This window comes from Synchiropus splendidus, chromosome 11 (genome assembly GCF_027744825.2).
Source record: "Synchiropus splendidus isolate RoL2022-P1 chromosome 11, RoL_Sspl_1.0, whole genome shotgun sequence".
In the NCBI taxonomy this organism is placed as follows: domain Eukaryota; kingdom Metazoa; phylum Chordata; class Actinopteri; order Syngnathiformes; family Callionymidae; genus Synchiropus; species Synchiropus splendidus.
This window is the reverse complement of record NC_071344.1, coordinates 18,622,531-18,693,113: the sequence shown is the minus strand read 5'-3', so window position 1 is coordinate 18,693,113 and position 70,583 is coordinate 18,622,531. Positions and strand designations below refer to the sequence as shown.

The following is a 70,583-nucleotide window of genomic DNA, read 5'->3' as shown; positions in this document are numbered from 1 at the left end:
TTCGACCATCACAAGGTTAACAGGTCACGTTTGCTTCCTCGTTAAAGCCAACAGCCGAGGTGGTGAGGGTGAAATGGCGCCATCTGCTGGCGGACTCACCGTCACATGAATCATATTTCAGCAGCACAAACGTAAAAAGCGTGCAAAGAGCATCATGCAGCAAGTGAAAGGTGATGAGTAAAAACTTGTTAGCCATGAAATAAGCCGAGAGCTGCAGTAAAGGCAAGTTCTTCTTGAAGTGGGGGAGCTAATCAAAATGTAGAAACAGGACGGAAGAGAAGAAGAAAACATTCGAGAAGTGTTGCCAAACATGCACGTCTCACCTGAAGTGTAAATTTCGTCTTGTCTTTTCCGGCAAGCGACGAACTGCACACAGAGAACACACCCCCTCAGAACAGTGCTGTCACTGTCACTCAGGAGACGAGCCCCAATTCAGACATGACATTTGTTATCAAAGAACTTGAACCTCTTCATCTTCTCGGGTCGAGACCCTGACTCTCTAGCAACCTCCTCCAGCTCTTCAGGAGGAGGTCATGGAGACTAGAGCTCTATAGTGTGTGTGTGTGTGTGTGTGTGTGTGTGTGTGTGTGTGTGTGTGTGTGTGTGTGTGTGTGTGTGTGTGTGTGTGTGTGTGTGTGTGTGTGTGTGTGTGTGTGTGTGTGTGTGTGTGTGTGTGTGTGTGTGTGTGTGTGTGTGTGTGTGTGTGTGTGTGTGTGTGTGTGTGTGTGTGTGTGTGTGTGTGTGTGTGTGTGTGTGTGTGTGTGTGTGTGTGTGTGTGTGTGTGTGTGTCGAGTCAGTGGGGTTGTGGGACTCACTTGAGTCTCTCCAGACAGAGGGAAACCTGCTCGTCGTATCTGTAGAAATGAGCCTTGGAGTGGTCGAAGCTGGTGTAGGGCAGGCCAGCAGCGTCCGGGACCGAGTCTGCGGAGACAGCAACAAGTCAGCAGGTGGGCCAAGGTGTCGCAGTACAGAACACATTAGCGGTCCACGTTGGACTCTCTGTGACCTCAGTGGCTGCAGTCAACCACAGGCCAATACAGCTGTACTGTAAACACCTGTCCCTTTATCACAAACGTCTTTCAACAGATGACTATTACTTTATTTTATCATGTACTTTATTCAGAACTGAAACACTGAGCTGAAACTAGAATGAGACCAGGAGAAGGCAGCACCAAAATAACCTCATGAAAAAATGGCCTCACACACAGTCAGTCCCTCCAGGAGATGTTGATGTTGCGATCGCAACTATGAATGTAAGTCCAACCAATCCCTGCAGGCACTGCAATCTTGTCCAACCACCGCGTCTGTCACCAACTCCACCAATCACTTTACTGTCCTTTCTTGTGCTGCACTATATTCCCTCCTTTCTTATTGAGATGAAGTCATGTGCGGCCCCAAACACTCACATCTGCTCACAAATATTGCTGGCGAAGGGTCACGATTCAGTGCAGCATCGCCCGAACACTATATAGGGCGGACATAAACAAACATGGCTGACCACCAGATCCATCTCTCTCCAGGCCATTTCTGACCCTCTACATCCCGACCCTGTGGAACTTTTTTCAGGCTACAAACTAACACTTGTTTTCCACAAGCTCATCTTGCAAAGGTCCTTATTTCCCATCATAATGTTCCAGAACCATAAATGATAGCAACTTTCACTACTACTTTTGTTTCCATCTGTCATAAAAATCAGAGAATTTTTGGCTGGAACTTTCAATAAAAATCCTGGAGGGACTGTGTGTTACCAACTATCATCTCAGTCATACAAATAACAAATCAAAATGTCTTTAAAAAAAAAAAAAAAAAAATCGAAATAACTTCTGAATAAATTAAATGTTGAAGAGACAAGCAGAAACAGGACTTTCTGACTGTGATAATGAGGTTTCAACACGTCAGTAGATGCTCACGTACCGTCTCCGGCCGGCTGGATGACTCTCTCCAGCCCTCGAGACTGGTAGAACTCCTTTATCCGCTTGTCCTCACCTGCAGAAACAAGGGAGCGGAGGGGGAGTGGTTTAGCTTGGGTCATTACAAACACAACACTCTCCGCTGAAGCCACTGCAGGACTTGTGCATCACACGGTACACCAGGGCTATGGCCACACAACAGATGCCATACTCACTCTCCTGCAGGCCCGGCACCAACTTGAACACGATGTCCTGCATGACCCGGTCCAGTTTGAGGTTAAGCAGAGGCTGTGTCTCGTGGATTTTGATGTTGCACATGGGGCAGTACTTGCTGGTCTGCAGGTACTTGACAATGCAGCTTTTGCAAACTGGAGGAGAGAGAGAGAGAGAGAGAGAGCCGAGTCAGAGCGAGGCAGAGAGCGAGAGAAGGCAGAAGGCAGACACTCACACGTGTGGAGACATTCCGTGATGGTGGTGGCATCGATGAAGTAGCCGGCACACAGGTAGCAGACAATGTGTTCATTCAGGTCCTTGATCTTCAACTTCACCTCCTCCTGGCGACAACAGCATGAGACACTTAAAAACCCTCGCAGCAGGTCAGAGGTCATGAGAGGAACTGAGAACAGACGCTCCTCAACACAAGGATCCACCGTGAGAGCGCACCGAACGCAGCTGTCTTTTGGCTCAGCTCAGTCTTCACCATGCCTCATCCTGTCCCTCAGTCATGAGCAAGACTCCAACATACATCTGCTGAGGAGCTCATCTCCAACCTGGCAACATTTCACCCTGTTGCTTCTGAGAACCCTGGTCTCACAGGGTTCTCCCAAGAGTTTAGCAGCATCAAGCCCCCCAACACTGGGAATTTGACCCCCTACTGCAGGCGCTCCCTCACATCAGTAGAGGACCATTTAAGGTGGACCTTCAAAAGAACATCGAGGAGGACATGTACAATGTACTCTGCTTTAGTATTCCCAGCCATCCTCCTCCTCTATGCAATGAAACAGAACCCTGGGCTCAGACTCAGTGAAGCATGTCAACAGCCAGCAGCGAACCGTCCCACGAGAGTTGAAGTCAATAGGGTGACATGATCAGAAACAGTCATAGTGAGGCCCTCCAAACCCCAGGAAAGAGAACCACAGACCCACTTTGAGCCTAGTGGGTCTGATCCATCACTTTTAAGACGCACCATCTTTCCTTCACTGAACAACAGGTACTGACCACTGTGGTCTGAGAACACGGCCCAGGTAGCAGAAGGCTCTTATGCCTGCCACCGGCACCAGCTGGCAACACCACGAATGAATCGATCAAAGTTGAAAAAATTCAGGCAAAAAAGGAGAGATGCTGGAAGAAGTTCCAGACTGTTTCACCGCAACAGCTGCATACAGTGAGAGCAACATGTTCGTGGACACCTCATTTATCCAGAGAGCATTCCGAACCTTGAACGCGGACGACTCGCAGCCCGAGATTTAACTGGCTGCGACAAGTTCTTCTCCACAAACAAGTCGACTAACGGACGTTTCGCGTGCGCTTTAACCGCGGACCTTTAAACCAGGGGAGACACGTGACGCAGAAGAGTCTCCGAGAAGGAGACCATTGACGGGAGAACATCGCGGGGAACAGCGGTCGCAGTCCGGGTCACCGGCGGCTCAACTACAAGTGAAGTCCTGGCCAAAGTGACTGGAGCTGCGGCGTGTTCCCAAGCAGAAGTGGGGGAAAGTGACTGGCGCCTGCAGCTGGATCCCTCTCCGTGGCTCCGACAACGCGGGGCTCGCGCCCGGTTCGGTCCGCGGAGCAGCAGCATCGCTCCCCCACTCTCACTCTCCATCAGCGCCGCGCAGAACGCTGCCGTCCGCGAGTCTTTCCGGGGCTTTTACTGGACCCTGCTGCGGTTCGGCCGCCCGGATGAAGCGAGTTTGGGCCTAGCCTCACGAGAGAACGCAGTCACTCACCTCGTTCCGAAGCGGGTCGAGCTTGTAGACGGACTGGAGCTGATTTCGGAGCCGCATCGCTATCGCCATCGGTCCTTGTTCCGCCATCTTTGAGACTTCTGCCTACATCCGGGTAATCCGGAAGTGGACACTGTCGGAGAGCTCTCGCTGGCGGGAAAATAAAAATTAAAAATTACATTTGACCAAATATTGTTTACAAACCAACTTATATGTGTCGCGTGAAATATCACGGTAATCAAAATAACTTGTGTAAAATAGATTAATAAATCTTGTGAATCAATTTTAAATCACTGCAAACAAACAGTGAATATAACATATCAGTACCATTTTACTAAATACATTCATTTTTAAATAAATTCATAAAAAAAAACCCAATTAAACAGGTGGACTTTATTGACAACTTCTAAATTAACTAAATATGCCAATCATGTGTGAAAAAAAAGATATCTAAATTGTCTGTTTAATAATTTAATTAGATCCTTTTGAAAGAAGGGACAGTTCTTTGCAACTTTGATGGTGAGTTGACCAGTTGATCAATCTGTCACCAGATGAGGACAATACATGGGTGAAACTTGACTCAAGATGACCTGTTCTTAGGCGTCATTAAAGGTCTCTTTTAAACCTACCAAACCTTGTTCATAAGGTACCTATACAGCCAATGTTCACGCTTGATAACACACGTATAGAAATGAAACAGGGCCCTTGTTTTCAGAGCTCACTAGGTGGCGCCCTCTGATCTTTTACCTTGAACAATCAGTTCAATGAATCCCCTCATCTTTAACCGCTTGAGCTCTGAGAGTCAGAGCACTGTTCCATGAAGCCTCATCAACCCATCACTTGTGGTAGCGAGGGGATCCAGGACCACTGAGTGGAGAGTCTGCAGTCAGACCACACCACCTGTCGGTCAGTCATCTGATGACAGAGGGGCTGTAATGGACCAATCTACCGACAGAGGTCAGTGCAGACACGTCATTGACAGACAGGTACGTCTCCTCCAGCTCAGTTTGTTTGTTGAGTTTGAAGTTCAGTTCCACGGAACAGCGAGGTTCATGCAGCGAGGAACTGGCTGCCTGAAGGGTTGGTCCCAAACCAGTCTCACCCTGACTGAGCCCGGGCCAGGCTGTGATTCAGCAGATTCAGTGGAGCTCCAGCACAACAGTTTGGTGGTTGGACACCGGTGCGTAAATGTGTTTGCTTTTGGCTCAGATTGCTGATAAGTAAGGCAGTGATGTTGTAAGAGTTGGTATTCGAAGTATGTTGATATCAAAGAGAAAAATGTAAAAGCAGGTGTCTGGAGAGAGAAACACTCACCCTCGGTTCCCAGGATAAACACGTCCCCCCTCCTTCTTGATGAACTGACCCTGTTGTGGAAGGTTAGAAACCACGGCACTTTGGTTATCGTTTTGACTGTAAAATGATCTTTCATTTTTCTTGTTAGTACCTGATGTGGTTGTTGGGTCAGAGTGAGGTGGATGAGGTGGATCTATCTATCTGTCTGCCTGTCTGTCTCTGTCTGTCTGTCTGCCTGCCTGCCTATCTATCTATCTATCTATCTATCTATCTGTCTGGATGATGGATGGATGGATAGATAGATAGATAGTATCTATCTATCCATCCATCCATCCATCCATCATCCATCCATCCATCCATCTATTTATCTATCTATCTATCTATCGGTAGACGGATAAATGACTGGTTGAAGAAATAAAGGAATGAATGAAAGTGATGAGTGAATGAATTAGTTGCTCATGATTGGCTGGACAGACAACAGATCCATGAACAGGTTGGCAGACAATGGAGTAGAAGCTGGAAGAAGTGTTGGGTGGACGAAAGTCAAAACCTTCCTCAACTCCTCGAGCGTTATGTCTGTCTGGACTATGCCAGTGGTCATAATGTTTGGAACGAGGAGTGGCAGCAGGACAGTGTCCTGGACGAGACGGAACTGAGCGTGTGCAGTAGTGTGTGTGTGTGTGTCACTGTTCCTCCCCTGGAAGCAGTGCAGCTTTGTTCAGGCCTTTCCACTGATTTCCATGTGAATGCTGCTGCGGCAGGTTGACGTTGGAGGACTGTGGTGTGTGGAGGTCTTGATCCCTCCTCAACCTGAAGACCACCCAAAGGCTGTGCCTCAAAGACTTCAGCCCAGCGAGGCAGCGACAGAGACAACCTTGTTGAGACTGCTGGAGATGCCAGAATGGTTTTGCTGAGTTTCATGTTCGGAACTTCAGTCAACTGCTTTCTTCATGAAGACAATCATAACCAAGAAGGAAGGAGAACCACTGGCAGAACAACAGGAGCAGTGAACTCAACTGCTCTAAACAGAAAACCTGAATACATGGAATTTTAATGAAATTCTTTCTTGATGAAAAATATCTAAAACATAAATGTTGAAGAAAAAAACACAACTTCTAGTACAATAATAAAATGTCAAATAAATAAATAAATAAGAAACAGAGAAGGAGCACGCTGTTAAAGTACGCAATTCTAAAAACAATTTTCAGCAATTGTTGTCATCAAGGTCAATTTCCTGTAGGTGTCGCTGTTGTCCCTGCCACTTCCTCTTGCTGTGGCGTCTTATCAGCAGAGTCTGCGGGGTCACTGGTGATGTGACTGACAGCTGCGAGCGGCCTGCAGGCGAGAGAAGAGGATGGCGCGGTGAGAAGCCCGCGCCAGCGAGAAGGCGGAGGCTCCGCTCCTTTGCTGTCGCTGGCGAGGACAATGGCGGCTCTATCTTCTCCGTGACAGCCGACTTTTATGAGACGCGCCGGATCAAACACCTGTCAGGACTACAAAGAACGGCGCTACGAGGGAGAAAGTGATTCGGAGGCCGGGGAATAAAGGAAGGAGTTATTGGACGACAAATTAGTGTTTGCTGTTACTCCACCTCATGAAGTCATGCAGAAGAGGCGATAGAGACCCCGTTTACCCCGGCGCTGGACGCCCTGTGCCAAAACCAACCCAGCAACCACTCTGCGATGAGAAGGAGGCCCCGTCCCTCCTCTGCTTCCCCTCCCTCATCCCCCAATCCCTCCTTCCCTCGCAGCAATCAGAGCATGCAGGGGTGGACGCAGCCTTTGTCTCTTTTGCTCCAGCAATTGGCCGCCAAGTGGCAAGCTAATGACCGGAGCCCCCTGGACCGGCTCCAGAGCGGGACAGCTTGTGCTCCTTGGTGGGCGAAGGGCACAATGAGTGATGTAGGGCAAAAGCCCCGAGGCCTCTGGCTGGCAGCGGACCCAAACCTCCAAATATTCCGAGTGGTCCTGAAGCCAGAAACAACATGAATACACAGGAATTCTCCTGAAAGAGAGAGAGCGGTGACGCAACGACCGGCGGAGCTTCCACCACAGATCTGCTGGGAAAATTCGTCAGAGATTCAACAGCAGATCCAAGAGCACCGAGTCAGCGAAGAGACTCGGGTTAGCGAGTCAGCTGGAGTCACAGTGACCATCAGGGCGTGTGATGCTTCCTTGCGTCTGGAAGAGCGCGAATGCTTGACCGCTGTCGTGTTCAAAACACTGGGTTTGACATTCAGTCCTTCCCTGATGCTACACGCTGGCTAGCGCGGCGAGCCGTAGCCGTGAGGTTCGGTCCGGACCTGAGAAGAGTGATTTACTTTAATTCAGGTTCCTAAACATGGAAGCGGGAGGTTTTCCGACATGGCGTCAGCTAGCGGCGAGAGCTGTAGCTTCATTCTTTACACGCAAACACAACATGGATTTTCCTTCTTGATAATCATGAAGAGAAAAGCTGACTGACTTCAAAGGCTGGAATGAGAGAGGAAGAAAGGGATGGCTGGATGGAGGAAGGGATAAAAGGTGTGACTGGAGAGTGGCAAGTGGGGTGAAAGGAAGGAGAGCTTGGTTGACAAGATAGAGAAAGGGATGGGAGGATGAATGACAGGAGGTATGATGAAGGTAGACTCTGTTAAAAGTGACAGAGGAAGGAGGGTGGGAAGATGCATGAGATGGACGGATAGATATAGTGTGAAGGTCAGATGGATGGATGAGTGAATGAAAAGAAGGGATTAAGGTTCGACTGGAAGTGTGTGAAGAGCAGGAAGGAGGGATGTAAAGTGGATGACAGATCAAGGAAGGGAGAGACGGAGGAGCAATGGATGTACAGGAGAAAACAAAGGGTGGGAGGAAGTTAGGAGCAAAGGGCTGGTGGATGAGGATAAAGAACTTTTTTGTCCTTGCGTCTGCGTCGTGCAAGGAGTTCATGATGCTTGCGGCACCCTCTAGGGGAACAATCTTTGTCTTGCTCTTCAACTGAGGACCGCTCCTGTCTGCTGCTCCCGCACCTGAACCATGTCTCCCCTCGTCTCATGGTGTTTTCCTCTGGCCCCCGTCCTCTTAAACAGCCGTGAAGATAAGAGGCCGGCTGGTGGCAGATCTGCGGGCGGCTGGACGGACGGACAATCCTCGTCATCGCAATTAGACGCTTTATCGTCGGGAAAAGAAACACTGTGTTGTGCAACAGCCCCGATCCTCCAATTAAAGCGATTCACGTTTGTTGTCAGAGACTTTCAAAATATGGAGCGCTGGCCTCAGGGCTGCGTGTGTGCAGAGTCACAGCAGAGTGAGGCGGCTGGGGCTCGCTTTCCTTGCATAAAGGTCGAGTCTGAGACCATGGTTCCCGAGTGAGGGACGGGTGAGACGCCTTCAGTCAGGAGGTGAAGAAAGAGCTGGAGGTCCTGGATGGAGGTTCCGGACAGAGGTCCAGGAAGGAGGTTCCAGGCAGATGTCCCGGATGGAGGCCCAGGTGGAGGTCTTGGGCAGAGGTCCTGTTTGGAGGTTCTGGGTGGAGGTCCCGGACAGAGGTCTTGGGTGGAGGTCCAGGACAGAGGTTCCAGCTGGAGGTATCGGGTGGAGGTTCTAGACGTCTTGGGCAGAGGTTCTGGACGGAGGGTCCGGGCACATGTCCTGGGTGGAGGTCCTGGACAGAGGTCTCGGGTGGACGTTCCGGGCAGATGTCCCGGGGCGCGGTGACAGCTAGCTGTGGTGTAAAGTGGTGAAGAATGCTGATGCGTGAGTTTGGGGGAGATAGCGGCCGGCACTGCATCTGTTGCCATCTCGTATTATTTCCTGTTGGGCTCCAGTGAAGGGCTTTGATGAGTGCGCTGAGAGGAAGACCCTTATCGCCTGCACCTACTGTGTCAACTGCTGTGGAGTCTCGCGGCTCATCTTCTGCATCGCATGCAGGCTCTCTTTCATCTCTCTTCCATCTCCCGCTGTAGCGTGCAGCGCCGACTCAACACGAGTCACTCTCACTCAAGTGCTCACATTCAGCCATAACATTATGACCACCTGCTGCTGTTTGATCTCCTCCTCCGCTCAACAAGGGTCTGCGTGTGGAATTGGAAGACTGGAGCTCTTCCTGGGCGCAGCCCACACGCCCCCTTCCTCATGCATGTCTGCTCTGAGGTTGAGGACAAGGATATCCACACCGTCTGTGTCCTCTGACCCGCCGCAACAGGGTCGAGGGGTGAGGTGTCTCAGGCTCAGCTGTTGAAGCAAGCAGACCTGTTTCCTCAACTCAGCAGGAGAAGCCAGCTGAAGGTCTGTTGCCGCTCAGCGGACGAGGAAGAGGTTGAACATTGAGCCGTCATTCTGGGCCAGGATCAGAGCTGCTAATGCTGCCGTAATCGCCGCTGATCCCAGCTCGATTCTCCGCTGTGTTTGTCCTCGACTTACTGTATCAAAAGACCCAGCGCGACTCTTGTGGGCCACTGTTGACTTTCTCCGAGCCTTAAGTACCAGACGCTGCTCTGTCAACTCAGCTGTTTGCTCTGCGCAGCCTGAGGTGTGCTCTGCTGGTGGCCCCGGCTTTGCTCCGGCGGGGTGTGTTGAGTGGTCGCTTCCTGCTTGGCGGGGGTGGGGGTCGAGCTCATTTTCAGTCCCACACGAACGATGGCTGGACCTGTCCCTTGGCTCATCAAACACGTGGGATACAGTAGTGAGGTGTGATCATGACCCTCAATGTTGTGCTCCTCTTCTTCATCTCCATCCGTCATGGTCCAACACTGTCCTCTCCTCGAACCTTCTCCCTCACTCTGTCTCCAAGCTTCTCCTCCTGTCCCTCTGACTCATTCCAGATTCACCTAAGACTATTCACACTCTGACTCCCGAGTCTCTACCGGGAAAACCCTGAGCCTCCCCCCATGTGAACGAGCTGAGTCTCTCCTGAAGTCCAGACGGAGAAGCTTGTCCTCCCACAGTAGAACTGACCGTCAGGAACCATGTTTTAGTTTCATTCCTCTTCTCGGTGTGAGTGACGTGTCCCTCACCGCAGACTCTGGTCCCGCGAGCGTCTGTTCTCTTCCAAAATAAAGAGGTTAAAAGGACTCCACTTGGCTCGGCCAGCGTCCTAATCAAACCATCCTGTGGCGCCGCGGCCTCTGATCACTGTTCCGTGTTATCTGTGTCTCTTTCAACAATCGCCCTCCTGTATTTGATATCATGCCGCGCTGGTCACAGGAGGATCAAACAGAACCAGATCCCCGGGCCCGGACTCAGACTGGATGCGCCCATTGTCTGTTTGCTCCGCGGTGTTGCTAACAGCTGCTAACGCTGAGCCACCGCTCGGCTGCACACCTTTCACAGTGAGTGGATCAAAGTGCGTCGCCGGACCTGGAACCTGTGTGAGTGAGACCCAGTCCGGCAAGCGCTTCAGACAGTGAGACGCTCTGAAGAGAGCGCTTTCTGCCAGCAGGACAGGGGGCGCCGGAGAGAACGACTCGGTTCACCGAGAGCCGGGGCGGCCTCTTCATGACATCACTCCGTCTGTGCACCTCGTCCGCCGCTCTCAGGTTTCTTCCTCGAGGTGAGGCTGTGTTCTCCCACATTCCTGCTGCTCAGGAACTAATCGCACACGCATTAACTCACGTTTAATCAAGGCGAGTCAAAGCTGGCGAATCAAAGAGGCTAATCAGCGCTGCCGTGAGAACCCTGATAAGACGGAGACACCAGAGTCCAGTAAATCTCCCGCATTATCTCGAGGTGGTCCAATCATCTCAGGCGCAGGAGGCTGACTTCACTCACTCACACACACACACACACACACGTGTGTGACGTCGCTGACCCGAGAAGACAAATCAGAAGGGCCCGGGGGCTCGGCCCGTCCGGGCAGAGCGATGAGGTCATCCCACACCACCTCATGTTCCCTCAAATCAGCGCGGGCTTCCTGCAACAATTACACTGACCCAGCGCTCATTAGCAGAGAGAGTGTGGAGCGGAGGAGTAACAAAGACCACTTGCTTTGGAAACCAGGATGTCAGTTCGAGAGAGAGGGAGAGAGAGGGACGTGCCCCCCGCCCCCCCACACCTCCCACCGCCACATCACCTTTTGATTAGCGGATCAGGGAGGTCTTCTGAAGCTCCCACAGAACCGTCCCTGAAGATGTCAACTGTCAGATCCAGAAGCGCGTCTGCAGGTTGGATGAAACGTCGATGTTTCAATGCTGAGCTTTGGTGAGCGTCTGGGTGAGAGGGAGACTCATGGCTGAGAAGCCTCTCCTCACGCTCTTCTGACTCAGCGGTGAAGAGAAGCTCTGCCTCTGACACCAGTCCCTGCAGGTCCCAGGTCTCTCTCAGGAGTGTGACAAAACAAACAAGCTCAACCCACCAGTAACGCTCTCATGGGAGACAGTCATGGACCCAACAAACTCAGAAGAGCAGACGACCCCTGAGCTTATCAGAGGCAGAAGCATGTTGTATCACATGAAGCTACGGTCCGGTATATCAGCGTTTTTCAACCAGGGTGCCGCGGCACACAAGTGAGAGACTGTCAGGTGTGCTGTGGGGAAAAAAATCATGTGTCCGGCGATAGAGGGGGGCGATATGATGCTCCAGTGTGTTGATGCGCTGTGGTGCACGGCGCTCCTCTTCACACACACTCACAGCAAAGAAGAAGCCGCTCACCTGCGCAACTTCCAGCTGTTTTTAAACCTGATGCGCCTCTAACTTGACCACACACTTTCACCACAGAACCATGGAGGGAGGGATCCTTGTCGGACCTAGACACCAGAGGCGCAACAGAGAGCTAACAGAGCTAACGGCTAACTCACTTCAAGACTTTATTGATACTCATGGACTGTCAAAGTTTGCTTTGTGGTTTAAAAGTTGGCGAAAAACTAAATGCACAACAAAATAAATGTGCCCCAAAATGTGAAGAGAGAAAGAATCATTGTTTTTATGAAGCAAGTTCAGGCAAAGAATGCAAAGGATTTGTCTGGAAACAGTTATTTACGGTTAGTAAATACATAAATAAATCATGATATATTTTGCTTTGTTGCCCGCCCATTTCTGGACACATTTGAAACAACTACATTTTTTGCCATTTGTTCCTGCAAATAGCCTGGCAAGGTGGTCATAATGCTGCCTTCACTCTTGGCATGTTCCAGGATGAGAAAGTTGCATCTTGGAGACGGAGCCCTGAGGAGCCACGCTCGCTGAGGTCCGGGCAGTGTCCAGCGCTAATCAAAGACCGGTGCAACGCGAGACTCGGCTCGGGACCCGACTCGTGGAAACTTGTCAGGCCACGCATGTCTTTGATTTCTGCTGCGCCGACGACTGTCATGTTAGAAGGCAACAAGTGAGAAGAGAGCGAAGATCTGACCTCAGTTGAAGAAAATATTGACATACTTGTGCAGTGACCGCCGCGGCTACCAGGTTTGGCGGTGCTGGTGTTTGGATGACGCCGACCAGAACCTCGTCGCCACCTCTTTTTGATGTGCAAGCATCTAATGAGGTCCATTCCCGAGTCCTACCTGGATCACAAACAGAGAACATCACAGGAGGTTTTACATCAGACACAGCTGTGAAGAAGAAAAACTTTTGTTCTCCAAGAACTGGACTGGAGAGTTCTGGTGGTCGGACCCGACCCGAGCTGAGTTCATTACTCTTGTGGCTCTGTGAATTCTGAGGAGCAAGTCTGGTTGGATGAAGCATCTTCAGTCTTGGTGAAGGAAGAGCTGAGCCAGGAGACAAAGCTGTCACGAAGCGCTGGGTTTCTCCTTTCACCTGTGGTCACCAGCTCTGGAGTGACCCACAGAACAAGAGATTCTCTGTCTGGACTCTCTGAGAGAGAGAAGCTCAGTCAACCAGGAGAGACTCAGAGGTGATGATGTCAACCTCTGTTGTGATGGTCCCTATGGAGCTCCTCACTTCAGCCGCTGCCCCCATGACCTGGGACTGGAGCAGCCGCCATCTTTTTACCCTCAAACTGTGCCACCAAGTTTGAAAGGTCCTGGAGGAAACGTGAGCTCTTGTCAAGCAGACCTTTTCATCCATGGTCTGGATTCCAGCTTGTTGTCCTCCAGTGTTGTTCCTGTTTCCTGGTTTCCATGGTTTCAAAAGTGCTTCTCCTTGTTGAAACAAAGCTGGCTGCGATTAAGATCCGCTCTGCCAAGAGTCTGACAGTCCTCATCAGCGTTTCACCGCTGCGCCGCTGCTTGACAGCGAGAAGCGTCCGAGCCCGACACAAGTGTCCGAGTCAGCTGTTGTGCCACGTCCCGCTCAATCACCCGCCTCGCCTGTAACCCTAGTCCGACCTGCAGTTTTCATCCCGTGCTGCTGAGCGGAGGCAGCGACGCGCATGCTGCGTCTTGTCCTTCGGCGCACGCCGAGGCCCGGCGCACCGCTGCCGTCCCTGCAGACACCCGGAGTGTTGCAAGAGGGGAGCGGAGCAGCACGTGGAGCCCTCATGGCCGTCCTCACTGTCGGCCATCTTTGTTGTGCTGCATAAGGAACTCAAACAAAAACAAAGTTTGCAACCAACGACGCCCGCTGTGATTCTTAATCTGACTTTATTATCTACATTATACTTGTAATTTGAAGGGGCTTGTTTTATTTTGGTAAGGCACAAACTGTTTCCTTCCCATCAGACTGCAGTCGATCGAACGACATGACTTTGAAACGGGTTTGTCAAGGCACTTAAATGACTTCATATTTGATGTATTTCTAATCTATTTTCTGTGAAAAATATCGGTTTCCTCTCACTTTCCCCACCAACGTTCATCTTTATTTGTTCCCTAAAGACTCTGCAAACTCGGAAAATCCTTGTCCTTGTTCCACACAAGCTGTCAGTGATTCGAATGGTCCAGGTTGGTCGTCATGAGTCCCCCACTGATTCATATTCCAGTGAATCTTTCCACCCCTGTTTTTAAGAAGGAACTATCTTGTCTGTTCTTGGTTCCGTTTCCGTCGGCTTTTTTTGTTTGTTCCGACCTGCATTCTTCTGACGCCTCATCTCGACTGACCAGATATTTTTCTTTTCTCCTTGCTGGACACGACGTCCAAGTCCTCTGGGGTTGTTTTCTGTCACCATGACTCGACGCTGAATTTGGACGCTGGTGATAAAAGCCGTCAGAGCGGTGAGCTGTGAAGCGTCTCGGAGCGTTTACGAGCAGCACAAGTGCAGAACAGAAGCCTGGGAGCCGCAACATGAAAGACGGTGTGTTTACTTTGGTTCTTAAGTGAAGTCGTGGGGCGGCTGAAGAGTGGAGGGACGCGACCCGTTTGTTTAAGATCCTTCTGCTGAGACTGAGCCGCCGAGTCCTCCCTCGGCTTTTAAACCAGAATTAATGTGAATTCCGCGCGTAGTGCGCCTCGGTAAGAAGCTGGAATCCCGGATCCCTGGGATGGGAATTCCAGCTCCGCCGCATTAACACTGCTTCCCAGTGATCCATCACAGCGGGAGCCGCGAGTGCAGGCCGGCCGCTCAGGTGCTGAGCCCCGACTGACAACTGACCTGCAGAGTCTGGTTCTGTCAAGGATTCTTCAGATGTCTTCTGCTGTTGTGTCGCTGAAGCAGTTAGATCTACATGGTCAACTTTCTCCGAGACCTTCTCAGTCATACTGAAGTGGCATGAAGGTTCCACACAGTTGTTATGGAGCATTACAAGTTCTGATCCAGGTCAGATCATTGAGAGGTGTGAGGTCATGGAGCTCCTCCAGGGTCTCCTCTCATCCCATGTCATTGGGAGCCTCGCAGCTCCAGGTGAGGCCTGGTCTGACTGGCTCCTGGATGTGTTACCTCTCTCACACATCTTCATCTCTCTGCTCTCCAGGATCCAGGATCGGAGTGAGTCGCTCCTGTGCGTGTGACAAGTAACCAGCTTGAGGTTTGTGTTTTTGCTCAGCCCTCAACAGCTTCATCTCCTGGCTCCAGATAACACCTCAGAAAAATGTAAACTATGACCCGACTTGGAAGCTTCTTCTCGTGCGCAGCTAGCTGCCCCGCTGACCCGCTGGGAAAGAGCAGGGTGTGTATCCCGCGAGCACACACACCTGCGGCCAGTATCTCCACCACATCTCGGAGTCCTAGAGAGAAGCACTCGAGATTGGAAACCAAAGTATCGGCAAGATAAGACTTGATCATGTGCTTTTCAAGTGGCGCCGCGTTCAGGGCTCCGCGCTTCCGTCAACACGTCCAGGGCCCAGATTAGCGGGTGTCAGTCTGCGATCGCTCCACACGGGGGTTTGAAATGAAACGATGAAGTCATGTGGCAGAGATTCTGACAGATGTGGACACGTCAAGCCGCTTGCAGGAGGAGGAGGAGCCAGCGGTGGGTGAACTGGATATAGGCAAAGCAGTGGCCACAGAAATGCAATGCAAAGAAGTTTGAGGCAGAAAAAAATGAAATGATAATTGAAAATGACAGCAAAGGTTGAAAGAAGAAACCAAAGGAAACAGGACGACTGATACAAGAGTGAAGGTGGAAAACACAGAAGAGCAAAAACTTTTTTTTAAATGGATGGGGGAAAAAATGAAAAACATTTTGCGTTGGCCAGCAACACAAAGGTTAAGGGGAAAAATGCGTCATGAAGTAGTGAGGGAAAAAAATGCTGACCGGAGCATTGCAATGAGAGATAGCTACCATGATTGAAAAAAAAGTGGTTTAATATAAAAAAAAAATACAGTGGAACCTCGGTTTTCGAACGTCCCAGACTTCGAACAAGTCTGAGTTCGAACAAAAATTTCGAGATTTTTTTGCTTCTGATATCGAACGAAAATCCAGAATTCGAATACTCCCGTAAAAAGCCGGAAAAACCATAACGTGCGCACGGACCGATCAGCAGGACCACGACGCGCTGTGTTATTGTGTATAACGCAGCCTCTGTATGCAGACGTGTCCCGTTAACTACATTTACTGACTGTTTTTTCTTCATATTGAGGTGTAAAACCTTTCCTGTCTCCACACTGGACCGTGGTAGAGTGTCACAGGGGAGGTGCTCGCTCTCCACACCTCCGAGGCTGGAGCGCACACTCCAGGGTTTGATGTCCTGTTGTGGGCTGGAGCTGGGACAGGGATGAGGCGAGTCTGGGACAGAGCGTGACTTGGTTTATGACTTTGTCACAGCCAAACTGCACAGAAGCGCACATTCAGAGCTGGACACGCACCGGGCACCTCTTCACTTCTGGAGAGACGTCACTCACTCGGCAACCCCTCCCACATGCAGCGGCCACACACATAGAGGAACAGCGCACCTGCAGCAGACACTCTACATTCACTCCTACAAAAGACTATTTTAAGGCTTGGAACGCATTATTTCTTTTTCCATTAATTGTAATGGGAAAAATCGTTTCAGATTTCGACAAACGCTTCTCAAACGGCCGTCTGGAACGGATTGTGGTCGAGAACTGAGGTTCCACTATACATGTATAGAGAAAGCAAATACCTGGAAGGGATGACTTTCAATTTCCGATCGGGATGGCCCCAGACTCAGGGGACTGGATGTGGTCTCGGCTTGGTGTCTCGAGAAAACATGCCGCTGCAGTCAAACTCTCAAACGACGGGAATGACTTGCGCCTCGGACCAGCAACCTGTTCGCGGCGTCACGCAACGTCACGCGGTGCTGTCAGCCCAATGCTGTGTGGGAGCCGCGTCAGGACTGGCACACCAGCCTTCACTTCCTCTTCCTCCGGATTAGGGCGCTGTGTGCTAACAAACGCTGGATAGCAGCCAGCGGCAGCTTATCGGCCCGCTGATGTAATGTTTATCCACCAGCCCAGTGTTTCAGTCGCCTGTCAGAGCAACACTCACCTGCGTTTATCCCACCCCAGAGGAATCCTCGCAGACAAAGATGGCTCTGTCACCAGCGCAGCACCGAACTCAGGTGACCCTCACTGCGGTTCTGATCCGGTTTGTGTTAAACCTCCCACAATGATGCGGTTAATTTAAACGTCTTTCTTCATTAACCGCTAGCTACCACAGGATACACGTCTTTGGAGCCCTCTAGTGGACCAAGTCATTGCTGCATGTATAAAACCTAAAAAATATATGGCACACACAGCTGAAGGGCAGAGCCATGACTCAGGTGAGTGACTCAGTGTAGAGCTGCTCTTCTCGTGCTCACTCTCTCTGGACTTGGGAATCGAACCGCCACACTGACCTGGTGAGATCCCTCAGGAGGCGATCCTGATCCCCCCCGCCCCGACCCTCATGTTACCATGACATCAGATGTTTGTCTTCTCGGCCGTTTATTTTATTTGTCACCTGTAGCAACGTGCTCGTCTGTGTTTTATTTAGAGACACATTCCAACTGCCAGAGGTTTATCATACCCGTCATACCTCCGCGGCCCTTTTCCTCCCTGATGAATCCCAAAATTCAGAGACCACACAGGGGATTGTACGGCTTCCAGCCGTGGCGGTCGCTCGCTGAGGTTTTCCAGCTGAGCCCGTAAATCTCCGGCTTCTCCTGGAGCCTCGGCGGCTTCTCCTCAGCTGAAGATGAAGCTGCTGATGTCAACGCTTCTGTGACACCCACGGCGGAGAGGGCGCTCCAGCATGGCCCGCGAGCCGCTTCAGTCCTGCCACTGTGATCCGACCCCAGCTTACTCCTGACTCGCTGGAGTCCTCGCTCATGTGACCTGCCTCCTCATCATGACTCCCGTGACAGAGGCAGGTGAGATCTTTTCTCGCCCGCGCTGTGATGGATGTTGTCATCCAGCTGCGATCCAACCTAAATAATTAAAGCAGGACGGATGGTGCGGCGGGAGGAGCCACTTCTCAGAAGCTAAGGATTTACACCCGACTCAGCGTAAACACTGGAGCACAGGATTCACTCAGACGGCGATGAGCAAGTGGCTGGTTCCAATCCGGGTTTCCCTGAGCCTTCCTGTGTGGCTCCTTGAGCACTCTGGTTTCCTCCCACGAAATGACAGACTGGTCATGTGTAGAAACAATTTCTAAACATGAGGAGTGATCGATAAGAGAAGAGCTGAAGGTGTCGGCATGTGAACATTGTTGCGAGCCCTGGGAAAGAACACGGAGACACTGGTGGCTCTGGACTGGAGCGCACCGTGTTTGACTGCAGGATTAGCTCTTAGCTCCACCACTGGACTTTGGAACTCCACACTGGTCCCAGACTCCCTCAGACACAAACACATCGATCCTCTCGTCTGTTTGCAGGTCAAGGTGACGGAAGGCAAACAGCTTCTCGGTGAGTCAGAGTCAGTCGCCGAAACCTTGCGCCGCCTTCGTCCTGTCGTCTGCCGCTGACCTTTCTCTCTGCTTTTGCTGCTGAAGGCCAGATTTTTTTTTCTTCAAATTTTAAAGGCAGCATCAAACAGGTTTTTGAACTTTGAAGGTCATTTCCCCAACTTGATCCGTGTCAGTTTCCTGCTCAACTCCATGTTTTACATGGTGCCTTTCATTTTCAGGGGGTCAGAAGATCAGGGTCCAGCTCTCCGGGTTAAACAACAAGCGGAGACGGCTCATTCGTCACATGATCGTCCTGGGGTGACGGCGAAGCAACTTCTTCAGACAAGACACTTCCTGTGTCTTCTGTCACAGGGGAGCAACTCGTCTGACTTGGACTCCTGAGTCTTGAGACATCATGGCGGTGACCGTAACTATCCTCTAAAGCTTCTGTCTCTCCTCAGCCGTATCCACCTCGTCTGCACTCCCTTCACCCCTGTTTTCACGCCCCCATCTTCCTCCTCCTCCCTCAAACTCTTCGTCACTCACCTCTCATCTGGCAGCAGGAAGTGGACCGAGGCCGCGCACGAGCAGTCCCTCGCAAGAACGGGACACCGGGCCCCGCGGGGGGCCTCCCAGCTGTAGTGTGCGACAGGCAGAGCTGTAGGGGGTCGCCCTGTGTTTGTTTAAAACTAACAGGAGTCCCATTAAAGCCCTGACTCCCCTCATTTAGCACTGCCATGGCCACACAAAGGACGGGCCCTGGGAAGCGGCACGTTGCAAGGGACACCAATTACGGCGGCGAGGACACAGGCCAGCTTGTTCGTGCTCAGGGACATGTCAACTCGTTGGACGACCCTCCCTGTCAAACCCATTGACCACAGTGCACGGAGAGGCATCTTAATTGATGTTGGGCAAACACATTTTGTCACAAAGTTGCAAAGGAAGCTAAGTAGCTGAATGTTCACATTGTCCAAGCGCTGACCTGAGCTTCAGGGGCCGCCCCGAGACTTCATCATGCTCCATTACGCCCAGACCGGGCCTATACCGGAATCCAGGACAGCAATTAAAAGCAATATTCTGGCAATAACCGCCGTGTAAATAAAAAGTGAGCCCCTTTCTCCGCGTCCAGTGATATGATGGCGGCGAGGGGCGGGAAGTCCGCTGGGGTCCAGGGGGGTCGGCCTTCCGTGTCCGTACTGGTCGCAGCGGGATCCTGCTCCGGACCCACCCCGCCTCTTCACCCGGGCTCACGGGTTTTAAATGGGACTCGGGAGTCACTTGAAATCAGGAGTCCTGGAGAGCAGAGGAGGACTCGCGGTCGGACCTCAGGTGACGGGTCTCAGCCAACTGGGTCCCGGGACCACGACCTGAAACGTGCACCTGTTGACCAGTCGAGTCACAAGTCATCCTAAGACGGTCCAAGCCTGAGTGGTCGAGGGGACTGGACTAAAGACTACTGTGAAGAAAAGTCGGCAACCTTCTCCTTGGCTTCTGTTTTGATGTGGCTCTACTCCACGTCTCTCGCTGATGACAGCCTGAGTTCTGTGGCTTGACTGGACCTTAGATGAAGTGAAAAGAACATCTGAACTGGCTTCAGTTGCTGCTCCGCTCTGAGCCTCTCACTCATGACATCTGCTGGTCTCAAAGGTCTCTGTGGTTCCTCCTCGGTGGTGGCTCTTCTCCAGGCGTCTCACCGATGACAGGTGATAGTCAGGAGGACGGCGGGGTGAAAAGACAAAGACAGATGCTCTGCTCCGAGCTTCTTCCCGATGAATGTCTGCGCACCTGCAACAGCTCCCCCGGAAGGCCGACGCTGCGCTCCAGGTGTCTCACCGATGCTGCCCACACAGATGTCAGCAGGGGGGACACGGCGCGCCCGGGTTCCGAGCAACGTCGCCCATGACGGCGACTCGCGCTGCAGGACTCTTGTTGACAAAACAGGCTTGTTTTCGCTCCCGCTGTTTTTCGGGAAATCAGCGTCCCGACTGGGTGGACTCACGCGGCTCCCGGCCGCTGGTGGGAAAGTGCTGATTAATTGTGCTGCGGCGCTGTGAGAAAGAACGCCGGCGCAGGAGCACTAATTACAGGCCGAGAGGAGGGGGGGGGGCAGGAGGGGGAGTCCTAACAAAGACTCATCTCATATCTCAAGACAATGAAGGCCCCGAAGAATGGAGGAAAAGTTAATGAGCTGGGTCACCTGGCAGCTGCTGCGGCCCAGTGTGTGTGTGTGTGTGTGTGTTTTCACATCCATGTAGCAGGACGTGAGACAAGCACATCAGTCAACCGTAACTTTATGACCACACACCCAGAACCCAGCTAGTGTATCCTCCACATCACTTCCTGTTTGATTTTGTTTCCATGTTGCTGTTGTGACATTTGAGGTTTTTCCTACAAAATCCTTTGACTTTTTTTCGACAAGCAACTGCCATTTTTTTTGGTTTCTAGGTTTCTTCTACAGTAGACAACAAAATTTTCTTTCCATTTTTCCTTCCTTTCTTCAGAATCACTTCATCTATATGAGACTGTGACTTGTTGAACATTTGTTTTTTCTTGATGTTTTTCCTTTTACTGCTGTCTTCATCCGACTGTAAGATGCGTCAATATAATGCTTCTTTTTCAGCAGCATGTTTTTTCCCATTTTTGTTTAACGCTTATTTTTTTCCTCACCTGCTTCACTCTGAAGCCAGTTTCACCGCTTGTTTTTCTTGTGTGCTCATTGTCCGTCCTGATTCTCCAGTCTCCTGTGAACAGCCTGTGATGACCCAGACACTGGATCTGCTGGGATGGGGATCAGAACCTCCAAGTCTGAGAGAAGGCGGTGGCGAAGCTCTTCAGCAGCTCCTTGTCAGAACGATGACTTGAGCTCACAGAGTTGCTGAGTCCGACCAGAAACCAGACCCTTCTGTCCAGTAAGCACATCAGTAATCCTGCACAAACATGGCCCTGCGGTCGGGCCGAGGCGCGGCTCTCAGGGACTGACATGAAATGCCACTCTGGCGATGTTGTGTTTGGCTCAAGGGCTCCGACCTCCAGGACGGTTTCCCCCGACGCTCGCCGGTCTTAGTGCCTCAGAACCACAGCGTCTATGTGTTTGTGTCGGAGCACAAACACACTGGACGGAAGCATCAGAGCTCACAGACGCCTCCTCCGTCTGAAACACGTCGCCGACGGCCTTGTTTGACACTTCATTAATGTAAATCTGTGGCCGAGCTCATTCAGAACCAGCGGTCTGGACCTCACCGGGCCAGACCTCCATTGTTCCTGACAATAGAAGCAAGGTAGCAGCCAGCAGGCCGACTTCAGATGAGATTCTGGGGAGGAATTCTGTCTCATTTTGAAGCTGCTGGTCCAGTTCCAGGTCCGTCCAGACTCCAGTGATCAAAGGTCGGGCCGGAGAAAGGCCCGACAGGAGGCTCATCCAAACACGTCATCGTCTTAGTGCGAGTCGGACGACACGATGGACCTGGCCGCTCTCTTCAGTGAAGCTCTGCTCTGCTCGGCCAGCTTGGTGGAATGTGGTGGAGAGAGAAGGTTCTGGTTCACACGGGTCCATCTCCCAGGTCAGCAGGGTTTTCAAGACAAGACCCTCATCGAGTGATTTTGCTCCTTCATCAACTGCCGGACTTCAGAACTTGTGAGCAGCGAGCCGTCTCTCTGGTCAGCCGAAAGGTCGTGGGCACGACCTCGACGGCGTGACAGCCAGACGCCCATGACGGAGCGAGGAGGCCTCGGTGGAGGCAGGGGGGCTGCAGAGGGAACTTCTTCTCGCCATCTTTCAGTCTGACGGTTCCTGTAAACACCATTCCAGTGCCGCGGCGCACGAGCTGCTCCACATTCCAGCGCTGCTTTTAGAGAAACCTCGAGAAGATCGTGTTTACGTGTGGACGTGAGGTCAGAGGTCGAGCGAGGAGAGCTTCTGACAACAGACGTGAGGACCTGTTTGAGTCATCCACGAGAAGAGACTCGACGACCACCAGCCCCAGAAAAGGTTTGAAACTCAAACACGGCTGACAGTCAGGTGCTGGAGGGTGAAGCAAAGAAGAAACAAAGCACAATGTCCCAAAAGAGTCCAACAAAACAATGAGTGAGTGACTAGCTTCCATACGTCGAGACCCACAACAGACGTGTGGAGCAAGCAGCTCGGGTCAGAGCCACAGTGGCGCTGCCGACACCAGAGTCTGAGCCTCTGTGAAGCTGTGACTGACAGCTGACACGTCACTCTGTGACTGTTAGTGTTAGCTAGCATGCTGGCTTGCTGCACGAGCGGTTGACGCTAAGAAACACTCCAGTTTGTGTGCGACATTCATGATAAAGTATTCATGGTTTTGGGTTTCGTCAACAGCCGACTGTGAATGAAAGCGGAAGGCAGCAGTGACTCGTGAGTGAACCCTCGTGAGCCTGGTCTTGTGCCACAGACAGACCACTCCACAGGTTTAAAATATACTCCTCATTTTATTAACAGAGGCCAGATAAACTCGTCACATTTTATTTACACAGGAAGGAAATAAATATCTCAATAATAATTATGTTGCTTGAAAGAGATCGTACATGTGTTGTGTCGTTAGTAACCAACAGCAGCGCCAGAAGCCAGTCGATACCACACAGTTGAGAGTCTCCACCCCTCCAAGTCTTGAGTCCCGAGTCTGGGGCCGAGCTGCAACCAGAAGCCCGCGTCAGAGCGAGGACCCGTGGAGTCTGGGGACACGGGTCACGAGTGTAGTGAAGGGTTCTCCAGCCGACGACTTGAACACCACGACGTCACCGTTTTGCCTCGACTTTTCTCTCTCTCGCCGAGTTTCTACACATTTTAAGTCATCAGTTTTCCTTCTTTGGTTGTCGACATGTTTTTACGATGTTTTCCCCGACAGGTCGACACATACAAGTCTTCAGTTTGACACGCCAAATCAAGACATTAGGAGTCATCGCGAGTCAAGTCACCAAGTTTACTGTTGACTCCTCTCTGTGGTGGAGTTTGTGCGATAGCGATAGGGTCATGTGACGCTCAGGTTGTGAACCAGCTGCGAGCAACTCAACGGAGCCACACTTTTCTAAACATCTGATCGTCGCAGTATAGACGGCAGGGAACCTGTCTATTACACGTCAAAACATTCATTGCTCTACTCTGGAGTGGACGACAGACTGAGTCCCCGAACTCTCCACCAAGCATGTGGTGCCAGACACACTCTGGAATTCACACACTTGTCTTTCTTTCTCATCTCTGGATAGATTGGTCATGTGAGTGTGAGCAGCTCTCCTGACTCGGTGACTGAGAGTGTCATGACTGGGCAGACACGTGGGCAGGAGGAAGTCTGTTGCTGAGCGGAACCTTGAACCAGAGAGTCACGACTCATTCCAGCCTCATCACTCTCCAGTCTGAGCTTCACTCGGAGACACTCAGTCCCAGTTTAGCCGACAGTCGAGCCCAGCACCTCTGTAATGGGGAGCGCCGGGCTCACGGGCCGACAACAGGAGGTGTGGAAGCCAGGAACAGGATCGGCCGTCCAGGTGAGGCTGGAAGACGCGCTGGAATTATTAATCACATTTTTGTTTGTGTTGTGTTTTTTTAAAAAGTGTTTGGACAGGACCGGCGCTGGTGTCGGACCAGTCGCAGCTTGTTCCCGCTGAATCCCAGGCAGCGTGGAAGTTGTCAAGGAAGTACTCGGAGCACATTCCATCCCGCTACGGTTGAGAGACGGATGGAAAAAAGGAAGAGGAGGAGAGAGAACTGTAAAAATATTGCACTCAAAGCTACACAGTTATCCCGCTGCGTCACCTGCCGCCACCGTCTCCACGGGGTCCGGGTCCAGTGGAAAGTATGGGGTCCTGGTCGTCCGGGGCAACGCAAACACAAGCGACAGGTATATTCCAATGAATCTCTCCTCGCTGGCTTTTACAAGTGTGTCAGCGCAGGAGAGCACGCGTCAGTTTATCCAGTATAAATAACCATGACATCACTCCGAGCGCCGTTGGGGCTCGGCGAAGTAGAAAAATAAAACATCTCTTTTGTTCGTGTCGGAAGCGTCCGCCGCCGCCGGTTAGTTCCTCTTCCGGTTGGGTTTTAATCGCCGAGCCCTTCGAGTCCGCATGGTGACCGGGGTGAAGCGGAAGTCCGAGAATATCCAGCCCCTCGGGTCGCGCTTCATGAAGTGGACCTCCTGCTGCCGCTGCGTGGTCCGCGAGCCCTTCTTGGGCCGCCCCTTGCGGTTGAAGCCCAAGTACCAGCCCTTGTATTTGGCCGAGACCAGAGCCGTGTAGTTGTTCTCCAGGAACTCTTCCACGAAGACGCACTCCTGTTTCCTCCCATCCGTCTGTGGCAGAAACAAAACGAACTGATGAGTGAGTTGGTCTGGGAACCGAGATGTTTAAAGAGTTCATTCATTTATCCTTGGATGAAGTATAGTATAGAGACTGAGGGAGGAAAGAGGGATGTTCAGAGGAGAGGGAAGATAGAGTTGCCTCAAATACTGTATATAGGGAAATGACTGGAAAATATGGACAAAAAACAATATTCACATCTAAAATTCAACGTTTTTAAAATAGCATGATTCTGGGAAGAAAGAAAAAAAACCTGCAGAAATAAGCAAAAACCAAATACAATTTCAATTCCAGACATTTAGTTTGGTCCCAACTAGAAGAAGCAAGACTCTAGTATGAACTACAAATGAAATGAAGTAAAAAGACTTTCAATAGGTTCCAGCAGCTCTGGTTCTGCAGCAATATTTCGGGGTCAGTGGGGCTCAAGCCAGTTCTACAGTGATGTCGTGGCCACCTGCAGCGAGCGGGTTCCTGGTGGCGACATTCCTGGGGAGCGACCGTCATCTGAGCCACGTAATTGAGCGATCGGGTGTTGGAGCCGGGTTACGTAACCAATGAAAGAGGGCTTGTTGGACTCACCCGCCCCACAATCTTGCCCTTCTCGTTCATGCAGATGTAGTGCTCACTCTCCTTCCCCTTGATCCGGATGTGGCTCCCGAAGGTTTCTGTCTCCACCACGAGAAGAGCTGGAACAAGAAGAGCCTCGGTCAGCGTTCAACACAACTGTCTCTGACTGGCAGACTCAAGAGTTTCACACGGGTTTGTGAGTCCGGATGATTCGAGTCACTCGAGTTACTAGACAGGCAAAATCACGCTGTGGGACTCAGAGAGAGGATGTGACATTTAAAAAAGTGTTTGCACTGCCTCAGGAACTGTGACATCATCAGTGAGGCTATGACATCATCGGTGTGAAAGATTCTGGCTTGACATCAGCACTCACAAAACACAATGCTACGCCTCCGCTGAAACAGCTCCACGCCACTTTAACCTGACACAGCGGTGATCCGAACACCTGAACCCCCCCGAGAGGTCCCCTTTGACCGACCGAGCCGCCAACGTTTGAGCGGCCCTTCTGAGCACCTCGGGTTCGAGTTTCAGGTTCCCTTTAGTCCGTGCTCACTCAGTCAAGAAGTGAAGAGGATCCATTTGTTTAACACACAGAGCCATTCAGAGCCACTCAAGGGAGCCGGGGGGGAGGAGGGACAGGGCTCCGGGGCAGAAGACCCTCGGATCCCGCCCCCATCTCAAGTACCGGTCGAGAAGAAACCCTGGACCGGCAAACCTTTTGTTTGTCTCAGCAGCGCGTGGCTGGAGGGCCGCCGAGGGCCCGGCCGGAGCAGGTCTGTGGCCCTCAGAGGGTCCAGAGATTGATCTCGTGTCCGGAACATTACTTTATTATATCACCTAAAAATTCAGGGCTCTTTACACTCTCCCATTTGCATTTCATTTCTCACTATCAAATATGGCTATTTTTATCAAACACGTCAATTCACGTCTGGTAAGAGCCGCGATTTCCCTCTGACCCGGACGCCCCACATCAACATGAATCCCACAGTCGGCGTGGGAGGAGCTGGCGCTGTCGGACGGCTCAAGCTGTGTCAGGCCGCGAGGAAGCGGGAAGACCTACAATTTCAGCCACTGACTCACGATGTCTGCGCTCGCATCAAAGCGTCTCACTGACCAGTGGAAGCCAGAATGACTGTTTTTATCTGCGAGAGTTGCACGGGAGCCGCTCAGGTCCGTCCGGGGCCCCGATTCACACGTGCTCGCATCCCTTCATGTCTGTGTTCCCTTTTTCAATACTTTCAATTCAATTCTGATCATTATGATCATAGAGTTTTTATGTTCTAAATTTTCAGAAAAGAATATCTATCAATAATGTTTGCCACTAATTTTTTTCACCCCTATTGTCCCCCATGTGCATGAGTCAGCACATTTTTTGGGGAAATTTATGTTGATTTTTTTTTATTAATACTGATTTTATTTTTTTGTGTTTGAATCATTTCTTCCTGTATTTATTGGTCTTGTGTTTCCTCTGTTGCTGAGATTCACATATTTTTTCTCGGCTAAACTCCTTTTCTTTTCTTTTGCAGGCAGTTTGTTCTAGAAATAAAGGTATGTATTTTGCCCCTTTCATATTTGTCATTTAAAATATCCTGAGTTATAAAATAAAGAGACACAGATGTTATATAGTTTATAAAAAGATACATTAAAAAACAAACTCTTGGACTCTCTGCTCCGAGCCTCTCCCAGATGCTGCTACTCTAGAGGAACTAGATTCACGAGGCGTTTCTCTTGTCCGAGAGCCGATCTGACGCAGAGACACGTGAGTCCTGACCCAGGTCGAGTGTGACTAGCTACGGTGTCGGGTGAGAAGCGCAGGAGTTCTCCCATACCATACTTGCCCCCATCATCTCCGTTGGCGTTGACCTTCTTCCCCAGGATTTGGACGTGCCTGCCGGTGGTGCGGCTGTACAGCTGGTAGGTCCGGACCTGCTTCCTGCTCACGTCGTCCGGGTTCCTGGTGTGGTTCTCGATGTAGATCCGGAAATCCGGAGGACTCTGCTGTGATTCCTGCCAACACAGAGTCCCACTGCTCAGCTCTCGCTCTCCGGAGGTTCGGCAAGAAAACCTTTCTAAATTCCTCCAGAGGAGAGTGGAGGAGAATTCAGCCTCAACATCACTGCAGTGAGACACATTTCGGGTTTCATAGATCTGGTGTAGGATTCTGGATTCAAGGTCGACCTTGGATGAGCGTTGCTGAGCAGGACACTATCAGGAATATCAGACACATCGATCCAAATCTTCAGACGTGATGTGTTTTCTCCCGCAGCTCAGATATTTTTGTTTACATCATTGTTGGAGAAAAGAAACATTTGCTCTAAGACAGGTTGGTTTTTCTGTTTTCCTTTTCAAACTGTGGATCAATTTGAGGTGTTCCCTCATTAAAATGATTATGTTTCAAATCCTGCTTTGAATTCCAATTTTATTGGAGGGGTGTTGGTGAATGCCTTTTTTTTGGCGACAGAAAACTTGTTCGCAATGTTCCCCCCAAATTGTATGTTTTTCACTGAGTGATTGTTTTTTTTGTAAATCACTGTAAACTTTGTTTCTGTTTATTTATTATGTATTTTAAAACCAAAGTGATACATTTTTCTATTCTCTCTTTAAAGGGTTGGACACAGCGTGACAGACTTCTCCACAGGGTGGGGTTTCCTTCGGGCGGACGATATCGTCGACTGTAACACTTCAAAGATTCAAGTTCACTTCGTCTCAGAGATGGAACGTCAGCATCAAAGCCAGTGGACTGCAACATAACACCACTACAGTTCATTTATTTCAGGTGTACGAGGAATACTTTCAGGATCTGCCTGCAGGTGGCGCCGATCCAGCGTGTCGGAAGACGACAGGCATGTATCACTGGGCCTTGCCGCTCACCTGTCTGACATTTACGAGTCACCTCCGACCTCATGTAAAGACCAGGAGTGGGGAAACGAGCGTGTCATCCGGCGCAGGAATCTTCCGCAGCCGCACAGCTGTTTATGGCAGCTGATTACAGACTCATTACAGGCCGAGAGGACGAGTCACGACTCAGCAGTTAACCGTGACGTGATGACGACCGGAGACAGGTCAGGTGGAGACAAGTGTTGAGGCGGTCATGGCCGCTCACCACAGGTTCCCACAGTCAGAGTGGAGTCTCCCTCAACTGCGTGGAAATAAAAGACGAACCGAATTCCACGGCGCAGAATGGTGCCACTCCGAGGACCTGCTGACTCAGCGGATTCATCTTTGATACCCATCACTGTGGTAGCTTCACTGACACCAAGAGGCTGGTGTGGAGATGGAGGGATGTCCTTTCCTTTGGCCTGACTCGTGTTCTCTCACGACTCAAAAGCAGGTTTAGACTTTTCCACTCAAACACCTTTGACGGGACTAACATCGTGTTGCGACCTCCTCAGTCAGAGAGTCAGTCCCTCAATAGAACCCCCTGAGGCTCATGCCAGCCTTGCTACAATTTAACACAGTCTGGATGGGCTCTCATGCAGCAGCAGCTAAGAGATCCAGACTCTCCCCCAGCACCTCCCCCAGGTCTTGACCAAGGTGGTCAACCAGAGACGTCTCCTGGAGAAGAGACGTTCTCCTCCGGGACTCTTCTGGATGACTGAGCTTCTCTCTCTCAGAGAACCCAGACAGAGAAGCTCTTGTTCTGAGGGTCACTCCATCCAGAGCTGGTGACCACAGGTGAGGGGAGAAACCCACATCTTCCAGTTGAGAGCTTTGTCTTCTGGCTCAGCTCTTTCCTCAGCACCTCCTGACTGAAGATGTCTCCCTGCTTCCCTCACTCACTTATTTACACAGTTATCACAAGCCAAATAAATGAAAGACAATGTGACATTTTGAGTGGAGTAGCTTAGTTTGGGTGACTAAGTTCTGAGTCCAAACATAACTAAGGTTGCAGAAGAAAGAACGAGAAGTTGAAAGGAGGATCCGTTTTGTTAATGTATTTTGAAAGAGGTTTGGTCTCACTCCGACACAAGCGGTGAAGGAAGCAGCTCCAGACAAACAGCTTGTCAAACACACTTCAGGTGAACCGGAACCAGAGAGACGGGACGTGACCCGACGGGCCGCCCAGGAAAAATACCTGACATCTCCAAACAAACATGGCCACGACTGAAACCTCTGTTTCAGACACACACTGCTCCACAAACGCACCACATTGCATTGCTCTCCAGACAAACCTCCGTCAAGTTGCACGTTCAGGTCAACACAAGCACAATCTCATAAAGATCTGGTTGTTGATCAACTCAGCAACGAAAGCAGACAACACACAGAGAAATCCAGCAACAACACATAGCTGGATCGCAGGAGCTGAGAGAAAGAAACGTATGCGACAGACAACATGGACTCACACACCAGAGCAACCTCTGCGTCATCAGCAACAAATTAGTGCAGTGTTGCACGTGAAACACTGCACCAACGAGACAGCAACATGGATGCAGCAGAAGTAGGTCAAACTCACAGCAATGTCTGAGTGACCTCAGAGCAACACAAACAACATGCAGACAAGGAACAGCAACACAACACAAAGGAAACAGAGCAACCAACATTGTGAAACCTGCAACAAAGAGAGTCGACACAGGCCTGACATCGGAAGAACACAGCATTAGCAGAGCAACACAGCAATGGCCGCTGTGGCAACATGGGGATGAGCTGAATACACAACACAACATAAGCAACACTGTTGACACAACACAAACTTGTCATAGTGAGAGTCAATAGAGAAACGTCAACACCAGAGCAACTCGGACGAGTCACTCACAGCGAGGGAACATGAGTGCAGCTATCCGAAGGTGAACCGACACAACAGCAACCAGGCCAAAGCGAAGCAGCTGTGCTCTCTAGTGAGGCCTTGTCTGAAACGGTATGAGACACACTCTGTCCAGAGGCCAGTCGTCCGCTAAGGTTGATGTTTACATCCTCCTCCTTGAGAGGGAGGAGATCAAACGTGGCCATAAACCGATCCGATGCGGGAGCAGCGAGGAGTCGTGCGGCGGTGGCGGTGACTCGGCGCGCGCCTGCTCGTCATTACTCTTCAAAGTCAGGCTCGTAAAATCCACACAGAGCAGCACATCTGCGCGCTAATGACGCCGCCGCCGCCCCGGGCCACTGGACGTTTATCTGCTGTGAAAGGGCCAAGCAGCTACTTCAACTGGGAAACAATCGCCTTCAAAATAGAAGCCTGGAAGATGATCCGAGTCCAACAGCTGAAATCACATTCAAACCATTCTCCCGCCTTAAGCTAACGCTGGCCAATCACTCAATGGAACACTTTGCTTGATGCTCTGGTTTGGTCCCACAAGTCATAGAAATAAATAACCAAAACAAATAAAGAGTTGTTTGTGCATTTCATCAATCTGAATCTGCTTCAAATGTAATACATTTTTTTTATCAAAACATGTCTGCATGTCAATTTAATAACACGAAATAATTCGATTTTTTAAGACAAAATTGATCAAATGAATTACCATGAATAACCTTGATAAAAACATCTCACGCTTGGATGAACATTGTTGAATAAACTATATTATGCAGCAGCATGACATGTATTTCTGGCATTAATGGCATTTTTTCATGACTCCTCACACAATTACAATGCAAAGACATGTAGAAGTGAGTTGAATAAATCTGCAGCAATTTTAGCATTTTTTGAAAATAAAACTGAGAATAATCTGACTATAATCTAATTTTAATGTTTGAAACATTTACTTAAATATGCAACTGTCCGATTTAATATAATATTTTTAGAGGAGTGACAGTTTTATTTTTTCGCAGTAGTTTTGAAATACGTGGATTGTGACGGTTTCCAACTCACAGTTAAATTATAATAAATGAAATTGAACATCATTCAGATAAACATTTTAAATTATTTTGACTCGTTATAAAAAACATTTTCTGCACTGATTTAAAATGCTACATTTTCGAGCGATGGATATGAACTGCTCCCTACACATTAATAATAAAGAATATACAACGTAGAACGAACAAAATATCTATCAAATGGACTATAAGTCAATTTCAGGGAATTTTGGTTCCATTTTTTTTTGTTCTTGAACTCAACGCAAATCAGCGCTGTGACGCCGAGAAACGGCCTTAAAATGGCGGAATAAAAGTGACGTGAACGTACCTGTAGCTGAAAATAGAGAAGCAGCAAATGTAAACACCTGAGAGGAGAGAGAGAGGGATGGGGGAGGAGGGAGAGGAGGGAGAATCACAAGAATTAAAGTCACTTCTGGCGACTTCTACCGACAAGAATGTGACGCCACTTACAGGTAGATGCACCTGGACGGCAGCAGAGACATCGTGAACTAATTCCACCTGCTTCCGCGCACTCGGAGGGGTGGAGGGTCTTCGGCGGAGGCGCCCCCCTCCTGGTGTCGCTCTCTCCGGCTGCGCCGCGCGTCTCTTACGCACTGACTCCCGGAGGTAACGAGCTCGAATCCCGGCGGGAGACTGGATGACCGGACACGGGCTGCAACATGAGGGGGGCTCCTGCGCGAGTATCCCCGGGTCGAAAAGGCGCTTACAGAAATCCTCCAAACCAGCGATCCGGTTCCGCTCAGCCCAAATCCAGTTTCTATTCAGAGGGTCCTGAGGTCCGTCCCGACCTGCGCCGCGCACCTTGTCATCCCAGGCGGAGGGTGAGGGAAGCGCGTGTGAGAGCGAGTGGCTCCTTCGTCGGAAGCGCGGGTCCGGTGATGGTGCAGCAGCGGCGGCTGTCAGAGCGTGTGTGCGTCTGAGCTGCAGGTTTGGGGCACCGAGAGGCTTTTTTGTTGTCGGTGGGAGGAAACATGCCGGCGGTTTGCACCTGATAGGATGATCTCAGGACCTTTTTTTTCTCCTCGTCAGGAGCGATCACCCGAACCAGCGCTGCTGGATCTCGGCACACATTACACACTTTTTTTAAATTCCTTTTCCCCCCCCTCTTCTTCTTTTTAAGTGATTCATCTGTTCGGACGGGGGCGTGTTCTGGTGCTGCTCGCCACAGGAACTTTGCTTCTGCTTTTATTCTGCACAGAAGCGAAGTTCTTTCATTTATTTTCGAGATTTTTTTGTGTGTGTGTTATAACCAATGTTTTCCGTTATTTCCTTTTAAAAAGGCGTTCTATTAATAAAAGCAATTTATTTCACCACCATTAATATCGTAGAAGATAGTAATTATCTTCATACGACATCACATTTTTATTGTACTATTGAGACATTCACAAATCTTATTTTTAGACAAATTTACGTACAAATTTATATTCAAACTTTGGTCAGATATTATTTTCATTCTGAACTGCTAAAATTAATATAACGTAATTTTTCATATTAAAACGTAATTAATTATTTAATAAAATATATTTTCATGGTGAAATAAACAATACAAAACAACATATGCTTTCATGATTAAAAATTATTATTTCTATTTTTTTTAATTGGCTTATATTTTTAAAGATTAAAGTATTGTATTCAATTTAACATTTACATATATATTGTTTTAGCCTTCAAAACAGTGTGTTTGGCAAATCCTATTTTAGATGGCAAAAACATGTAATATATAAAAATATAATATATATGATAATATATAATATACATATATAGGCAAAAAATAATATATGAATACTAAAAAAGAGGCAATTTATACACCTTCAAATATGTATAAACTGTTGATAATATTTTGCTGTTTAGTTTGAAGATTGAGCAGTGACAGAAACTCCTTCACTCGCGTATTCAGAGCTCGGAGTGTCAGACAGCGCTGCATTCTTGCTCCGACCTGCTTCAAAAACTTTACCTCATGTAAATGAAGTGCAGGTGTGAAGAGGCGGTGTCCACACCAGCAGAGTTTCACTGCAAAACAGCAGAAACACCTTTTTATATCATTCTGAAAATAAATAAAGCAAACATGAGCAAATGAAAAAAGTCAAATCGAATAACACTTCTTCTATAGCTTCAGTCTGATTTAAAATAAAAGGTTTGAATACCAGGTTTAAAATGCGTTCTATTAAAAAAAGAGCACTAGAGAGTTGCTCTTTGGAAAGCGCAATTAAAAAGTGAAAAAGAGTGAAAAACAAAGAAAAAAAAACAGGGGTCAAAATTAGAAATACAATATTTGAGCTTGTCAGAACAATGAAGACTCATAGTCTGAGGAAAAGCAAATGGCGGCTGCTGCAGGAAGCTGGGCCTCACTGTATGTCTGAAGATGAGCTTTGGGTAAAATGCTTTTACTGCACCGAAAACTACCTTGAACAGAGGAACTGTTCATGTACAATAATTTGTCAGATATTCAAAAGTCCCACAAAGTCACCGCTAGACAAGGTTGACTTTTACTTTTCACAGCTGTTTCCCAACCTCTGCACAGAGGTAACATGGTTACAGCGGTGAGATTCGCCGCCGACATGGCTGACAGCAGGTCGATCAGAACAGGAGGCCGTATGAGTGAGGGAGGGGCAGGTGAGGCTGAGGGGGAGGCAGGTGAGGTGGGGGGCACTTGGGAGAGAGGATAAGGTTTCCCCTCAGAGATTAGCTGAAGAGCGAAGGAGCAAAGAAAACAAGTGACAGGTCTTAGCTTACCTGCAGCCCCCTCCTCCTCCGCACCCCCCCCCAAACTGTCGCCAAGCAACCGTGCTACACCCATTCTGAACTGATGAACGATGTTCTTTCGGGGTCCCTCCTTTCAGGAGTGTGAACGTGGTGCAGCTATGCGTGTCTCTCTGCGGCGGCGGTGGGAACGAAGGGCGGTGGAGGGGAGGCGAGGAAGGGGGGCACTCCCAGGTTCAAAGAGGTCCGGTGGCCATTTAAGAGCCGACAAAAGAAGCCCGGTGTAGAACATTAGAGTGAGGACCCCCCCACTTTGCACTTTCATCTCTGACACCGACATATTGACTTTGGGGGGGGCAGTAAAAAGAGGGCAAGCACTGAGCCACCCAGACCCCCCCGCCACCACCAAGAGCGTGTGAAGACCTGAAGGCCTCTGATCTCCCTGAAATCAGCCTCACCCCATTAGCAGACCCATGACCCCCCTCACCACGGGCCAGGCTCCTCCACGGGCTACCGGGGTCCGACAGCTTGTAACAGGTCGCGACACCCTGACGCGGCGGCGGGTGGCGGAGAGAGGAAACAGAGGTGGCGCACCTTCCTCGCCGTGCTTTCAAGTCTCACCTGAAGGGGGGCGCCGTTTGTCCCCCGTCACATCGTGTTAGCTTGGAGTCATTAAGGATCTATTTTAACAGAATGTGGGTGGTGGGTGGGGAGGTGGTGGGTCACAGGGGGTGTGAAAGGCGAAAATTAAAGCGTCACTCCACAAGTGCGAGCGGCATGGCGGACGTGATCGATGCTGTCAGCTACTGTGAGGAGGGGCAGCGCCGCCTCGCGCCACAGCCTCGGGGGTCGTGACGGAAGGTCACATGACACAGGGTCAGGACAGTCAGCAAGGAAGTTAAAGTGATGACAGAGGAATAAACGATACTTCAACAACAACATCTGAGGACCAAATAATCAATGAGGGTCAATAAGAAAAAAAAACCACCAGAAAAAAAACGGGAATTCATCTGTCAACGCAAAAACGATTGAAACTTACAGGAAAAGTCAGAAAAAAACAAAACAAAAAACAAATATGTATGTATTAGTGGTGGGACTTTAACTAGTTAATTACAACAAAAAAACACATTAAAATATTTTAATCACATTTAATCATTTTATTTTAATTTTATTTTATTGAACAGTTTGCTCTCCAGAACCTTTGTAAGTGCAGGAGTTCCTGGTCCACGGATCACACTGATGCACAAGACACGTGGCAGCTAGGACGATAACAATGACAACAAACATGGAGGAATCCCTGAACACAAGCAAACAACATGTTTTTCGCTCCACAATGGCCAGGATTTCCACTACTCTGAATGTATTTGAAATTCTTATAAAATTGAAATTCTTTTCCAACAATAAAAGAACTTTAGTTAAAATAAGATTATCTAAAAACTTGAATGTAGATTTACTGTGCTATTGTCAAACCGATGCAAAATAAACAATATTTTGTTGTTTAAATGTATGCATGGGTCCATCATTTGATTCAGAAATTTACCAAATATTCTTATACAATTAAACTGGGATTAATTGAGATTAATTAATCTGATGAATTAGAATATTTTTTTAATCGAATCCCACCCTTTATATATATATATATATATAAACTAGAAGTAACCGCAGAAAAGGATAGAAATTAAAGTAAAACAAATTAGAGTCAGACAAAAGTAGGTAAAAAAAGAAACAAAACTAAATGAATTCTAAGATATTATAAAATAAAACAGATTGAAACTGAGCCACAAAAAACAAACTACAACATCAGCCGTAGAAGAGAAAAAATACCTTCTTTGATCCTACTTTGGGATTTGCTCTTGATGTTTGTCAGGACTGACCACAGACAAACAAGAAAGCCTGACCGCTGGCCTCTGACTGGCCGGCGTCTTCGCTCCCGCTGACGGATGGAGCTTTACGAGCCTCATTAAAGGCCTGAGACCTGCCGAGCAAATGAAACGTGGGTTGGGAAACAGGTTTGGAAAGGTGACGCCACAGAAGCCCACCAAGCGCGTGACCCCGACTCACCCTCCTAATTTGACGAGGACTTTGATTGTAGGTGGCTGCCTGCATGTCGGAGGTGAGAGGAACGGAGTGAGTGTTCTGAGAGGAAGCTGTCACGCTCACGTTGGCCTGCTCCGACTCAGGTGCAGGACGGAGGACGCTCCACTTCTCTGCCAGATTGAGATCAGCATGAGTGTTGTGGGCATGGAGGAGTTGGTGTGGAACCAGGAGCATCCACACGGATCGACCAAGAACAGATCAGGAAAACATGCTTCTCTCTGATTACAATATCTCACATATTTGATGGTGATTCTCTTTCTGTGGTCCATTAAAAAAAACCATATTTCACTTCATATCTCATTTCTCATATATATATATATATATAAATGAGAAGTGAGATATGAAGTGTAGACGCAAGATATGAAGTGTTTGTTACATATAAAGTACTTTTTCATTTGAATTGCAATTTCAATTTTTTCATTTGTTTATGAACTACTGTGTGATGACCATTTAGAATGATTTCCTCTCTGTATTTAACGTATTCATACACACACGTATACACAACTGTCAGCATCATTATGAAGTTAAGGATATTTGTTTTGTCATTGCTCAACTTGTATTATGTGAGTTTTCCTTTCACAATATAATGACCAGCTTTTTTTTCTACTTCTGCTCCAACATTAGCTTTTTTGTCTCATAAATGAAATGTAGAGTTGAATTCTTTTTAAAAAGAGAGTGTTATTCATGTCGGGGATGAGGGTTGAGAATCCTCTTTTTCCACATGACATGACTCGTTTAATGGTAATACGGATTTGATGGAACAGTCGTGGACATCTCACAACAGAAGACCATTTGTTGGTCTGAACCGCAGAGCTGGTATCCGACAGGGGGCGGCGGAGGTGGAGTCCATGTGGACTCGTCCTCATACATCAAGTCAGAACCAGTTAGGAGCAGCTGAAATGGGTTTGCTTGTGCCTGGTTCTCCCTGATAAGAAGTTGGGTCACCCAGGAACCACGGCTCCCAGTCAGCTGGTGGTTACTGACTAACAGTGGATCAGACAACATCGTAACTTCAGATGAAGAGCAGTTAGATCTGCAGCTGCGTCCACAGTGTCGCTGAACATGTGCCCAGCTAGCCTGAACCTGCACTTCCACTCATCCCCCCTCAGTCTCGCACCTCGGCAGAAGCCGCCGGCCCCCTTTGTTCTGACAATACACACACCGCTGTTCAAATGACTCTGTAATCAGTGAAACACAAGCCTCGGGCTTTGTCGGCCCGAAATAAAAGGAGAAACTCAGAGGAGAGAAAGAAAATCCATCCGTGACCAAATCCACTAACTACCTGTCTGACTTCACAGATGTTATTGAGGGAGGGGCCAGCTGCGACCCGCTCCAGATGTACTATGTACAAAGTGAAGGCAGGCTGGTATCTCGCGCGTCCACACCCTCCCGCTTTGATAGGGATGTTTGGGCTCTTGCCCAGTCCGTTCCCGTCGAGCCCAAGTATGTGTTGCACCAACATTACTACAGTAGTAAATCAAGACCGATGGGTGACTGGTGAGATTCCGCAGCATGGTTCATCGAAGAGTGTGTCATCAGACAGAGGTAGGAAGAGAAGGCTGCCCAACAACCGGACCATGCTGAACCACCTCCACATTTCCAACCAGCACAACTGTCACATTTCTGCCATGGTATTCACATCCCATTCTCAACCACGTTTTCTCTTGTAAAATCCTTTTTCATTGTTGCTTTTGCATTGCTACATGCCTGTGACTCTACATATCATCTTCGTTTTAGACATTTAATAGACAGTCCTAAAAGACTCCTTCTTCCAATGCAGTTTAAAATCCTGCAGCGTTGCATGTTCTAGTTGGACTGGGATTGTAGATGGACGCCATCATTGCCAGCCACTGTGATCTAGGGACAATATTTGGGGAGGGGGCAGACAGAGGCTGATGAGAAGAACAGAAGATCATACAGACTTCCCTGAAATGATTTATTCTCTCCCTGGTAGATCCTGACTCTGTAACTGAAGACAGGAGTCTAAAAGCAGCGTGGAACGGCGAGACTGCACGTCAAGTGTGCGGCGGCCCTTTTGGAGCTCGGGGGGCTGAAGTCATTACAGCTATCGGCTGTTTGAAGTCTGACAAATTACCTTGTTGCAGCGCTTGAGTGAGGCATGTCTGAGGAAGATGTGGTGAAAGTGTGGCCCAGGGCTGCTGATGTCGGGCCGCTGAGCGGAAGGCAGATGGATGTTCTCTCAGGATGGGAGCGAGTGACTCGGTGGCTAATTCAACCAGGGTTTAAAGGTCTCCACAAGTTGAAGCTAGAATTATCATCTGGTCGCACATTAGCATCAACTGAGTCTGCTGTGAAAATACAAATAACTTCAGAGCAGGATTGTCTGATCCACCACGGTCATCACCATCCTCTTCCTCTCGGAGACTTGACTGTGTCACCATTGAGCTTTTGTTCTTCGCCAGTCCGTTCTGCCGACATCTGCCATCATTATTTACTGGTCACAGGTTCTACTGCCAACTGGGACCTCTTTCAAAATGACTGACACATTTTTCTGGAACAAACTTAGCGGACAGCTCAGAATGGTTGCTAAAAGAAACTAATGACTTCTAAAAAGGAATCTATTTATGAAAACAAAAAATCTGCTTGAGGAAGGACTTAAAAGAAGAAGAAGAAGAAGAAGAAGTCAAATACAGAAAAGACGTGAAATAAAGTAAAAAAATTAAAGTGGAAAAACAGAGAGAGAATCTGGTTGTGTACATGGACCCAGAGATGAAGAGCATGCCCTCTTGGCTTGGTGTGAGGGACACACCTCTTGAAGGAGCAGAGAAAGCTTCTTCACGTCACCATGGTCAAAAGTGACCAGGTGACTTAAGGTTGCAGTGATTTGGGACGTCTGAAAAGGTCTAAAGTTGGAGCGCTACGCCTGGAAACCTCAGCTGGGAGTGAAGAAATATCTGCTCCACATTCGAGACAAGTTCTGGGCAGAGGAATGCAGCTTACATCTTTGCCATAGCAGTCGAGGAGGTAATGCGTCTGCGTGTCGGCGCTTGTCGAGGCGAGCGCACCTCCCTCCTCTGTATTAATAACCGCATGTCCTATTGCTGTACCGACTGTGTTTTACAGGGCCGATGTTCGCTTACAGGAAGACGGATGATGAACTCCTCCACCTCTTCCTCTCATTTGCACAATCACGTCCTTCAAACGTCTGTTTCCCCGAACCTCCAGGAACCTCCGCACACTTCACCCCACCGCCAGTTAAAAATAGCTCCGATAGGTATCGGCATCACAGGGGGGGTTCAGGCATCCAGCAAGCGAGCCGACTGTGCGGGCAAATGTTGACACAAGCACGTCACCTGAGACAATTGCACACAGAGGAATTATTAAGACACAAGTAAACTCACGGCGATGACAATGACAGCTTCCTTTCTGTCTAATATAAACATACCAGCGTGATCACTTTCCTCCCCTGGGGGCGACAGTATTGTTCTGTTTGAAGCCCTCTCCCCTGGATGCTTGAGAAGATCTCCTTGATATTTTTGTGGTCTATCTGCTGGGATGCAGGTGATGTGCCAACCTGTCACTTGAAGCTCTGATGTTTCCTCAGAGCAAAGGTCAAAACAATCACTGTGGGAGGGATGAGAGGGGGTGAGGCGGGGGAGACCACACTCAGCAGTGTGCGCCTGACAAGTTAAGTACAAACTACCTGAGTGTTCGTCGCTGAAAAGCCTCAGTCTGACAGATTTGAAAGTCTTTGTTTCCAGAGATCAATGGACTGAAGTCATTGTCTGTTGCAGATGTTTGGAGGGCATGAAAAACGAAAAAATGAACTTCCCTAAAAAAAAAACCCCAAAAGGAAAAAAAGCTGCTCACTCAAAGCTCGGCAGTAATGTTGGGGGTCCCGGTGCTTCTCGTAGGTGTGAAGCTTGCCTCAGACAAAACACAAAAGGCAGTTAGTGATTTAATGAGGTATTACATCACTTACTATTATAGAACGATGCTGTCAACACGCTGTGTTACTGGTCTACAAACTTGCTGTCTTCATCTCTTTAAAGGCAGCTGAAGAATCACAGGGAGGGAAGACCGTCTGTTCCCCTTACATAGCTACATATTCAAAGTCACTGTGTGAACTGTTCAGTCACAGTTGTTCAGAGATGGTCCTCAACAGTCGCCCGAGTCAATCACTGTTGAGTCAGAATTCAGAGTAGCAGCCATCTTCCCTCTCCCCAGTAATGTCCTCCTTAGTGGCTGTTGTGCAGACTGAAAAGAAACATCATCTTTCTGGCGTGTCCTCGATCCACGCCTGGACCCTCCACCCACATCTGGAAAACCTCATCAAGGAGGCATTCGTCCTGACTAGATGCCACTTCAAATGGCTTCTGTTGTCTCAGCATCCCAGAGCAACCAAACCGTCGACACAACCGACACACTGTGGATGGAAGTCATCTCATCTGCCTGCATCTTGTTTGTCACCATCATGGCTCATTACCACAGACAGCACTGGCAAAACAAGGGCTTTTGGCTCAGCTCTTTCTTCACCCAACATCAACATAGAACCCTGCTAGAACATCAACTAGCAGGGTTCTTCCAGGAAGGACGTTGAGAAAGGATTTTGTTTCAGTAGTCGTGTTGTACTCTCCTCCACTGTACCTGCTTCAGCTTCATTGTCACTTAAGGTACAATACAGAAGATAGAGTTCAGAGGGTAAAACCGACCATCAGGTCCAGAGGTGTTTGCTGTCCAGTTTTTCTTCCACTTGGAGCCGCCAAAGTGCAAACTAGGCCCTGCAGTCAAGAAGACTCTGAGCAAACACATCTTTAAGCCTCACGTCCAAACTGGACAAAAGCTCGGCTTCCTCCCATCCTCATCATCATGACAAACAATTTCCAGCAGTTACATTACCGTCCACATGTCCAGACCCAGAATATTATTACACACTATTAGTGCACGTTAACCACAGCTGTTGTTGTGGAGCTTTTTTTCTTTCCAAACTTGACGCACAGATGTGTTCAAAAATCACACATCCCTTTGGGTCATGAGAAAGAAAGAAAAAAAAAAAAGAGGGCGGAAATGTACATGCCTGCAGAGACATGACCTTACATTTCTTTCCACCAGAAAAATATTGTCCTCAATTTGATGCCTTGGAGGGAACACGAGCCAACGATTTCGATGATTTGATGCATTTCTCAGTGTGTTGTAGCAATAAAAACACACCTCTGAGTCAGGCTGCAACCCAGGCTTAACGCGCACCAATACAATCCTCCACGCGGCTGCCATCTTTGCGGTTAGCTATCAAAAGTGGAATTATAAAAATGCAGGTAGAGGCGTTGCTGCTGGTGCGATACAGTCAGTCTGACAGAAGTGTTAACATTCCCTGAAGGCAGTTTAAAGAACGGCGTAGGATGAGGTTGCATAATCTGAGCCTCGGATTCATGGAAAAGAATGCTCCGTCTTTGGGAAAGATATACTGACACTTCCAAGACGTCTGGGCAGAAGCATGCAGAGTAACGCTCTTGGCAGCGGCCCGGGTGATGGTATCAGTTGGAAATTTGTAGCTAACAAAAGAGGTGGTGAAGTGGTGACAACACGCGTCTGAATTTTAATGCAAGTTTGTTTCTACAAGTTCTTCGGCCTGGGCGGCAAATCAACCGACAAACGGCAGCAGCCACGACGTGGACGGGAAACGTCGAGGCGAGTTCATGATCCAAACACGTTTCATAACTTCAATCAGTCTATGCACTTGGTCACCCCAACAGAACATATGAACAAGGTACACATGTCCAACATTTAAGTTCAGATTCACAGCCCAGAATAAGAGGGCCTTATGAGGGGCCCATCGATACAGAAACACAGGACAGCCAATTCATACTTGACTTTGATATTATTACAAAAAAATCCCCAACAGAATTTCCCATCTATTTGTATTTAAGTCTTTTTTTTTGGCACAATTGTCCCGATATTGATGCGATAATTATTATCTGGGCTTTTCCCAATCAACTTCAATTTTGTTGGCGCCAGTTTTGAATACCATAGTATTCTCTGTTGTCTGCTTTAGGTGTGTCCAAACGTTCCCAGAAGGGGACAAGACTTGATCTAGTGAAAACTCTTCCACCTCTCCCTCTTCAAACTGTATATTGTAGTTCTTGGACTACGAGATACAGCAAGGTTGCAAGACCTGTGAAACTTTGAAAAAAAGTGCGACTTATAGACTGGAAAATACGGAAGATCAGATTTTGTTTTGGATAGAATGTTAAAGCAGCAGTACCATCACAACAAGAGTTCTCGCCCGCACAAGCTCTCAACTCAAGGCCAGCCTCCGATGTGGAGAGGAGAGATGGGGAACATGCAAGCATGAAGCAGAAGACGGAGAGGAAGACGACCAGTGAGGTTAAAACTCTTGACTAACATGACGGGTCAGTGTCACTACATGCTCTGATTGTTAAGTTGGTCACTTTTATTTTAATTCTACATCTTATTTTTTAAACACATTTAAAATTTCAAATGTGTTGTTAATACCAGAGACTCCTTCGTGATGTCAGTAGCTACTGACTCTGATTCTGATTGAGCTCACACATGTGCTCAGAATGTTCAGTTTAACAAGTGACAGACTCAAACTTTGCACATGAACGCTAGAGATTAAAACTAATTCTAGTTTCAAGTTACTGTCACCTTCGGTTTGTGCAAACCCTTCGTTTTAAAAGAACAAATGTGTGGATGATCTTATGTGGAGAGACTCAGTCTGACATGTTGACCAGATGAGAGAGCGGGAAAGAGGGAGAGAGAGAGAGTGCGACAGAGAGAGATTTTCAAATTCATCTAATCCAAGTGAAACTTCTGTCGAGGCCAGTCAGACTCAGGTGGTATGGAAGACAGAAGACAAGGGTCAAGATGAATGGTGAGGGTTTGACTAGAGGTGGGTGAAGGTGAAGGATTTGTGACAATGCTGTTGGGAAAACAAGAAGAAAAAAAGCACACAGGTGCGATTAAGAACTACACACAGAGGGAGAGAGAATGAAAGTCTGGCGGCTGAGACGAGCTGACACGGCGTGCTGTCAGGACAAGCTCCCACCGCAGTTTCATATTACTGCAACAGTTCGGTTCCAAATAAATTCAAATCTCACTCTGAAGTGCAGGAAATAAAAAACACTTGATGACCTCAAAACATTTTTAGCATCGATAGCATGGAACACATCTGTGAGCTCAAAACGTAATGGAAAGGAAGGTGGATTTGGTGGACCAATGGTCCCCGGCACTACACCCCAGAGGTCTCCCCACAACAGTCACCTTGGTCGTGTCCACAGCAGTTTAAGATCCCGGGGGGAGAGACTTTCTTTAAAACTCATAGGGGTTGTAATCGTGACCTACTTTTTTTTTATCACGTTCAACTCGTGAGGCTTTATTTTATTGACCTCTTGACAGTCGTTTAATAACCCAACAAGTGCAACAACGTCGTGTCAACACCTCAGGGCCACTTCAGTCAAACCTGGGACAGGAATTCGTTCGGCCGCAAAAGTGGGGATTTCCACGTGCCTCTTGCTTGTCGCTCGGAAACATGAAAGTGTGTGTCATCCCGCGCCTGCATCCGCCAGCCCGCTCATGGCTACGGGGCAGAAAACATCCAAGCGGCAGATGAAGTCATGGCTGACTCACACTTCAGGTAAAGTCTTAATCAATTAAAGTCATTATTGTGTGACTTTGAAGGGATTCCTGGACTTCGGTGCCCTCCAGTGGTGGCGGACACAAATTAGCGGTAATTACTATCGTATTAACGGTGACATCATCATAAATCAGGAAGTGCTGACGCATCCGCTGGTTCATTGAGAACCTTTTATCTGAAGCAGAACCACAGAACTCCAGCGTGTGAGAGGACGACCCAGACACACAGCACATACTACGACAAGTCAAGAACGTCAAGCTCCCAGCTCTTCATCAAAACACCACACGATGTACTGGAAGAATGAATGTGTCAAGCATGTGCTTGACAATGAATAACGGAAACACCATTGCTGTGGTCTAATCCATCAAAACAACGCGCTCTGCTCTGGAAGAACCAACACCACAGACGACAAGCAGAGAGGGATCCATTTCTGCTTTTGAAAGAGTTGAAACCTGGGTCTTATCTATGTGGAGTTAATATGACTCCACTGTACTTGGGTGCATTAACTCTGCCACTCCATTTTCCTCCCACATTTGAATAACGTACAGCGGATGACTCTGAATTGTCTGACGGTGAGAGCGGTCAACCCCCAGGAAAGGTTACAGGCTCTTACGACTCCTTGAGGGGAATAAAGGAATGACTGAGAAGAGGCACGGTGAACCAAGTTCTGACTTCACTACAAATGGCATCCCTTTCATTCTTGCTGCTGCTCTGACATCACAGAGACGTCCACCGTCCATGCACTCTCTTCTTCACCTTCATCACTATGACTACAGTGATGCTCTTAGCTGAGGACGAGTGTGTGCACGACTAAAAACAATTATGGCTAAGAAAACAAACACCTAATGAAACCACAGTAGAGCCGTTGATCAGCTCTGCCACGTGTCCACTTCCAAAACATCGATTATTGGCTGACTGCAGTTGGCACCAACCTCTCCGCAGAACCGTTTTCCAAAACCTGGCAGACTCAGGCAGCACTGTATAGATGAGCGCCACATTTGACATTAAACCGCGACAGATTCTATCACTTCCCTCTTCAAGCAAACAGGGCCGTAGTAATGAAGCGATGAGATCAAACCCAGAACTGAAGACCAAACACGAGAATGATCAGTAGACCAGCATTTCACATAAGTTATCAGACCACAAGTTTTGTTCTCTCAGCAGAAAATGTTCATTCACTTCCTGCCTTTCTTCAGTTCACTCAGCAAGATTAGATCGCAGCGTGTTTCAAGCGCCTCAAGGGAGCGTCAGCGCGACTGTTGCGTGTTGACAAATAAAAGTGACAACTGGAGACAGGGGAAATTGTTCTCTTCAGGTATGAACCGCTTCACATTTTATTGATGAAATGGGTGACTGATAACAAGGGAGAACAGACAAATCAAATACAAAAGGTAGAAAAACAATTGATACCATGGTACAGTCATGACCAAAGCTGGGTGGACGGATGAGCTGCCGAACTTGGGGAAAAAAAAAAGAGAAAAGGATTTTAAAGAATTATGTACAGAAAGGAGTTTAAAAAAGGAAGTTGGTCGTCTACTTTACCACACACACGTTAGCTGGACTGTGTATCCAAGTAGCTTAATTATCAGGGTTCATTATCTCACCCGGCTCGAGTGATTAAGTTTAATCGTCTATATCAGCCTCATCATAAAGGTGACATGAGAGGAATTTCTAATTTTACAGACAATAAGGTCCTAACGGTTAAAGACGGCATGCACTGCCAACATTTGGCTCATAAAAGTCCTTTCTACAAGATCATTAACAGGTTATAAGCGCGAGCACACGCTTCATGTCACGGGAGCGGCGGGCGCGAGCGATTACGGGTTTGAGTTCTCCGCGCTGACGTCAAGTCGCTTTAATGCAATTGTGTTGATCCAACCTGCTGATTATGCTGTAATAAACAAGACGATCAGCGTTAAACACACCGTCTATGTCAAAAGCCATGGTATCCCGACCAGTGTCGACACGCGAGTCGGCCTCTGGAGGCGAAGCGCAGTCAGACACAATGACTTTTGGCTACGTATCCACCACCTCCTATGTAACCTGGCCACCACAAATATTACGGAAAAAATTATGAGTGAAAGTTATTGCTGACTTCATTGGATATGATTAGATTCTTCCCACAAAGGGGGAGTTGAGTTTCATTTTCTTACAGTTGAGGTCACATATAAATGCTTCCTTGATTTTCTCTTTTTTGTATTTATTATTACCCGTAAATGTTTGTCTTTTTCTTGGTGGAGAAGTGTTTTTTTTAAATAGTTTTCTGTAGTGTTTTCTTCTGCATTGTTTTTCACAGCGGGTGGTTTTCTTCTATGACAGGTTGTCTATCAAGTGATGCTCTATGATCAAACATTTCAATAGATATGTTGCTTTGATTTATGATGAAACCTTCTTAGTTTATCAACTCAATTGTGTTCACAAACCCAGTTCGCAAACTAAATGTTCTAAATGGTTAAAAATGGTCTATTTTAAACAAATGGTTCCATTAGAGGTTGCTTTGGATCGAGTTTAGCTAAAGGGAACAAAAGAAAAACAGATTCATGAAGAATTAACCAACACACAACAAACCACCGGTTGATTTCTTTCTGGGCAGCCTTGATCTAACATCTATTGGCAACAATTGTTAAAAGCATCTCAAGTTTGTTGCAGAAGAACAACAGCACTACTTTGTTTCACGGACATTCAAAAATAAAAGCCTTTAAAAAAAGCATGGATAAAAACTGATTGCAATATTTCAAATTTGAGTGAACAGAAAGTAGTAAAAATTCTCGCTTCTAAAACACACACATGAAATGGTTGTAAAATGTCAACATTCCAGTCCCATCAATCATCACTAGTTGAAATTCACCAACACTGATACAACTGGGTTCATCTCGGACAGCAGATATTTAAAGGCACATTCGGCAACACTTCTGAATTCGGTGAAAGCCACGTGGCAGCGCGGAACCTGAAACAGGCGCCGCTACACAGGATGAAACTGCACTTTCAAGGGAACGATGAGGGAGGACACCAGAAGTTTTTAAGATGTATCGCACTATAAACGTTGGATTGGTTATCTTCTGGCAAGCCAGGGTAACAGTTGGGAGAAACACAGTCGAGTGGTTGTCATGGTTGCAATCTTCCGTACCACAGCAACATATTATGTTCACAATTTAGCATGAAACCATTTTGGATGACCAGTCAGAAAGAGTGAGACATGCAAGAACATCATAAGAGAACTGTGGGTGATGACATAGATCAAGACCTGAGGGGGGGTTTATTCCGCCAGAATAAGAGGAAAGAGGGACGAATCCTTTAGGGGGAACATTTGCATTGATCAAACAACTGCTGAATCGACGCGCACACTGAACCTATTCCCGAATGCAGCTCTGAAACTTGACTTCCCTTCCCCATCGCCGGACCTGTGACGAAATGTGAAACAGTCATCTATCCCTCCCTCCCTCCCTCCCCGACTACGATAAGGCTGAGCAGAAAACCGCGCCGACTGTGCCTTTAAACGTCCCAGTGGATGTTAAACATTAGAACGCGTCCAAGAACCATGAGTGTTACTTCTTCCCGCTCTTCAGTGTTTGTACAAAACTCCAGAGGTCCTTCACCACCTGACGAGGGGACAGAAAGAGGGGACGGGGCGAAGACAGAGAAATGATAAATTCATCCAGATGAACACGACTCACGTCACGATAACATGCTTTGTTTTTCGCTTCTCGCCTATAGGAGCTGTTGCGATGGGGCTGACAGGGAACGACCAGGGGTTGGGTGGGGGCAGCGCTACATACCAGAGTATATGACTAGGTGCTCCAGGTCTGACAAATCTCAGGCTTGGCTGATGAAACTAAAGCATTCGCACAGATGTTTCTACACACTGGGATCAACAAGCTCCCTCCACCCCGACTCTTTGCCTCCTCCGCCCCCCACTTGTGCACCACGCTCCGCTCTAAAGCGCTTTCACCTGCTCCCACAACAGTACAGTGCACATGCTACAACAACAAATGATCAAAAAGCCTCATTAAAGTGTTGCAGATGCTGGAACGTTCAACATTCATATTCAGCGTGTTTTGTAATACTATCGTTGATAATCTACAGACCCTTGGAAGAACACAGTCCACAGCAGATGAATCTGTGCAAAAAGCTCTGTTGGTCAAAGGCCTTGGACGTGATGGAGAGACTGGTACCATCCACATACCTTCAGTCCCTTCATTAAGGCTACAAAAGACACACTCTCAAGTAAATCACAAGCCCTGGCAGGTGTACTCCCATCCCAATCTCCACTGACACAAGATGAAGATAATTCAAGGAGAGCATGCCGTGTTTGAGGCACGCCGGATCAGAACAATGATGCATTCCAGCGTATTCATCAAGGAGCCGTTTGAAAAAGCTGCAACCAAAGGTTTTAGTGAAACACCATCCCTGACCTCAGCTTATGAGAGCTCTCAGTGATAAGTCTGACCAGGCCCTATGAGTCCTGAGATCTCAGTACTGGCTGATATAATATTGCTGAATGTGTAACACTGATTAGTGCGAAATACATAATTTGGCTGATAAACTATATACATATATGACCAGAAGAAAAAATGTAACCATAGTGGCGCAGCTCTGCCAGTGAGAGAGACTTTGACCATCTGTTACCAGGGGTCTCAAACCGGTCCTCAAAGGGCTGCAGGTGGTGTGGGTTTTCGAACCTCCCACAAACAGACACTAATGTAGCATATTGAGTCAACAGCAGTGATAGCTGCTTGTTGGAGATGAAAAGTGGAAGTGAACAAGTGCATAAGAACAATCGCTCACACTCAACCCGGGACAGAGTGGATAAACCGAGCGCCCTTTGTATAATTCCAAACGCTGACACAAAACTTTGGAGAGACTGCACACAGAGCACTGAAGTATAGTAGTTTTATAACCAAAGGAGTGACTTTAAAAATCAGAACCACACGTAGGTGTGGGTTTTAGCTCCAACCAAACAAGTGCACACAGTTTAACCAATCAGACGTCAGGTGAAACAAGCACCTCACCGACAATCAACTCAGACCCCTGATTGGTGAAGCTGTATGTGCTTGAATGATTAAAAAAAACAAACAAACCCTGGAACAGTTTGGTTACCCCTGTACCAGATGATGAAGGCTGAAACCCACTGGTGCCTGCAGAGTGCAGACATGGAGTCTAAGTTTGCACAGTATATAAGCATATGTGTCATGTGAACTGTGAAGCTTGACAAGAAAGTAGATCAAAACTTAGTTTAAGTTACTTTTGAAGGAGTTAAAATGTTAATGTATTGCATGACACAGTATTATAGTCAAATAGGACCCCATGTAGGTTATAACCATACTCACTGAACAAGATTATAAAAAGTATCTTAAAGTGATAGACAACAAGGGAGCGGCAAGACAAAGCTGTTGACGTGTACTTTGATAATGGGGAATTTACACAACCTGGCCAGTGACCTTTTATTCAGAGCATCGACAAGTAAACATCTTCAACACCTACTTACTTACAGTTTCACTTTGCTTACCTTTTTGTCCACTACTTTAAAGCAACACCTCACATAGTTTTCAAACTTCTGCTCTGTTTTTGGCAGAGGTTTTCCCTGATGTGAGGAAGAAAAAAAAAAGAACATTTAATCATCAGCTTAACGGAATGTCAGGCGCCGAATTAAAAGCAGTAATTTGCAAAAGCAACTTGACAGCCTCACCTCTTTGGCCGCCGTTGATAACTTGCTCTTTATCTCGTCCATTGAAGGAGCTTTGGACGGGCCGGCCTGCGTTTTGTCTTTTCCTGGAGCAGGTGTCTGTGATAAAAAAATATTAGCCAGATAAGAGGCACAGAACCTTGTGTCAAATGCAGCACCAGAGGAATAAAAACATCATCTACAACATGGATTTATGTGTTCCTTTATTCCATTATAGACACATGACATAACCGCAACATGGTTTGTCATTTCTCAACTTCAAATGAGTAATGCAGTGACCAAAAGAGCGTCTGCGCTATCGTGACACAATTTGTCAGAGTCTGTGTTTACAGACTTGGCATGAGTGAGCAGCTGGAAGGAGATAAAAGGATGAGAAAGGACAACAGATTCTACCCTAATTACGCCATCTTTTTTTAACAAATACATCAGGTACACATTATCATTTTATTGTCAGCAAGCAGGAGAGGGCAAGCCCTCTGTCCTCGGTGAGCAGGAAAGATGTTTTTCAAAAGTACTTTTCCACTGTTGGCAGGTGTTTGACTCAAAACCAATGACTTCTCTAAAGAAAGGCTTTATAAAAGCACAAAATGCAAACAAGTAACTCCAACGTTTAAGCCATCAATTTCAACACCATTTCTCTTCTTCACTGTCATTTTTTTGTCTCAGACTATTGGCCTTTGTGTTTCAACATGATTGCGTCATTCAGGGTTCCAAAAGTGGGTCACAGACCTTTCTTCAGTGAGTGTCGGGATTGATGCCCAGGGAACAACATGTTTAGAAATGTAATGGTTCCACTCTGAAGACCCATCTGCTATCACCTCTACAGAAGAGTTGATTCAAGGTCAGATCTATCATGGTTCCTTCAGTGATTGACTATTGAACTGACCTTTGCTTCAGTGACCTCTGGATCACATCATAGCTTGTTACAGATGGGTTGCAACTAAATGTGAAAAGAGGGTGAAGCTCCCAGTCCCAGTCTGAGACCATTGTCCTCAGTAAGAAAAGGGTGGACTATGCAGTCCAGGATCGAGATTAGATCATCCCCACGCGAAGGAGTTACCCCAAGCATTTGGACCCTTCTTCACGTGAGAGGGGAAAATGAATCAGTGTCTTCAGTCACCAGGAGTCATAAGTCAATTCTCTCCATTGACGGTGGCTTTTTACTCTCACCTGTGGTCACCAGCTTTGAGGAGCCTGAAAGACCCAGAAATCCTCAGACATTCAGGAGAGATCCAAAGTAAAACCACAGCACTTACAGGTGACAACTTTAATGTGAAATGTGTTTAAAGGAAAGTAGCCCTGTCCAAATCTCTGTGTCACCTTATCAAATACGGCCTTACATTACATGCAATGGCTGGCTTTGACTGCTGTAGCACAGTGCTGTTGTTTGATATAAGGCCCACTGATGAGCTTTACTAGATGATTTCATCAGTTGTCATGGTTCAACATTTTTCAAAAAACAGTCAAGGGCATTATTTTCGTCATATTTTCATGAGAACTACTTAGTCACGCAAAGAGCCACGTTTGTGACTCAGAAACACTGTACTTGTGAGCCAAGAGGTGTGTCCGGACCAGGGCAGCAGAGGCCCCAGAGGTCCTCCATTAGGAAATGTCTGAATGTGACACACACTCACACAAAACACACATACAGGGAAGGAGCCACTGAGCTTGTCCCTACATGCAACACCAGTGAAGAATCCTGTGAAATTGCAGGGTTTCATTGATAGCCAGGGACGCTCTTGAAAGAGGCAACTTATGGAAAAGCAACGAGTGCAGCAAGTATGGTCCTGGTGCGGGCCTGTTATTGAGGGGTGCGCTGTTGGCTGGGTGACACTTATCGCCAAGGAGGAAGTTGTTGTCATTTATTCAGTTCTCTACCACTCTCTAGGGATCGTTTGCTGGTAGGTCGGTTGAGCAAGATGCAAGTGTAGAGACACTTCAAACAAGCAAGCAGCGTTTTCTTTAAAAAAAAATAAAAATAAAATCTATACTAACCAAGCCGTTTTGTCTGAGAGGTGACAGTGACCCCTCTTGACTTTCTTATTGTTATCTAGTCTCAGTCAGTGACAAACAGCTGGTTTGCCATGTAAATCGACCACCTAAATATACATCCACTTGGTTTATTGCAGACACAGGAGATTTCAGGGGTGAACACGGTGTAGCAGGATCCAAAGTCTGATATTCTGAACGGCACCTTATCGAGTTCTCACCTCTTTCCCTTCACAAATGACTCGATATCATTAAAAGTAAATTCTGTTGGCCTTTCCTGGCAAAGGTTTGGGGATAAAAGCCATCACCAAATGTCAAGGCTTACTACTTGATTGCTTAAAACCCCTGCAATGGCATGCTTTGAACAGGGACTTATGACTTAGTCAGAAACATGTGGAATCATCTTTCATTATCCCCCTTGTTTTGAAAAATGCACTCATCTGTCCCTGTCCCTGAGAGATCGGCTGTTTATAGCGCACATCAAAAGATATAAAATGAAGCAAGCCTTGGTGCACACATACCTCACTGCAACAACAAAAAAAGAGCACATATGTGGCTGGCTGCTGGCCAGACGAATCCACTACGTATTTATTATTTACGGGCAGCCTCTCGACTTCCAAAGGACAGCTGTGGACCTGAAACAGCTGATAAACACACAACGCCGACAAGCTTTTTCATCTGGGCCAGACGCTGATTACAGATGCCACGAGACATAGAACTTAATCACAAGCACACTATCGTTTGATGAGATCGTTTGTCTTCAATTCAGCGCAAACACATGGTTGCGACACCTCTGCTCATCAGCACGCGGACAGGACCGGTCCTTTCGCAGTAATGACAGATCGGCTGGTCACCGTCTGGCCAGCAAGTCAGGCAGTACATGTGTGGGTGTTGTTGGACGTTTCCACGCACTCGCAGTCGCACCCGGGGGCCAACATTCTCCCATTCAACGATGACCAGATAGGCACCTGCTCCACCAAACGTCAATCAGTCATTAAAACAATGACTCACACCCTTTTGGGATAAGTGGTTAACAAGTTTATGACGCTGACGTCTGCTTTAAGGCATCGACTTTTCCAGACCTATCAATCAAAAGACACCAGCTGCAAGATACTGTTACTTCAGATCAGCAGAACTCGAGTTCGCCGGTTCTCGTGTCAGATCTGTTATGCAAGAATCACAGCTCCATGCTGGGCCTGGAGAGGTGAGAACTGCGATGCTGGCAGCACATCTGACGAGCAAATCTAATGACCAGTCACCTGTGTTAAGCAAGAGGGGGAGAGAAAAAACAGCCATCCACGCCTGCTTCCTCGCTCCTCAGGGGCATCTGGAAGCGCAAGCTGCACCAGACATCAAACACTGGTAATGAGAGCAATTGGGAGAAGGTGTGTCCAGGAAGCGAGGGGTGTGAAGAGGTTGTCGAGAGGAACAGTTGTTGTGTGGAAGCAGTGAGGGGTCTCGGGGCACAGCCGCAGGGCAGGAAAGTGGGGATGGCTTCAGGCGGCCCCTTGGGGAGATAACAGTACAAGAAAGCTCGGAGTGTACCTCAGGTCGTACAGCAGTTTTACGTCTGATCTCAAACCACCTTTTGTCTTTTTATCAGATTGAGGAGTGTCTGTGAAGGCGCGTGGCAAGTTTCCCAATTTATATTTCTCACTGGTGTGCGGACAGGCTGAGGGGGCGGCAGGGGGCTTCAAAGGTAGCTGCAGCTCAAGACAGCGAGGTCAGGCCATGGGGTCACGGGTTTAAACCTTGCCCCGGGAAACCCTTTCTTCGGAGGTCAGGTGTGTTTGCTTAAAGTGCAGCAGAGTTCAAGATCTGGTTGTGAGAGACATTCCATTCACAAAATATACCATCTAGTCTAGCGTAGTGTCATTTCGTCTAATCTTCAGGAGCAGCCTCAACGTTAATGTGACGGCAAACACTTCCGATTTCATCAAGCTTTTCCTCACCTGCGATGGAGCACAGGAGAAAACCTCTACCTACTAAGATACAAACCTACAAATACTGGAAACAGCTTAAAGCTCAAAGCTTGTACCCTTTGACGGCGAACAGGTCTGCAAAACCATCGTTGGCATGATATGACAAAATGAGCCCAACAGTTGTTACTTTCATTTACAGTAAAATGCATAAAAAACAAGAAAAAGAGACCTTTGCAGGGTTCACCACAAGATTTTTCCCAACTTACTGAGTGTCTCGATCAGTGGGTGGGGGCAGCGATGTGTCAAATTTTGACGACGGTGAACACAAAAATGTACTGTGGACTGAAGTGCACTGAACATCCCTCACAGTCGTCCTTATGGGCCTACCTAAAAGGCGGAGTCCTACTTGATGAAAGTGCAGGAGCACTGACAGTGGAGTCATATTTCACTACATTTTGACAAAATAGGCTCAAACACCCACTATGGTAGAATTTTTCCAGTGTGGAGGGTCAAAATCCTAGCATAAGGGCCCACAAGGGTGCTAAAGGTCGAGCCTGGAAGAGCTTGAGCTTGGAATTCAAATCTCATGCAGCAGTTCTGCCATTAAAACTTAAACGACATCAGCTAGAACCACTGTCGCTGATACATAGCTACGAGTCATGGGTTTACCAGGTCCTTGAACGCGTAACGCAATGAAGGCTATTTGGATTCTGTCTCTTTGGTTATCAATATATTACACTGTGATGTGGAAAATCTACAATACCTTAATTTCATTGACTTCTCCATGATCCCAAAAACACACAGCCCTCACTACTCCACCAGCTGCTGCTGGTTTGACTACTTTCTATAAATAAGCGTGTGATCATGCCAGACTGTCGTGGAAGCCAATATAAACTAATGAAATGTTTTTACTACGAAGATACATCTCAGCCTGGCTTAATAAAAACGTGCATCTCCTCCTTTCACAATGTAAATCAAGCTCCGACAGAAAATGTAACTTGTGATGTCGTCAGTCTTGTTCAATCATGAAGTATGTTACTAAACTTTCAAATGTGCTGTATAACTCCTAATATTTATGCCTTTGCCTAGCACTGATTATGTTCAAGAACGCAGCAGCTGTGACATAACATATAATAAAAAAGACAATACATTATTCCTCACTTGATGACACATCAGCAACTGTTTTCAAAACCTGATTAGTCCAATATTTGGGACTTTAAACCCAGTTACAGGTTTTTACATTACAAAATAACCTCAGTTTCAACCTTGAGAGTTCAATTATTGAACAGCTTTTGAACAAAGTCTGAAGGTTTTACTTCACTCCACTTGATTGACTTCACAGGAGAGGTGTGTATCGTCAGCAAACATGAACGTTTAGAGATAAAACTCAGACCTGCAAATGTGCGCTCCAGACTATCAAGCAATTAATAAAGCTCAGGAATTACATCCTGACACAATGTAAACAAGGCGGGAAGAGCTTTTCCTACCTTCGTCTGCTGTTTGACCCCTGACCCCGATGGCTTTCCTGCAGGGCCGTTCTGTTTGACGGGAGTTTTGTTGGGCTTCTTCGCCTCGGAGCTCTGGGAATAAAACACAAAGATGTATTGGTTTAACAGTCTCAGCGCCAGTAACCAGGAGTCTTTTATTAGAGACATTTTAATACAAAATAAAAAAGCAAGTCTCAAGTCTTTTATTGAAAGCAGGTGGCAAAAGCAAACAAGATAAAAAGGTGTGTGAAGTGATTAGCCTGCTGGCCAATTACGTCGCACCCTCCGTCATAAAAGTAGAAAAGATCTGCAGTGAAACTGTGGGAAAACTGTTTATCCATCATGTACTTGCTTTCAATTAGTGCATTTTTATTATTTGCAGAGTGCCAGGTGTGCACACGAGTGCAGTTCAAATTATGGTATGTTAGTGGAGCGTGAGGTTTTAGCAAATTGTCAAACTCAAAACTCATTTTCAGACATCTGCTTTTTCTTATGTGTCCCATTTTATTATCATTAATGACTTTCAATGCCCTTTTTGGGACTCTCCCATGAACTCTGAACAAAACATCACGATTGTGTCGCGAAGTCAGACAATATCTTGTTTTCAAGTGAGGCAGACGCACAGTCTGCTGGAGCACCTTCAGTCATGAGGACTTGTGGAAAGACTCCCCATGATCATTTTTTTGTGACAATTGTTTTAAATATTTAGGAATTCATGAGTGAAAATGTCAGCAGGAGAAAGTTGTAGGTGCAGCCTCTACAAATTTACAGAGGATCCAGATTGGACCACATCAAATTACCAAAACTTTCCCCAAACTTTACAAAAGTGATTTTTCCAAAGTCAGGAAACTTCCCAACGGTACAACCACGACCTGCGTCACAATTTCAAATACAAAAGATTGTGTCATAATCTGAACCTCGTAAACAACTTCCTCACGTTGCTGTCCAGGAAACAAACATCGATTTAACTGAAGCGCTCTTTGGCTTGAAAAACATTTTAAGTTGTGACTGCCAAGTTTCTTTTATAGCTGACAAATTATAACTGCTGAATGAGCTATAATTAGGCATAATTCGCCATGAGGCATTCTAGTGATCTGTTCTGCTGCGTCACAACCTGAGCACGGCCTGTCTGTGATTCTGGCTGAGTATTTGTTCACGCTAATTTAATGTATTCAATGAATCCAACAACTTAAGTCAGACACCATCACAGTGCAGATGAACCAGCTGATATTTCCGCATTAATAAACACTCAGAAACCCAATAATCCGTAATCACTGCCTCCACACTGGGGTCCTACCCATTAGTCCCAGTCACCTGTGTAATTAGCTTGTAATAGCCGAGACAAGTACCTGCGTTTCCTCAGTTGCTCCTCAATCACTGGTGTTCGCTTTGGAACCAGCTATGAGTGTAATTGCCTGTGTTGACATAACTGCTATGAGGCAATTACACAGTTCCCAGAACGATGCTTCCAACAGATTAAAAGTGAGCAGGCAGCGTTTGTTTTGAGGACGTAAAACCACCCAAACATTGAAGATGGACTGCAGATATAAAATGAAATGTGAAAATGTGAAGAGACCAATAGTGCTTATGCTGACAAGGACAGATCTGAGCATTTGCTTGAAGATGTCTGGACTGCAACTTGACAATATCACATCCAGCAAGTATGTCACAGGAAGTACAGACCAGCGGATCTAATCTTTAGCAGAGAACTGCATCTTGATCAGTCACTATTCTGTAGCACTGCAGACGACGGTCTAGATCAGATATGCATATATCATGGGTAACTTTCCCAATTGGGATCAAGGAAACTCTAATCCTATAATCCTCAACTCCACCTGATGACCAAAACATCCTGCACAGCACTATTACAATATTCCCAAACTTGGTACAATTTGAAATGCTCATTTCCCGCTCTAGTTATAATGCATATGTAGTTATATGGTTTGATATGACTACTTATGACTAGAGTTTTTAATATGGATGTTGGAGAGCAGTTACCAGTGTCCAGTTTCCAGTGTTCTGTTCCAGTACAATTGTCTTTCAGAATTGAGTGAGTCCGCTTCACCTGCACTGGTCACACCTGACCCCTTCATATCACCTTAATCACATTTACCAAAAAACTATTTCTCCTTCTAGTCCTTCAATCTGACCTTCTTCATCTTCCATGTCTCTCCACTCCATGCATCCAAACTACCCGAGTCTGTTCTCCTTGAAGATGTCTCTAAACTTCAACATGAGCCATCCCTCTGGTTCCTAATCGCGTCCTCCCCTTGTTGGGTTGGTGTAGTCAAGTTACCCTCAATTATCATGGGGTTACCTTCCAAAACTCCAAGCAATAGATGAAAAGTGTGATCTGATTGTCATGTCTATTATGAAATCAATCACAAAATGCTTTCACTTACTTGGAAAAAAAACCTGTAGAATAACCTGAATATAACATCAGCACATCGTACAGTGCATACCTCCCAGGTCCATATATACACGATCAACAGAGAAGGTCGGTGTAACAACAAGAACAATCCCCCTCGAATACACAGCTCAGAGTGCCAGGACTGACAAAGTAGGCCACGATTATTGTTCTAGATTAAAATATTGTGACTTGCAACCCTGAGTTTAACTAGCCTCAGAAGTTACAATAACTTTGAGATCTCCCAAAACAAGTCGATTCTTGTCGGTTAAGTGAAAACAGCAAATAGGCACCATCACAGGTCAGAGGACGAACTCAAGCTTGATCGTTTGAAAGATTTAAGGTCCCGTCTCCCAGAGTTAATGACATCAGAACCAGGCAGAGAGAAAAAGTAAAATCATCACTGGAAAAAGAAAAGGAAAAAAAAAAGCAGTTCACAACTTTACCGACAGCAAGACAAATTTCCAAAAGGTTCTGACACGCTCCTAATGACTGTTTTGAGTTGTTTCGAGGCGGCTCACTCAGCGACTGAGGCGGCTCGGTCCTTAACATCACTCGACAAGAGAAGGAGATTTTATCGACATCCCTTTTAAACAGACAGGAAGAAAGAAGAGTTCAGCTGCCTCAAACAGAAGCTCAACTCCAGTGCCAAAAAATATGGTTAAGAGTTTGCCTCTCTCAACGTCTTCTGCTGTTTCTGATAAAACTTTCAATTACCAATCCATAACCTTCGACCAAACTTCCACAATACACAACAGTTCTTGTATCAATCTTAAGGTTAACTGCATGTTCCCCCAAATCACTTCAGAAATTGTCACCCCAACAGTGCTGTAAAGATATCCTTGTGTGTAAGCCAGCGAAGTGTTGGACGAAGAATTATGGTGTTAGCATGTTTTGACTTTTAGGGGTTGTATGAAGGGAGTCACGTTACACCCCAAAACTGCTAATGTTAGGATGCAAGGATTCTCCAGGCAGGCAGAGACACAGTGACCATCCAGTCAGTGGCATTATCCTGTGGTAACTGCTTGGACCGGATGGTCACCGTTAAAGAGGGACGGGATGATATTTTTTGGGATGTTGAATTTAAAACAAATTTTTCCAATAAGGACAGAAATAACGGACAATCACATGTCCAAAAGTGACAATGAAATTTACTGTTGAACATGTGACATGACAGATCACTTGTGACTTTCGGTGAATCAGAACCCTGAAGTCTCGTCACCGCCATTATTGTAAAGAGACAGGCTAAGTGTGGAGTAGAAGGATTAAGGTCGTGAAGGGAGGCGGAGGAGAAGACAACAGAATAAATCAACAGGTGACAGAAATGCTCAGCTGTCATCTGACCCTGAGGCAAGGATCTCAGCTCACGTCGCAGGTATGTGCATCTGCCAAGCTTTGATCTTTTTGCCTGGCACAGTTCACGCTCAGATTGCGTGTTTTTTTTTCCAAAGGGAGGAGGACAAAATCACAAACAGACACCGACGTTAAAATAAAATTAGGCAGATACACACATGCAGCCACATACTTGTGCAAAACAAGTGTTCAAAGCGGAGCGCCAGGTGCAACGCTGAAATGGCATGAGACGATAAAAAGGAGTGATCATGTTAGCGGGGGATGACAGAGGGACAAAGATATGCAGCAAAAAATGAGGGAAGATGTTTCCCATAAGTGGTGCGTGTATGAAGTCTACGCTTGACTGGATGTGTTTTTGGCAGATATGCTTCTGCAGCTCGACGTATGTGTGTGTGTATACGTGTGTGAATGTATATGCGTGTGTGGATGTGTGTGTGCGTGCAGGTATGAAATAGTGCTGTCTTGTTGGTGAGACAGAGAATTCAAGCAGATTACAGAGGAGAAATCCGATCATTACAACACACCGACCCTGTGTTTTACGCTCCCAAAACAGGTGGGTACAAGAGCCAACAGGATGAAAAAGTTCCATGTTTTGCCTCAGACTCACGGTCAGTGAGTGCAGGGTTGGGAAGGGCCTACAGAGTTGAAATGTTAGCGCACGATCCGTCCGTGGGAGTCGAGCTGATGCACAGAGAGGGGCGAGAATGTACCAACACACGAGAAGAACGAATTCCAAACACGCTCACGCCGACACTGACACCTGGTGGCCCAATGGAAAACGACTTCACCCAAACCACGGGATTTATTTTTCATGCACGAAAAAAAAGCTTTCAAAAGCTGCATGTGTTTTTCATTGAGTGTAGTGGCGACCAACATGTCGTCATTTTTTTGGGGGTCAACAATCTTTCCTCCACTCCCCTGAGGTCAGCTCTAAGTGAAGATTGAAATGATTAATTCATCCAAACGTCTCCATCCTATCAGGAATTATAACATAACTGTGGGAAGAATAAAGGCAATCTATCCGACTATCTACTGTTGGCGCCTCCAACCTAAAAGAGACGGTAGTTATTTGCTTAAACCCCACAGTTAAGCAACTTTCGAAAACTGTCTGTGAAAAGACTTCAGGATAGTTGCCGCACCACGAACTCGCAGCTCTTCTACCCCAACAGTGGCACCACTAGTTATTGTAAAGCTGTGCCCACAGTTTCTCCAAATAACCCACAATGACTTCAGAAAGGTTACATACTGGATCAGTTATTGGTAATACAGAATATCAGTGAAACCAGTAATCAACACAGAAGCGCGTTGTGGTTATGTCCCCAGGCGAGCACTGATCCAGTGTCACTTTACCATCTGCCGTTATTAAAGCACGAACAGTAAAATGAGGAGTCGGGGGGGACCAACCTTTTTCTGTACTTTCACAACACTTTTCTGAGGCTTTACGACTTCTTCCTCACTGTCGTCATCTTCATCGCTACAAAAAAATTATAATAGTCATATAGAGTGTGCATTTTTAAACAGTGTGAATATTTGTAGAGTTTTTGAATCAATAAACATACTCATCATCATCATCTTCATCACTGTCCTCTTCATCAGAATCCATCTTCAGTTTTTTCTATGAGAAGATATAATAGATTTTGTTAAAAGACAAAAGGGATGTTTTGCTTTCCACAACTAGCACAGAAGAGGTTGTACCGGCAAAGGCTTTTTCCCTGTCACCATGTTTGCAGGCCGCTTAACTGGTGAAGAGTTGTTCTCCTCCTCTTCATCGTCTGAGTCTTTCACACCTAAGAAGGAACCAGAGGAGTCTTAACAAAACTGAAAAATTCATGTGAAGCTTAATATCTAAATTACACTCAAAGACAGACGGGAACCAGTACATTTTTTGACATCATTACATATTTGGGTAAAGATATTGTTCTTTCCCATGAAATGAATACACACCTAGAACGATTTAAACAAAACACATAACGTTTTAAAATTAACTTGACACAATGAGGCAGAAAATAATGAAGACAATCTGTTTTTGTTCCCTATTGCACATTATTCCAAAGCACGTTCCTAGTTGGTGGGATCCTCATCACTGGCCATGGTAATAAAGCTTATTCTGATATCCACTACAAGATTGTTCCTTTCAGTTTAGCATTTAACAGGCTGACCACCAGGAGGCGCCCGCGGGTAACAAAAGTGTACCCCGTCAGCCACAGCTTTCTCAGAAAACTAGAAAATCTCTTAAAGATCACAAAAGTAATTAAAAGCGATCCCAAGTGACTTTTGACACTGATATTCAAAACAAGCACCTATCTTCAGTCTCACACTCTCCCAGCGAGCTATTTCAGGGCACCTACATGCCAGCATGAGTTAAATACAAAACAAGTAGACACATACACATAGAATGAATAAAATCTGGATCGCGACGGTGATTTGATGATTCAAAATGGAATCATTTGTTCCTGGTCCCATTTCACACAATCCACCAATGACATTGCAAGTTATTTTGGAGAAGGAAGGAAAAACAGACAGACAAAAACATGGCTTCTTTGGCAGAGGAAAATATTCCAGGATTTTTAACACTCACTGACAAAATGTTGTCCGCTGATGTGAACAGGACCAGACCCAGATTTCAGACGGAAGGTAACTGGAGGCGTGATCTCGAACCCTCCTAAACTCATCTGGATAGTACAGAAAACTTTCCATCACTTTGAATACACACCCATAACAGCAGGCTTTGTTAGCTTCTGTTAATTTCACATTATAAATAATACGACTTTCAAAACTCACTGAGGGTAAAACTGATGGTCTGAGAACAACCAACGGAACTTTAGTTGTCTTTCCATCGAAAGTTAGCCCTTCCACTTCCACCGTGTGGAATTTATCCTCAGCCTCCACCCCCAAACACGCCTGAAAGAGAATGAAGTTAGTTTCTTAAAACAAGACAAACTACTTGCAAAGCAAAGAAGACAGACAATAAGGTCAACTGGTATTTAATATTCTCCCACAACCAATTCTGCTGTGCACTGCTGAATTTCCTCACAATGAGTGAGTGCAACTTGACTGTCACACAAACGCTACTAGTAGCGCTTTACATCACAAAAGCGAACCCGGGACTAAGAGGTTGGAAGTTCAATCCACGGCAAACAAGTGCAAACTATCCGACAAACTAACATGGATGTATGAAAAACCTGCTACATTATGTGCATGGTAAATCGCTTGGGGCACATATTGTTTACTGGTCAGAAACCTTTATAAGAGCCACTTAGTAAGAAAAACGAATGCAGCATGTAAAAAGATGCAGCTGGGCAGATCGTTTTGGAGAAAACTTTTGAGTCACAATAGAATGGACTCAGAATACATTGACTTAGGTCCTTCCGTCCCTTGCAGGAGCATGAGGAATAGGAACCATTGATTACAGCAACGTAGACCTGTGCAACCACAGTAACATGAACCAAAAATGTTTCTTTTCCAGTACACAATATATAATAATTAGTAAAACAGGTGACAAAGGTGGTGGTGAAAATGTGTGCTGTCCTAGTTCATTGTGACGGTGTGATTCCACCAACAGGTCTCAGTCTTCGACAGATGCCGCTGAACACCACACAGTGATGGAGGGGACCATAATGATGGATAGCTGAGCTTCATTTCTCAGCAGGTTGTGTTGGAGGTGGCTAGTTCATCAGGGCTTTAGACAGTAACTACACAACTCTAGTGCAATACATAAAATGTACATAGAAACCCGTTACCGCTTTGATTGACAGCTGCTGCTCCGTCTCATCGTCATCCACATCAACTTTGAACTCCCGTTTGTCCGCTTTCAGGGTGCAGCCTGGATGAAGAAGAACACATGGAGCTAGTATCGGTGCTATGAGTTACATAGCGGTCTGAAACATTAGTGAGAGCGAAATTAAATGCATTTCTCGACGCTCAACAGCCGACTACAACAGCTAGCTTAACAAAGGAGCTCCTCGGGCGCGAGCGCAGGCAGACGCCTTCACGCCCCAGAAACAAGCCAAAAGTGGCACGATAATCATTGAGCAGGACAAAAGTGTGCTTAAACGTATTGCTCGACTTAGTAAACGGAGACAATGTGGGAGAAACGTGCTCACCAAACAGATACATCTGAGGTCTGGTCACGTCTGAGATGTCGTCCTCCATTTTTGTTGTAGACGGATGCGCTTCCGCGCGGGAACGTGACTGACGTGCGGATTCGGCCAATGGGAAGGCAGGGAACTGTTAATACCGATGTTGTCGCAGCCAATAGAATCAAGAAGAGATGTAGTTTTGTAAGTGAATTGACACTAGGTGGCGGTGTTGCATGGTACATTGAAGGGAGCGTAAAGCCGGAGCCAGAATTGCAGTTGAAGTTCTTTGTTATTTTAGAGGCGTGATCAAGCATTGCGCCATGCTTGAACTCTGTTTATTTTATTACATTCAAACTGAACACAATGTCGGAGACTGGCAAAAGAATGACATTTGTGACTCTTATCTTTTAGATATTTTGATTCGTGTTTCTGACTTTTCAACATTTTCAGCATAAATCAAGTATGCAATTTGAATACAGGAAAAATATAATTTTAACGAGCCAGATCTCCACCTTTGCTTATAAAGAGATTATTTATTTTCTTTTTTAATTAAAGTGCACTGAAACCAACAGGCATCTCTGATGTCATAACGGGTCAGACCATTATAGCCTCTAATAAAAACCAAGACTCTACCTAGTTCTCCCTTTTTGCAGTCGTTGAGGTTAAACACTCACAGAAGACCCCTCACAGGCTGAACTCGCCCCCTGAGCTCCACTTTTACATCCCTGTCCGCAGACTTCGCAGCATGCGCAACAATTTAGTATCAGGGATAGAATCCTAATATTAATATTAAAGTTGTAAACCATGTTTTATTAGCCAGACTCCTCAGAATTGTAAAAGTTAATAGGAGTTTAGCAAATATGGGAGAACTTTGACAGAAGATTGGCCTGGGAATGCACCAGTGGTGGGACGTCGTGAATTTAAAATTAAACTAAAGATTAATTTGATATGATGGTGGGTAATAAAATCAGGTCATAGACTGTCCAATGAGGCCTGTCATCGCAACCAAACAGCTCTTGTTGAGGTCTGCATGCAGGCTGAAGGCTGCTCTTAACTGTTCCTGGAGTCACTGGAAGTCAGTCAGAGGTTTCATTGGAATACCTGTAGTAGACGAAGCCACAGAAGGAGAAGGAGATGCATAACTAAAAGGCTGGTGCTGACCTCAAGTTCCCAGCCAAACTGTTGAAGCTGACATGGTGTGCAGTGTTTTTTTATTTACACATGGAGTCAGAAATGTGCCACCAGAAGGGACCTGGATGCCTGAAGCACCCACCAGATGGTGATGCTCAAACCAGTTCAAGGCCAGGTCACTGCAGGTCAACCCTTTGAAACCAACCCAATCAAAACAACCAACAAATTCCTCAGTTGTTCGCTGTAACGGCTCTCATCCCTCCATGTGACGCCCCGCCCGCCTGCGTCACAACGTGGTATTTTTGTAGTTAAATTCAAGCAGCATACAAGAACAAACTCAACGGAAGCAGCTGGTGTGCAGAGTCAGCGACTATGGGTGTTGTTTCTAACAAGGAACGACTCGAGTTCATGCATGAATGGAGGCTCAAGATGATGTGTCAGAGGGGCACACCTACAGGTTAGATGCCATCCCTGATAAGGATTCTGTAGCTGCACATGGATTTATTGGGAGTGTTCAGCTGTGGAGTTACATGTGATTGGGACAGTCTTTGACCCCGACAACACCTAACAAGGTTCTGGTTAAGCCAACAGCTGGAGAAGATCCAGACCGGACTTGAACTGGGTGTCTCCAGTGTCACTTCCTTGAGAAGAGTTGTCGTTTTGTGGGTACTTATCGGCGTGGGCTTGGCATATATTTGAGTGTATATTAACTTGGCTAAACAAATCTGTTTATGCACGCATTCTTGAGCAGTACTTCTGCGTAACTGAAGGAGTGTAGAGAGAAAATCATGACAGCATGTTGAGTCAGCGAGCAGAGCTTTGTGGTTCAGTGAGAGGCAAGCATTCTTTAGAATCACCTACGTGATGTGCTGCACTTTCAGTCCTTCTGTAGAGCTGTCCCTGTTCAGGGCATTTGAGCTGATAGTTAAGGAGTCAGCGTTTCTGTGTGATGTCACGTGACCAACACCTTTCATGATGCCGTGCTGTTGTTGGAACTGTGTTGGGTTTTTGATCATCAGTGTCACCACATTGCGGGTCAGCCTTGTGGGTTGTGTTACCATTCATATTCAGTGTCACTGGTCCTTCCAACTCTGAGACCTGAGCATGCTCACCACCTGCCATGACACTGCCAGCCACAAGTGGGTCCAGTAGACGGCAATCCATCAGGGTTTGAGACTCTTGAGGAGTCCCACACTCCCCCGTCGCCTTTAACAGCCGAGGTCAGACGCTTCGGTTTCCCTGGAAAGTTTTACATGAGACCTACCAAACACATCAAGCCAAGAGGGCATTTCTGCACTTGTCTCAGGTGGAGGACAGTTCAGTTTACTGCTGAATGCTTTAGAGTATAATTAGGGTGATCACCTCACAAGCGACACGTGACGCAATGTAGCCTCTCCGAGTCACTGTTCATACTTGTATTAGACATGATAGTGTTTACCAAAGATGTCATCTTTCATCTGGAGTCGTCTGTTTCTAGCTAACGGCACCGCAGCAGACTTAAATATTTAAAGATCAACTGATAGCATGTGACAAAGCATGACCTGAAACACAATGGAAACTGTGATGAATAGCTTTCTGTGTTCAAAATAAACCTTTCAGAAGGAGATCTGATAATTCTGGTGTCGGTTTATTGGATCTGGTGGCGGCGACGAAGGCGGAGGGGAAGAAAGCCCTTTAAGCACCTGTAGCCAAACACAATGCAGGTTTTTAAAAACAGTCGAGCCAGGAATTTTTCTCAAACGGGCCAAGTCACGTCTTCACTGCTGTGGAGAGATGAAAGCAGCGGCCGGGAGGAAATGGGGGTGGAGGAGGCGTCACCTGCACAACTGTCTTCCATTGACAGGATCCCAACCAGGCACGACGCCCTGAATACCGCGTCTTCAGAGCAGCGGCGGCTGCACATCATCAGCCGGCTTGGAGAAACAACTGCCAGTCCTCAGGTGACAGATGCTGTTGATACACGGCAGGAGAGAAAAGATGAGCAGCGATTCTGATCAAAAAGGACTCAGGGAATCCTGAGGACGGACGTGACGCCGGGTGTCATTTACGGGCAAACCTGAGACGTGTTTACGTCCTGATAAGTTTCTTTTGTTATGTCTTGGCTGAGAAACATTCGCATGACGGAGCGGATGTGCTGATAGAGGATGTTTACGAGGGTCGATACGGCTTTTGTTGACAACAACGTAAACTAAAATCCGATGGTGGAACGCAGCTCTGCGTGTTTCTAGCTCCACCAGTCCAACGCCTGGACCCGTGTTGAACCGACCAGCAACAACCAGTAAGGACCGATGTTTCAGTGACGTCAAGATGGACTGTGCAACACTTCATTGTTTCAAACGATTATTTGCTTTGATTATTACTTGCTTGCCAAGTTTCAGAGCAGGAAACACTAAACAGGATGTTGAAGGCCATGTTGTGCTGCAATAAAAGTTTGGATTCAGTGTGTTTTGGGGCAAATATTTCAGAAAACATCTGCAGGATCAAAGCTGACAGTGAAAATTCTGAACTCCGGCGATAAGTCGTGCCCAGATATTACAGTGACGTGTGCATGAAGGGAAAATCCATCCACCAGAAGAGGTGAGATGGATGAGTAGCTCATCGCACAAGTTGCTAGTATTCACTGGCGACCGCATCTGTTTAATAACCTTCCACAGTTGATAAACGGCTGCAATTCTGCCTCCGCCATGTTGACTCGCCACTCACTTTAGCACCACCCCTCAGGCTGACCTAGTTTTTAAAATCAGAATAGAGATGGAGGATGCCAACCATCTTTCGGCTGTCAAGTCTTGCCAAGTTGCAATTTCTTTGAACACAACTGCAGATTTAAAGTCAAAATAGGCAAAAACTGACCAATGAAAACAGCTACACATGAAGAGCTCAGTCGTCTAGAGACTCAGAGCAAAGCAACTTCTCTCTTCACAAACCGCTGCTGAGAGCAGCATCTTTCCTTTCCCAGGGTCACTCCTGAAGCTCCCCGCAGGTGAACTGTCAACGACTATCAGCTGCAGCGACTGGTGGTTGTCAAATTCCTTCTCTGCGCCGTCGACTAGTCTTAATGAGCAGTTGTCCATGTCAGTACTGCTTCTTAGTTGGCTGCATGCTAGTACTGCCAAGTTGCCCGCGTTGCTCGTGGCTGTTGAATACAAAAACATGGAGTGGAAGAGACTTTCGAAAGCCCACTCTGTTCCCATGAATCCTGAATAAATGAGTCACTTGTTCACTGTCATCTCAGAAGAAGACCTTCACCATGCTGTCAGCATTTGACATCAGTAAAACATGAGGTTTCCTACATGGTCTTGTTCTTTTGTGTCTTTGCCACAACTTTCCATGTGACACCATCAGACTGAAAATACATGGCTCATTGTCCTGTCTGTGTGGCACCTGCTAAGCTTGAGTCGATGGAAGGTGGTGAAGGTGTGAGTCACGCTCCGTGACGAGGATGAGGCTTGAAGAAGAACTTGTGCATCGAGGAGTCGACTGTCACAGTTGACGTCCATCCACAACCCGTCTTTAGCTCCACTGCTCGCCCTGTACCCCAGTCTTTATAAGACAGAGGAGAATTCTGCCACGCGATTGAAACTCTCCACGGCCTTCACTTCATCTCTCGCTGTAATCTGATCCAACATCCATTTTCAGTCCTTTATTTACCCAGGGAGCTCTTCAGTGCGCTTTTCTGTCCTAACACCTCAATTTCACTTCAATTGCTGCCTTTCCACTTTATTCTCTGGCTCATCAACGTTCCAGTCAGACTGAGTTTGAAGATATTCAACCCAACATCTGGATCAACATTTTTCTTCCCTTGAAAACATATTTTTCTGTGGCAGGTTTTGATGTTTTTGTTTTATTGTTTTCATGTCATTTCATTTTTAATGAGGGCTTTTTTAATTAGCAAACCTCCAGTTATTTTTTACCCTCAATGGTTGACTTTGTGATGCTTGACTTTTTCCCTACGGTTTTGCTTTGCTTTATTCATCTCCAACATCTTTTAAAAAAAACCTTTTTTGCCATTGCCAAATGTTTTTCACTACAGTGGACAAAGTTACCTGCGTCAGGTAAAATGTGCCTCGACAGACAGAGAACCCTCCATCCTTCCTTGCTAATCGTCTCTCAGATGATCACATGTTCTCTCCGCGGGAGGCTTTTGAAGAACAGCGTTGCCGTGGAGCAGACACCGGCCCCTGCTGGATCCCACCTCGGCATGAGCCGCGAAACAGACACGAGGAGATGGTTCGTGTTTTCAAAAAGTCACAATATGATTTAATATAAAACACCCTTTTCATGACCGTAATGAGAATCTGAGACCTGCAGCACCTCGCCGTTGCACCAGGGCGGCGCTCACACAGAAAAGAGACATGCATTTATTTACTACATTGTACAAAGAGGGAAGAACAGGAGGCTCGTTTGGGGCCAAAAGTCTCTCACAGCTTCCGGGAGTGGGAGAATAGTCTGGAAGGTGGGGCATGTACAGAGAGGTCCATTTGTGTCCCGCCCCACTCCTGCTAGACCGACAGCTGAAGGGAGACGGAAACGTGGTGTAAGGCAGGAGAATGACTCAACACACAGTTAATTTGTCTCCCTGAAGGCAACATCACTCTGCTGCATCCCACACACACTCGCGCTCACACCACAGATGCCACGGAGGTGACGGAGGTCACCTTATTGTCATCGGCCCACGGCTGCAGGTTCTGCAGGGCGTACAGGGAGGAGTTGTGCAGGCAGAGGGGGTCCGGCTGCAGCGGCTGGCTCAGAGTCTTCTGGAAGGCTTCCTGCTGCAGCTGCAGCATCAGGCGGTTGGCCTGCTGCCGCTCCGCCTCGCGCTCCTCCGCCGTCTGTCGCCTGGAACACAGCGCACGTTCAGGGTCCATCATCAGCCCAGGCACACATACATACATACATAAATATATATATATATATATATATATATATATATATATATATATATATACTGTAGTTAGGTTTGTCTACCGAATGCTTATGCCACATTTTTGAATCTGAATGGTTTCATGTCTTCATCTTTGTCAGATTCATTGTCACGAGTAAGGCGTGTGTTCGGGTGCGTTTCAGGCCTGTGGGCGGAGCTTGTCCGTCTCCTGCCTCGCTGGCGATGATACACAGACACGCAACTGTCCTCTCAGAAAAGATTAAATGATGCTAAAAACGTGGCGGCTCATAAACGGAGGAGAAGAAAACGATTATGTCAGCGGGGAGGAATGGCGGCGGAAGCACACCTCTGAAAGCTGCAGCCATTAGCCACACGTTACTCTTAACTGCATTACTCTAATCTGATTGGCCGCTGCAGATTCGATCAGCGTCTTGTTAGAATCGCAGTCGTCATGCAGAGAAATCCCTCATGTTCCGACGCCGCAGCGCTCGTCATCCATCTCCGGTGGCAGATCACAAACACGGCGCCATGACTCTCAGGACTCCAGGCGAGAGAGTGTGGAGGTTCAGCTCGGCGCTGACGTCGGGGTCCGCAGGTCGATTTACTGGACGACTGAATGGAAATCCATCACTAGCCTCTTGAATCGATGATTTTGTGAGAGAAGTTCCTGCGCCAGAGTGATTTTAGATTTTCAGGGTGACAGCTGTTTTCCCCTCAGTGTGTTTGTGGACAACTGTGTCTTTCCTATGAAAGCTCCTGTTTCCATTTATGACTCTGACTCTGATGTTGCCTCTGGATCATAGTTTTTCTAAGAGACCTCTGCTCAGATTACTTCACACACAGTTGTATTAAACTGTTGAGCTCGCAACTTTCAGTGAATTCTTTTTTTTCATTGTTGACAGTTTTTGTTTCAATGTTTACATTTTTGTGAGGAAAAAAACATTATTCTTAACATTATTTCACCTCTAGTGCACTTTTGCATGTTTAACCTTCTCAAAAAAAGACAAATATACAAAAACAAAACAATAAAACAAAAACTTGAAATAGAGGATTCAAGTAGCAAAAGATGAAAAATCATAATAATAGTTCATATTCATATAATAAAGGAAAAAACACTGTTTGATATGTGGTTGTCGCTTTATCAATGGCTCCTTCGACTCCGAAAAATGATTTTATCGTGGAAATAAGCTGTGGCAAGGTGTGACCTTTTTTCCACGGATAAAATGAAATTAAACATGCAACAAGTCAGGATCAAAAGCGACACCCAGTTGCAAATGAATAATTCCTCCGTGTTAAATGAGGCAGGATGTTTGTCATGTCGGTTTGACCTGCTCTGTGGCAATAACTGACTTGCATCAATCAGCATCGGGCGACGTCTGACGTGAGCGTGGATCCGGGCTGATAATTCGGTGCATTAAGATCCTGCAGCCACGTGCTGTTGAACTCAGGTGTGCGCTTCCTGTCAGCTAAAAAGCCTCATAATTTCATTCCGGCTGTTTCAGAGCCATTAAACAAGAGTCGGAATGAAGTGAGTGTTTCTGAGTCGCCGGTCGATTCCTGCTCCAACGTCCAGTATTGCTTGGGTCAGCGGTTTTCTGAAAGGCCTTTCAGGAGGAGCAGTAATTGCGCTCGGTCAAGAGAAGCAGAAACCGAGGTGTTGTGTTCCTCCGGCCGCGAGACGTTTACTCCGGAACGTCGCTAAGTAATTGAGATCCGACAGGAAAAACGGTCAACGGTTTAAATCTGGACAAACACCGGAGTGACGCTGGTTGGATGCTGTCGGGTCGTTTAGCTAGCGTTGTTGAGCTAATGGCTACGTTGAAGAAAAGAATCGGTCCCAGTGGTTTGTGAGAAAATAACTTCTGTACTTCAGTGGAATCATTTAATGTTTGAATCAGGATGAAATATGATTTAATCTAAGAAGAAATGTTTAAAAGTTTATCCAGACTGAAGGAAAGATGGAATAGGAATAGGAAGCGCTTTGGTGTTTGGTCTTAGAGGCGGGTCTGGACTTGTTTTGGTTCTTATCTGAAATGCTGCTAACAAGCTAATCCTGCTAAGTGTAAGGAGCACCACAGGGATCCAGTCTGGGCCTTCAGCTGGTCTCACCTCCACTTGGTGCGTCGGTTCTGGAACCAGGTCTTGACTTGTGCGTCGGTCATCTTCAGAGCTTTGGCCAGCGTCGCCCTCTCGGCTGATGCCAGGTACTTCTGCCGGTGGAAGCGCTTCTCCAGCTCGCAGATCTGAACGCGGCTGAACGACGT

The 70,583-nt window shown here is 47.0% G+C and overlaps 4 protein-coding genes and 1 long non-coding RNA gene across 7 annotated transcripts in view; all 5 read right to left on the bottom strand.

Moving 5' to 3' along the window:
- pcgf1 (polycomb group ring finger 1) overlaps window positions 1-3,990 on the bottom strand; it is a 5,029-nt gene extending 1,039 nt beyond the window's left edge. The window contains exons 1-6 of the mRNA XM_053878653.1: window positions 3,860-3,990; window positions 2,359-2,464; window positions 2,126-2,278; window positions 1,915-1,986; window positions 816-921; window positions 324-366 (exon numbers count right to left, since the gene is read on the bottom strand). Of these exons, the coding sequence (XP_053734628.1) occupies window positions 324-366; window positions 816-921; window positions 1,915-1,986; window positions 2,126-2,278; window positions 2,359-2,464; window positions 3,860-3,946 (567 nt within the window). The 5' untranslated portion in view covers window positions 3,947-3,990. The remainder of the gene's footprint in view (window positions 1-323; window positions 367-815; window positions 922-1,914; window positions 1,987-2,125; window positions 2,279-2,358; window positions 2,465-3,859) is intronic.
- Window positions 3,991-22,757: 18,767 nt separating this feature from the next.
- fgf24 (fibroblast growth factor 24) lies at window positions 22,758-31,883 on the bottom strand. Its single transcript, XM_053878656.1, has 5 exons — window positions 31,425-31,883; window positions 31,282-31,318; window positions 26,993-27,170; window positions 25,176-25,282; window positions 22,758-24,589 (listed from the first exon to the last, which is right to left on the bottom strand). Exons 1-5 carry the CDS (start codon window positions 31,454-31,456, stop codon window positions 24,317-24,319), a joined length of 627 nt encoding a protein of 208 aa, XP_053734631.1. The 5' UTR covers window positions 31,457-31,883; the 3' UTR covers window positions 22,758-24,316.
- A 5,045-nt stretch (window positions 31,884-36,928) lies between these two features.
- On the bottom strand, window positions 36,929-39,577 carry LOC128767002 (uncharacterized). Its single transcript, XR_008416067.1, has 3 exons — window positions 39,436-39,577; window positions 39,178-39,356; window positions 36,929-39,085 (listed from the first exon to the last, which is right to left on the bottom strand). It is a non-coding gene; the product is annotated as an uncharacterized LOC128767002 (long non-coding RNA).
- Window positions 39,578-44,676: 5,099 nt separating this feature from the next.
- npm1b (nucleophosmin 1b) lies at window positions 44,677-62,415 on the bottom strand. The gene is made up of 11 exons (XM_053878644.1): window positions 62,331-62,415; window positions 61,968-62,050; window positions 61,009-61,128; window positions 60,806-60,899; window positions 59,923-60,014; window positions 59,787-59,842; window positions 59,632-59,701; window positions 54,468-54,560; window positions 49,073-49,168; window positions 48,893-48,967; window positions 44,677-46,985 (listed from the first exon to the last, which is right to left on the bottom strand). Exons 1-11 carry the CDS (start codon window positions 62,377-62,379, stop codon window positions 46,932-46,934), a joined length of 882 nt encoding a protein of 293 aa, XP_053734619.1. The 5' UTR covers window positions 62,380-62,415; the 3' UTR covers window positions 44,677-46,931.
- Window positions 62,416-67,691: 5,276 nt separating this feature from the next.
- The window catches only part of tlx2 (T cell leukemia homeobox 2), a 12,276-nt gene continuing 9,384 nt past the window's right edge, over window positions 67,692-70,583 (bottom strand). For 2 of the 3 annotated variants that reach the window (XM_053878634.1, XM_053878636.1), the window contains 2 exons: window positions 70,429-70,583; window positions 68,057-68,273 (listed from right to left, as the gene is read on the bottom strand). The exon at window positions 70,429-70,583 is cut by the window's right edge and continues 83 nt beyond it. In XM_053878634.1, the coding sequence (XP_053734609.1) occupies window positions 68,057-68,273; window positions 70,429-70,583 (372 nt within the window). Of the gene's footprint in view, window positions 67,949-68,056; window positions 68,274-70,428 lie in introns of those variants that run through there. The other variant, XM_053878635.1, reaches the window with a different exon arrangement.

Coding starts and splice junctions, on each gene's coding strand:
- npm1b (XM_053878644.1), bottom strand. CDS start 62,379: ATGGAGGACGACATCTCAGACGTGACCAGACCTCAGATGTATCTGTTT. Junction 61,129..61,967: donor AGCAGCTGTCAATCAAAGCG/GTAACGGGTTTC, acceptor ATTCTCTTTCAG/GCGTGTTTGGGGGTGGAGGC. Junction 59,843..59,922: donor CAGGGAAAAAGCCTTTGCCG/GTACAACCTCTT, acceptor ATCTTCTCATAG/AAAAAACTGAAGATGGATTC.
- fgf24 (XM_053878656.1), bottom strand. CDS start 31,456: ATGTCTCTGCTGCCGTCCAGGTGCATCTACCT. Junction 31,319..31,424: donor CCGTCCAGGTGCATCTACCT/GTAAGTGGCGTC, acceptor CTCTCCTCTCAG/GTGTTTACATTTGCTGCTTC. Junction 27,171..31,281: donor TTCTCTATTTTCAGCTACAG/GTACGTTCACGT, acceptor CTGTGTTGGCAG/GAATCACAGCAGAGTCCTCC.